This window comes from Elephas maximus, chromosome 17 (assembly GCF_024166365.1).
Source record: "Elephas maximus indicus isolate mEleMax1 chromosome 17, mEleMax1 primary haplotype, whole genome shotgun sequence".
NCBI classification, from domain to species: domain Eukaryota; kingdom Metazoa; phylum Chordata; class Mammalia; order Proboscidea; family Elephantidae; genus Elephas; species Elephas maximus.
The window spans coordinates 11,426,359-11,495,805 of NC_064835.1; the positions used below are offsets into that span (position 1 = coordinate 11,426,359).

Below are 69,447 nucleotides of genomic sequence, written 5' to 3' on the forward strand. Positions count from 1 at the left end.
TGGTTTTTTTTTTTTTTTCCTTCTTTGGCTCTCAGGTGCAGAGAATTGAGGTAATCATCCGCTGTATTCATGGTAGATTATTGCATCTGCTCTGGCCGGCCCTTGGATTAAATTTATTCATTTTTTTCAGTCTCCATCCTCACTTCCACCCTCCTCTCTCACTCCCATGTACCCATCCTCATCTGTTTAATATGTCTATCGTTTTTTTTTTTTCTTATCGCCATAAATTGGAATCGACTGCATGGCAAGTTGGTTTGATTTTTTTTTTATGTGCGCCCTTGAAAACTATTTAGCATTATTTTGTATTTATGTGTGACCCTAATTTATGCAAACGATCTAATGACAATTGCTTTTTTTCACTGAATATTGTTTTGAGAGCAATTCACATGGCGAACTGCAGAACTGCAGGTCTGGCTCGTCATTGTGACTGCTGCATAGTATTCTACCGTGTGTATATGATATGCGTATACCACTTTTTACATTTAACTCCCCTACTAATGGCCACCTCGATTGCCACCATAATTAGTGCTGATGAACATTATTCCTTTATGTCCATCCAATCAAAAAATATTTATTGAGAGCCTACAATTTGCCAGGCACTTTTTTTTTTTTAATTGTACTTTAAATGACGGTTTACAGACCAAACTAGTTTTTCATTAAACAATTAATACACATATTGTTTCGTGACATTGGTTGCCAATCCCACATCATGTCAACACTTTCCCCTTCTTCACCTTGGGTTCTCCATTATCAACTTTCCTGTTCCTTCCTGCCTTCTCATTCTTGCTCCTGGGCTGGTGTGTGCCCATGTAGTCGTTTTGTTTTCTGGGCCTGTCTAATCTTTGGCTGAATAATGAACCTCAGGAGTGACTTCATTACTGAGCTATAGGGCCATACTCTTGGGATTTCTCCAGTCTCTGTCAGACCAGTAAGTCTGGTCTTTTTGTGTGTGTGTGTGTGAGTTAGAATTTTGTTCTACATTTTTCTCCAGCTCTGTCCAGGACCCTCTATTGTGATCCCTGCCAGAGCAGTCTTTGGTGGTAGCCAGGCACCATCTAGTTTTGCTGGACTCTGTCTGGTAAAGGCTGTGGTAGTTGTGGTCCATTAGTCCTTCGGATTAATCTTTGCCTTGTGTCTTTAGTTTTTTTCATTCTCCCTTGCTCCAGATGGGGTGAGACCAGTGGAGTATCTTAGATGGCCACTCACAAGCTTTTAAGACCCCAGACAGTACACACCAAAATAGAGTGTAGAACATTTTCTTTAGAAACTATGTTATGCTAACTGAGCTAGATGTTTCCTGAGACCATGGTTCCCACAGCCCTCAGCCCAGCAATTCTGTCCCTCAGGGAGTTTGGATGTGTCTGTGGAGCTTCTGTGACCTTTTCTGGGACAAATTGTTCTGGCTTCCCCAGTATTGCATACTGTCTTACCCTTCACCAAAGTTACCACTTATCCATTGCCTATTTAGTGTTTTTCCCTCTCACCCTTCCTCTCCCTCATAACCATCAAAGATTGTTTCTTTTTGCATGTAAACCTTTTCATGAGTTTTTATAGTAGTGGTCTCATACAATATTTGTCCTTTTGTGATTGGCCAGGCACTGTTGTAGGCACTGATGATGCATAGTAAACAAAACAGACAAGTCATGGAGTTTACATTCCACTGGGTAGCATCTAAGGAGTGAGAATAGAGAAGGACCAAGGATAAGCCCTGGGGACATTTCAATTTAAAGAGATTGGAGAGAAGAGAGATAACCAGCTAAAAAGATTGAGGAAACAGCTACTGAGAATCAAAACCAAGTGATCCATGAGTGGTTTGCTGATGCTGTTGAGAGATCAACTGAGATGCAGACTGAGAATTTAGAATTGGATTTAGCATTGGGAAGGTCATTGGTGACTTTGACAACAGTGGTTTTGGTGGAGTGGTGGAGATGAAAGCCTGACTAGGATGGGTTTAAGAAAGAATGGAAGGAGGCGAAGTGGAGACAGAAAGTATGAGCAATTCTTTCAAGGAGTTTTGCCTCAAACAGAAGCAAAAAGATGGAGCAGTGGCCTGTCACAGAAAGTGGGGGCAAAAGAATTTTTTTTTTTAAATAAGATGGAAGAATTTAACTGTATGCTTGAATACTGATGAGAATAATCAAATAAGGACCAAAAAAAAAAAAAAGGTAATAATGCCACAGGAAAGAGAAGGGAGGTATGAGGGAATCCGTGCCCTAGAGAGACATGGTTAATTCTCTAAATAGTTTTCTGCTGTCCAAGGTAGGAAGGCAGAGTATATAGGTATAGACACAGCTGAGTAGATGTGGTTCATAGAAATCTGTAGAAGTTCTGAATTGCTTCTGTATTTTCAATGAAGTAAGATCAACAGCTGAGTAAAGATGAGAACAAGATGGTGGGGTCTGAAGAGAAAAGGTGTCAAACTGACCTCTAGGAGAGAGGAAGGATGATTGGACTAGGTGAGAAATGTAGTGATTGAGAGGTGGCATTAAAGCCCCACTTGGAGCCCTGGTGGCACAGTGGTTAAGAGCTCTGCTGTAAACCAAAAGGTCAGCAGTTTGAATCATCCAGTTGCTCCTTGGAAACCCTATGGGGCAGTTCTACTCTGTCCCGTAGGGTCGCTATGAGTTGGAATCGACTTGACAGCAATGGGTTTGGCTTGGTTGGGTTTTGAGATTCACTGGTCATGAATGTAAAGTGGGACCAATCAGTAGGAGAGCATGTTTTTCTCAAGGCAAATTAAACTGCAGGGGCAGGTAATCCGGAGTCACAGAGTTGGATTTAGTCAAGGTTGTGGCTCAAGGGAATTAAGGGTACATGCGAGGGAGTGAGCTTACTGTTTGGCCATAGGATTCCAAGTTAAAGAATTTGTTGTTGGGTGCTATTTAGTCTTTTCCAACTCATAGTGACCCCAAGTGACAATAGAATTGCCGCATAGGGTTTTCTAGGCTTTAATCTTTATGGAAGCCGATTGCCAGGTCTTTTTCCCTCTCAGCAGAGCCACTGGGTAGATTCAAGCTGAGCACGTGACCACTGCACCACCAGGGCTCCTTAGTTAAAGAACAGGGAAAGGGTGAAAGGATTAGTGGATCAAAGGGTAGTTGGCTTTGAGAGGAAGTGAGCTGTGCTTTAGATGAAAGTTTAGAGAGCAAATTAGTTTCCCACTGATAGCTTGTACGTGAAGTGTTCCATGACATTGCATTCCCCACAATGTGTCAGTATTCTCCGTATTTCTGCCCTGGGTTTCCCGTTTGCTCTACTCAGGATTTTCTACCCCTTCCTACCTTCTCATCTTTGCTTTTGGGCAACGTTGCCCTTTTGCTTTCATATAATTGATTGTTGTAAGGAGCATGTTCCTCTCTGGTGTTACTGCTCATCTTATGGGTCTGTCTGTTGTTTGGCTGAAAGGCAGTCTCCAAGAATGTCTTCAGTTCCAGGTCAAAACGTGTCTTAGGGTCATAGTCTCAGGGGTTCTTCTAGGTACATTTTTAGGTGGTGTGTAAAATGAGGCTATGGAGAAGTTGCAGTTACTGGTTTAGGTTATGACAGTGAGAAGAACTGTCTGAAATAGAGTGGAAGGCAAAATCTTTGGAAGGAGAAGATTTCAAGGAACTGAGAAGCCAGGTTATTGGTGGTCCAATGGTAGAATTCTCACCCTCTATTTTTTTATGTAGGAGACCTGGGCTTAGTTCCCAGCCAGTGTGCCTCATGCGCAGCCACAATCTGTCAGCAGTGGCTTGAGCATTGCTAGTTGCTATGATGCTAAACAGGGTTCGGGGTTTCAGTGGGGCTTCCAGGCTAAGAGGGACTAGGAAGAAAGGCCTGGCAATGTATTTCTGAAAATCAGCCAATGAAAACCCTATAGATCACAATGGAACATTGTGCAATTCACACCCGATCGTGGGGATGGCACAGGGATGGGGCAGCATTTCATTCAGTTGTACATGGGGTTACCATGAGCCAGGCTGACTCAATGGCAGCTAACAACATAGATAAGATTTAAAGCAGGAGTAGTGTTGGAGAGAGTGAGTCAGACAGGAGCTAAACTCCTCTAGATTAAGAGGAGTGACCAAGGGTGTAATAGATGACAGTCACAATGAAGATTAGTATATAAATTCCTGTATTAACCTGAATATACAGCAAAAAAGAGGAAAGCCCTTAACAAGATAGATTGACACAGTGGCTGCAACAATGGGCTCAAACATAGCAATGATTATGAGGATGGTGCAGGACCAGGCAACATTTCATTCTGTTATACGTAAGGTGGCTGTGAGTGGGAACTGACTTGACGGCACCTAACAATGACGGCATACACACCCAGGAGTAGACTTGTCTGCTACACCAGTTGATACTCAGAACTACACTGTAGTAAGGGTTTCTATTTCCCTGCATCTCTGCCAAAACTTGATGTTACCTGTTTTTATAATTCTTCTCAATTTGACTGATGTAAAGTGTTATCTCATGTTATTTTGTTTTTCTGATTACCCATAAGGCTGACCATCTTGTTCGCCATTCAAGTATGCCTTCCTCTTCTGAATGCGTATTCCTATCTTTTGCCCATACTTTGTAGGTTTGTGTTGCTCTTTTACTTATTAATTTGTAGGAGTTTTCTATATACTGAGAACTTTATGAATTGAGGTATTTTCTCTGGTTTATTTTATTGTCTATTGGTTTTTTTTATTATGATGATTTTTACCTGCAGAACCTTTTAATTTTTATGTATTGTAATATCTATATAAAATGTATAGATTAATTTTAGGATAATTGTCATCTTTGTGATATATTTGTATTATATCTCTCCATTTTTTCAGGTCTTCTTTTATGTCCTTAAGTAGTGATTTTTTTTTTTTTTTTTCTGTGAGGATATAGCCCATTCTTTGATGGGCTAACTCCTAGGTATTTTATAATTTTGGTTGGTATTGTGAACAGTACCTTTAAAAAAAAAAAATTATTTTTTCCAGTTAATGGTGGTATAGAGGAACAGCTTTGATTAGGATGTTGCTTTTATACCCAGGACACCTGCTAGACTCTTATTGGTTCTACTAGTTTATATGTTGATTTTGTACAGTTTTCTATGTTAATCATTTCTTTCTGCAAATAATGATAGTTTTGTCTTATCCTTTGCAACCTCATCTTTTACTGCTCCATCCAGTACTATGTTGAACATTAGCAGTGTAATGGGCATCCTTTATAATTATTGAACTCTCCAATAAGTGTGTAACTTTCCAAAAACATAGATTCATCTGATTAATATGATGGCACTCATGGGGACAGTGGTGGGGGGGGGCAAAAATAGATCCTCTGAACCCCAAGGAGCCAACAAAGGGCTGAGCAGATAGCTCTAATATACACTTGATTTACTTTTAACTCACCAGGCATATTCATTCATCAATAGTTGAGTTCCTCCCATGTACCAGGCACTGGGGATGCAGCAATGAACAAGACAGACCTGGCAATAGACTCTAAAAAGTAATTGCAATAAAATGTGTGCCCTGGGAGCGTTTGGTCAGGTGGTCAGAGAATGCCCACTTTAGAAAGAGATGTTTAAACAGAGACCTGATGGGCAAGTAGCAATTAATCAGGCGAGCAGGAAGAGGGAACAGTGTTCCTGGAAAGGAGGCAGCTTGTGGGAAGGCCTAGGCCCTGGAGTGTGGTCTGCTGGAGAAGGGCCGAGGGCCTGGGAGGAATGATGCAACACTGGAGAGGAGCCAGAGCTTTCTGGGCCATCTCACGGAGTTAGATTTGGCCCAAAGGCAATGGAAAACCATCAGAAGATTTTAAGGAGGAGGGTGACATGGTTGGGTTAACATTTTAGGAAGATCGCTCAAACTGCAAGATGATGAATGAAAATAGAATAAACAGAGACCATTTAGAAAATTATGGCTCAGACTGGGATGGTAGCATTCGGTGATTGATGGGGTACGGCTATAAGGGAATGAGAAGAGTCAAGAATGATTTCTAGGTTTCTGGCCTGAGCAACCAGTTGGATGGTGGTGCCACTTACAGGGACAAGGATTACAGCAAGAAGAGCAGGTTTGGGAAGGATGATGGAGTTCAGTCTTAGAAATATTGCATTTGAGATGCCTGTGGGGCATCCAAGTGAAGATATCCAGTAGGCAGCTCTATTTAAGGGCTACCAGAGAAGCCTGAGCTAGAGGTAAAGATTTGGGAGCCCTAAGTTTATAGAACCAATGCCGCCGAGTCAATTCTGACTCATAGTGGCCCTATAGGGTAGAGTAGAACTGCCCCATAGGATTTCCAAGGAGCAGCTGGTGTATTCAAACTGCCAACCTTTTGGTTAGTAGCCAGGCATAGTTTATAGAAGCAGTCCCTGGGTGGTGCAAACTTAAGTGGTCGGCTACTAACTGAAAGGTTGGTGGTTCAAACCCATCCAGAGGCACCTCGGAAGAAAAGCCTGGCGATCTGCTTCCAAAAGGTCACAGCCAGGAAAACCCTGTGGACCATAGTCGTGCTATGACACACATGACTCAACGGCAATTTTTTTTTTTTTTTTTTAAGTTTTTAGAAGGAGTCCCTGGGTAGTGCAAATGTTTAATGTGTTCCTCTGCCAACCAAAAGGTTGGAGGTTGGAGTCTGCTCAGAGGCACCTCGGAAGAAAGGCCTGGCAGTCTACTTCTGAAAAATTAGCCATTGAAAACCCTATTGAGCACAGTTCTACTCTGACACACACAGGGTCACCATGAGTCAGAGTCAACTGGTTTAAGTTTATAGATGGTGACTTGAAATCGTTCGAGGACAGTATATGTGGACTGAGCAGAGAAGAATGTTTAAGGCAAATGCCAACATCTTAGGGAGGAGCAGGAGACTGAGAATGCCAAGAGGTAAGGGGAAAACCTGTAGAATATGGTGTCATAACTCCCCAGGCAAGGCCCACTGCCATCTTCCAGAGAAATGTTAAGGCCCAGGATCCTGGGGCCACAATGGAAATCCTAGGACATTTTGACCCTCTTCTCTTTCTTTTCACCAGTTGCCAGATACAGACTCCAGATAGTTGAGCCTCCAGCTTTACCTTTGGCCATAAAACCCAATCCAGACGGAGATGGTAAGTAGAGGGGAGTGAGTTCTCTGATGACATGGCTCTGTGGCCTGAGCCGGACATCAGGGACACCCAAGACAAGTGATCCATGGTATATAACCTCCTTATTCCCTGCACAGGACCCAATTTTGAGCCCAACCTGTGGATGTGGGTAAACCCCAACATCGTGTACCCCCCTGGAGAGCTGGAGGTCCTACAGGCTAGTAAGAGGGAGGAGCTGACGCTCCGCTGCCCTCCACGGCCCTCAGAGGAGGAAGCGTCCAACTCCTCAGAGGCCACAGTCACGGAGTCACTGCCACTTTCCTCCAGCGAGCAGTCTTCCCCACGGAAGCAGTTTGCCTCTTCCCCCAGCAACCAGGAGGTAGGGACTTTTAGGGTTGTGGGCTGGGTGTGGGCTGTAGGCAGGTTGGGCATAAGGATGCCTTAGAGTTCTGTTTTCCTAGGGATAACACAGGGTTAGTGAGTTCAGAAATTTCCCATACCCTTGGGTTGGGGAGAAGCCCAGATGGTGGTCCCAGACCACTGCCCCCTCCTGCCACTGTACCCCTGGAGTAGAGGCCATGGAGTCAGGACCAGTTCCTACTCTGTGCTCCTCTAGCTCACAGAAGAGGAGGCTGAGGACCAGGATGACAGCTCCTCTGTGGCTCTCCCGTCCCCTCACAAAAGGGCCCGCCTCCAGAATCGGAGGCTTCAGCAAACCGACAGCCAGAAGGGGCAGCTCTGGCCACGGCCCCCACTCAATTACTTCCACCTAATTGCCCTGGCATTAAGAAACAGTCCCCCCTGTGGCCTCAACGTGCAACAGATCTACAATTTTGCTCGGTATGTGCCACGGGGCCCTGTGGGGGAAGGGTAAGGGGTCAGGGGCCTGAGTCTGAGACCTTCCAGTGTACCCCAGGCCCTGAGCTGCTGCCTCAGTTTCCCCATCTGGGTCTAAGAGGATAAAGGCATTCCCAGTTCTCCTTTTCCTGGCACTGGATCTGGGTTTCCCCTAAATGTGTGCCCACAGATGGGCAGGAAAATATCCACCCCAGCCCCTTTCACAGCTACAAATACTCCAACCTTTTAATATCTTAATTCTGCTCTAAAACATAAAATCGCCTGGGCCAAGTAACAGTTTCTCCCACCCTCTTAAGAGTACCCAACAGTTTCCCACATTTTTACCCTAGGACTGTCTGTACTGCCTGGCACAGCTCTTTGTAAGCCCAGGGCCGGGGCGCCCAGTGAGAAAGCCATTACACTTAGCTTTGGTAGTCATATGCATGTGAGAGTGAAGAGGTTCTTAGGCCCCTTCCCAACCCAGGAGAAGGGAGCCTCCCATCTCTCTACATGTCTCCTCCTGGATCTCCAGAATGGAGCACACAGTAACCCCCAGGTGGTGTCCCTCCTTGGCTAGGACTCCTCCTACAGGATTCAGGTGGCCTAATTCTGCGTTGTTTGGGCTGCTGGTCAACACCCTGCACCCTCAGAGTGGGGGAGGAAAATGAGCCTGGGAACGGGGGGCAGAGACTGGGCTTAGAAGAAGAGAGCCAGCACCTACCATGCACCAGGAAGAGGTTTGGCTGCATCCTCAGTCAGCTCTGGGCCAGTTTGCCACCCTCTAAGATGTGTTGGTTTCTGTTAAGATGAAAGAAGGGCTGAGGCTCCTGGCCCCTGCAGCATGAGGATTTTTTTGAGTTTAGGGCATCCCCAAAAGAACCCATGCCTCTCCTCACCTTTCCTCCCTCTCCCCAGACAGCATTTCCCTTTTTTCCGGACGGCTCCAGAAGGCTGGAAGAATACTGTCCGCCACAACCTCTGTTTTCGGGACAGCTTTGAGAAGGTTTCAGTCAGTATGCAGGGTGAGGCCGGCACACGGCCTCGGTCCTGCCTCTGGAGGCTGACTGAGGAGGGACACCACCGCTTTGAGGAGGAGGCCCATGCCTTTGATGCCAAGCGACTGGAGCGTATCCAACAGTGCATGAGCCAACCAGGTATGAGGCCCTTCATGCATAGCGGTTAGGGAAGGAGACCTGGGAACTCTGGCCCAATGCCAGGTGTGTGCAAGGAGGGAGCCTGGGTCACACCACGGAGGGCATCTTCTTTAGGAGGAAATCTTTGCTTTGGTGGGAGAGATAAGGGGGATGATAGCAGTGGTGTCTGCCTGAGGTGAGACCTCCGCAAGCCTGGGAATTGATAAGGAAACAACTAAGGCGCAACTGGCCCTACTCAAGCCCAGCAGCACAGGGAAATGGTGGCCATAGAATATGAGAAGCACAGTAACAGGTTATATGCCAGTGGGGCTTTCTCTTTTCCCAGAGCAGTTCACAGAGGCTTCAGAGAAGAGGTAGCATTTGAGCCTCCAGAGCAGGAGGAGTAGATCGCCTGCTGTGAAGGAGCATTCTAGGCTTGCGGAACAGCAAGTGCAGATGACAACTTCCTTTGACTCTCTTCTTTTCTTACAGATATGATACACTTCCTCTTTGACTTTTAACCCCAAGAAGCAACAGTCAGCCGGGGCCTTATTAAAGTTACCCAGCAGCCTCCTACGTGTATGTGGTCTTTGAGGATGGGGATAGAGGTGGAGGGGAAAGTCAGCTCCAGGGTGGAAATGGTATGCCCCAGAGCTAATGGAATGGCCCAGAGGCACTGGGGCAGTTGCCTAGTGGGCAGCACTGGGGATCCATGCTTTTCCTCAAAGGAGGAAAAAACTCCACCCTTTTCAGAATCCTGGAGCTATTCACATTTTACTGGGTTTTGAGGATAAACTTGGGAGATGGTAGTTTATGGTACCCATTCCTGCCAAAGGCCCAAGGAAGCACCACCTACTCATTCAACTGCCATTTATTAAGCAACTACTATGTACCCTTTTTTTTTTTTTTCTATGTACCAAGCTCAGAGGATAGAGTACAGGCTTTGCCCCTAGGGTCTAGAAACAGTTTCTGTACTGTGATGAGTGCCATAATAGTGGTGAGGGCACATGCTAAGAGAACACAGAAGGGAAGAATTTAACTCTGCCTGTGAAGCCTGGAGATCCTGCTGGTTAAGAGCTATAGGTTAGCCAAAAGGTCGACAGTTCATATCCACTAGGTGCTCCTTGGGAACCCTATGGGGCAGTTCTACTCTGTCCTGTAGGGTCGCTATGAGTTAGAATTGATTCGACTGCAACGTTTTTTGTTTTTCTTTTTTGGTATGAGGCCTTGGGAGCCCTGGTGGTCCAGTGGTTAAAAGCTTGGGTCTAAGCTAAAGGTGAGCAGTTTGAATCCATCAGCTGCTTCTTGGGAACCCTATGGGGCAGTTCTGCTCTGCCCTATAGTGTCCCTATGAATTGGAATTGACTCAATGTATGAATTGGAATTGACTCAGTGGCAATGGGTTTGGTTTTTTGATGAGGCCCGGAACCAGTAACTGAAAAGTAGGGGTTTTGAACCCACCAACTTCTCTGAGGGAGAAAGATGTGGCAGTCTGCTTTCATAAAGATTACAACCTTGGAAGCCCTATGGGGCTCTGTCCTACAGGGTTGCTGTGAGTCGGAATTGATGGCAGTGGGTTTGATTTTGGTTTTATGAGGCCTGGAAGGAGCCCTGGTGGCACACCAACTTCAGGAGGAAAGCTCAAGGGCACACAACAACAATGAGGCCTGAAAAGGCTTTAGGGAGAAGCTGCCTTCTCTTTTTTCTTCCTCAGCTGAGAGGTAATTTTTGTTTTTTTTATTAATTGAAAAAATTTAGATGTATATAAAGTAGGTGGAATAGTATAATTGCATGGAAAAATCAAATCAATTCTCACTCTTTGACACCAAACTGTAAGGATCAGTTCAATCATCAGTTCTGTCCCCTTTGTCCCACTTTTGTTTCGACATCAGCTGTACACACAGCACTTCTTCCTCTGACCCTAACCACCTGGAGCTTTGTCAGAGCTCACAAGTTAAACTGCATAGTCTGCCCAAGACCTCAAGACACCAGCCATGAGGTTGGGACTCCCCATGATATCCGAAATTCTGAACTGCTGGCTCTGTAACCTGACCTTACTAATGCCAGTAAATTTCTTTTAGTCCTTAAAAAAAAACTAACCGCCCCACATGCGCAAAAGGGCCAGCTGTAACTGCTAATTGACTTCAACGGAGGACGCAGCAACAGGCAGGTGGAATCAGGCGGAAAATCATCACCCAGATCCTACTTCGAAGCAAGGGGTCCGACAAAAACCACATCACATCCTGTTCCTTGGCCGCCTCCTAGAGTTTTCCCTCCCCAGAACACCTGTGTGGCCACCAGCCTACTGACCAAATCACATATAAGCCCTGCTTACCTGTAGCTTGGTGAGCCAGATCGGAGGAATTTCCTCCCGGCTCTTTGCTCTGCGCATTGCAGTAAAGTTACTTTCTCAAAGACCTGTGTCCAGGTAATTGGCAAGTCTGAGCACGCCAGGCAAGGACCCACCTTTCCAGGTTCGGGAACAGCTACAAATTCAGGGGTTCTCTCTGCTCCCTCAGGATATCAGTCATAAGATCAAGGTTCCCCAGCCCCCATCACTTCTTAGATGCTGACTCCCACTACTCCCTTGGGTTTGATAATTCACTAGAATGACTCACAGAACTCATGAAAATTGCTATACTTACAATTACAGTTTTATTATAAGAAAAAGAATACAAATGAAGGGACCCACAGCAAAGTCTAGGAGGGTTCCCAAAGGGGAACTTCTACAAAGGGAAAAAATGTGCTACCCTCCCATAAGCATCGATGTCTCAACCAGGAAGCCTAATGAGCTTCCATGTCCAGAGCCTTTCTTGGGGACTTGTGTGCAAGTGAGTGGATTCCGATTCATGGCAACCCTATGAGGTGGATTCGAACTGCTGACCTTTTGATTAGCAGCCGAGCTTTTGATCACTGCACCACCAGGGCTCTGCAGGCCTTATTAAAAAAAAAAAAAAAAAATTTTACATAGGTATAATTGATTGAACTCAACCTTCTCCCCTGAGGTCTGCTGATATGGGATGGGTCTTTCAGGCCTGGGCAGCCCCTACCCAAGAAGTATTCATTACCATAAACCCTCAGGTGTGATCTGGAGCCTTCATCAGAGACACTTCAATCTCGGGAAATCCCAAGGTTTTAGAGGTTATATCTCAGAAACCAAGGACACAGACTAAATTCTTTGGGTAAAGATGAATAATGAATAATCACAATAATGAACCCACACAAAGCTATCATCCAGCTTCCTCATGACCAACCTCGTTTCATCTCTAACCTCACCCATTCCCCTTCCCTGGGTTATTTTAAAGCAATTCCCAGAACATGATTTCTTCTCTAAAAGGTAAGGACTTTTTTTTTTTTTTTAACATAATAATCCATATCATCTAAAAAATTAATCCTTTAATTTCATCCAAATACTGGTCCAATTTTCTATTTTTTAAAAATAGTTGTGTTTCATTTATTTAGAATCCAAATAAGGCCCATACACCGCATTTCCTTGATATGCCTCTTTAAGTCTCTTTGAGAATCTACCGGTTCCCCCTCTACTCTTTTTCCCTTGCAATCTGTTGAAGAAACTCGGCCCTTTTTCCTTGAGTTTCACATACTCTGTATTTTGCCGATTATATCTCCTGAGTGTCTTTTAAGTAATTTGCATTTCTAACAAGTTTCCAGGTGACGCTGATTAGGGATGAATTCTGAGACCCACTAGTACAGCAGTGCTAAATTTATTATACATAAGAATCACCTGGGGGATCTTGTTAAAATGTAGATTCTGATTCAGTATATCTGGGGGTAGAAATGCAAATTCTTGGCAGGGGTTCGAACAAGAACGAACCAGTTCAAAGCCTGTTTTTAACCTGTCCCTCTGCCTCGGGTGTTCTCTCTACATGGACAGTTGAATCTGGAGGCGTGCTCAGATTCAGGTCTATTACCTCATGAGGCACACAACATCTGCTTTGGTTATCAGCAGCTGTTGATCGTTTCCTAGACCAATTAATTGGGAATTGCAAAACGGTGAAATTCTAATTCTATGCTTCCTTAGCTGAAATAAAACCAAAAAACCAAACCGGTTGCCTTCAAGTCAATTAGGTGCAGTTGGAATTATCCAGATGAAAACAGCTTGTTCTAACACAGGCATAATGAGGAGAGAGAGGAGAGATTCCAAAGATTTAGGAAGCAGAATCTGTCCACTGGCGTATGGGAGAGGAAGTCATCTAGGCTGATTTCTGGCTTAAGTAGTAAGAGATACGAGAGGAATAAAAGCTTGAGTGAAATGTTAATTTGGGACATGTTGAATTTGAGAGTGCCTTCTTTTTTTTTTTTGGAGCCCTGGTAACACAGTGATTCAGAGCTCAGCTGCTAACCAAAAGGTTGGCAGTTCGAACCCATCGGCCGCTCCTCGGAAACCCTGTGAGGCAGTTCTATTCTGTCATATAGGGTCACTATGAGCTGGAATCAACTTGACGACGATGGGTACACTGCCTTGGTGGTGGTGGTTGGCACATAAGCATCTGGAGGGGAGGGGTCCCAGGGAAGAGGTCTGGACTAGGTTTGGGATAAATGATGGTAGCCAAAACCACAGGAGTGGATGAAATCAGCTGGGGAAAGTGAAGATAAGCCTAGGGAAATGCATCATTCATGTGGCAGTTGAAGTAAAGATAAGCCCTCAAACGAGGCCAACAAGGAGCTGCCAGAGAGGTGAGAGAAAAGAATTTATTGATAGCAAGTACAGTAGTTACTTCCCCCATTTAACCAAGGTCAGCATTTAATCCCATCTCTGTATGATGGGCCAAGCCGAATTTTGCTCAGTTCTAGCAGGGATTAATAGGCATGAAAAAGGACAATGAGCCATTGGGGGTGACGGGTGGGAACTCGGAGCAGAGAGGCACAATCCTCCCCTGCGCTGTTTGCCTCTACCACATGCTCACGGAACCACAGTGTTTGTGTGGTGAGAGTCCTTAGAGGCTGCAGATGCCAGCTGGGCTGCTGTGGCTTTCCAGGTTGCAGCCTCAGGTCTGAGGGAAGAAGAAAGGACTGAGGTTCAAAGCCACGCTAGGATCACACAGACATTCAGATGGTGTTTAAAAACAATGCTGGATCGCCCACAGAACTGAGATGGCCATTCTCATTCCCTCTCCTCCTCTCTCCTCACCCGCCAGGCAGCACTAGTCACAACAGCAAAAGGTGGAAACAACCCAAGTGTCCATCAACAGATGGATGGATAAACAAAAACGTATGTCTCTACAACGGAAGAAATGAAATGAAGATCTGATACACGGGTGAACTTTGAAAACTTTACTCTGAGTGAAATAAGCCAGACACAAAAAAGGACACATATTGTACGACCCCACTTACACGAAATATCTAGAATAGGCAAATGCGCAGAGACAAAAGTGGATTAGTGGTCCCCAGGAGTTGGAGGAGGGGAGAATGGTGAGGCATTGCTTGATGGGGTACAGTTTCTGTTTGGAGTAATGAAAATAAATAGTGGTGATGGTTGCATAAAATGGTTAATATAACTAGTGCCACTGAATTGTACACTTAAAATGGTTAAAACAGCAAATTTTATGTTGTACATTTTACCACCATAAAAATTTTTTTAAATTAAAAGACAAAGGAAAAGAACCTCCCAGGGGTGGGCATCTCTACTTTCTATAGGTAGCTGCCGCTGGTGGCTGACCCTTGAGCATGGCTCCCCTTGTCTAGGGAGTGCTCCCCAGTCTCTGCAGCTGGCGGTGGTTGAGGTGGTCTCACTCCACCCTTGTTCCGTGCTCGCCCCTTGCTAGTTATCCACTCTGATGTACCTGCTTGCCGCTGCTCCTGCTGCTTCATTCCAGAAGAATATACCTCAGGTAAGGCACTTTCTCTTTGAGTCACAGTGTCATAATAGAGTAAAATGGGTTAACGATACCTCTTCCGTAGTAGTAGACTGGAAAACAAATGGGATGAAGTAGAGTGCCTAATACTGAACCAGACTCATGTTAATGTTGGCCGCTGTGGAGTTGGCCCCCAACTCCAGGTGACCCCATGCAATATAGTATAGAGTTTTCACTGGCTGATTTTCAAGTGTAGGTCACCATGCCTTTCTTCCTAGTCTAAGTTTAGAAGTTCCGCCGAGACCTGTTCAGCATCATAGCAACACACAATCCTCCACTGATGGATTGGTGGGTGATGACGGTGCTTAAGGTGCACTGACTGGGAGTCCAACCAGGGTCTCTTGCATGGAAGGCGAGAATTCTACCACCGAACCACCACTGCCCCCACGTGGTTCACGGCAGAAGCTAAATTCTCATTAGGTGCCATCGAGTTGGTTCCAACTCATAGCAACCCTGTATACAACAGAACGAAACACTGCCCGGTCCTGGGCCATCTTCACAATCATTGCTATGTTTGAGTCCATTGCTGGCAGCCACCGTGTCTATCCATACCATCAAGGGTCTTCCTCTTTTTCACTGACCTTCTACCTTACCAAGCACGAGGTCCTTCTCCAGGGACTGGTGCCTCCTGGGTAAATAAAGCATAGCTATTTTATTCATTGTGATGATTAGTTAGGAGTCTCCTCCTTCTTCCAGGTTGGTGCACTAATGGCCTGGATATCTACCTTTCTTTTTTTTTTTTCCTCAGATTTACACTTTTTTTTCTGTTGCGGTGAAAATGTATACAACAAAACATATGCCAATTTAACAATTTCTACATTTCTACATGTATAATTCAGTGACATTAATTATATTCTTCAAGTTATACAACCATTCCCGCTATCCTTTTCCAAATTATTCTACCACCATTAACATAAACTCACTGCCCCCTAAGCAAAAACTCTCCCTTTCCCCCTCCTACCCCTAGTAACCACTAATAATTTTTGGCTTCTATATATATATATTTTTTTTATATATTTGCTTGGACACCCTGGTGGCATAGTAGTTAAGTGCTGCAGCTGCTAACCTGAAAGGTCAGCAGTTCAAATCTACCAGGTGCTCCTTGGAAACTCTCCGTCCTAGAGGGTCGCTTATGAGTCGGAATCGACTTGCCGGCAACAGGTTTATATTTGCTCATTTCATATAAGTGAGATCATACAGTATTTGTAATTTTGTGATTGACTTATTTCACTCAGCATAATGTTTTCAAGGCTTACCCATACTGTGGCATGTATCGGGGCTTCGTTTTTCTTCGTGGCTGAATGTATGTATATACCACATTTTGCTTATCTATTCATCGGTTGGTGGGCACTTCACTGAATTTATCTTTAGTATTCAATAACTCTTATTGGTAGCCTGGACCTCACTGTTGCTTAGAAGCTCATTTATTTTCTGTCTTTGATTCCCAACATAGCTCCCTCCCAGCGGATAACCTGTCCTCCTTTACCAAGCTGTGTGTTCTTCAGCACAAGTTTTCTTAACATTTCTAAACCTTTGTGTGCAAAACAAGGAGAGTAAAAGTAAACACAGATTTGATCTGAGAACTAAATAAGAATGAAAGGTGCATACTACTGTGTCTGGCCCTGGCAGCGTAGTGGTTAAGAGCTATGGCTGCTAACCAAAAGGTCACCAGTTCAAACCCACCAGGTGCTCCTTAGAAACTCTGTAGGGCAGTTCTACTCTGCCCTATAGGGTCGCTATGAGTCGGAATTGACTCAATGGCAATGGGTTTGGGTTTTTTGGTTTGGCATATTGTTAACTTTTACTGAGGGCTTACAATAGTACCAGACATTGTTCCAGGTGCATCGGCAGATGTAATCCACACAATTACATTAAGGAGTAGGTACTATTCTCCTGAAGGATCTCTGGTGGTGCAGTGGTTAAGCGCCCAGCTGCTAATCAAAAGGTCGGTGGTTCGAACCCACTAGCAGCTTAGTGGGAGGAAGACCTAGTGATCTGCTCCCGTAAAGATTACAGCCTAAAGTCCATTCATCTATGGGCAGCTGATCTCTGACAAAGGGCCAAAGTCCACTACATGAGGAAAAGACAGTCCCTTTAACAAAAGGTGCTGGCAAAACTGGGTATCCATTTGTAAAAAAATGAAATAGGACTTATATCTCACACCATACACAAAAACTAACTCAAACTGGATCAAAGGCCTAAATATAAAACCTAAAACTATAAAGATCATGGAAGAAAAAATAAGGACAATACTAGGGGCCCTAATATATGGCATGAATAGAACACCAAGTATAACTAAAAATGCACAAACAGCAGAAGATGAACTAGATAAATGGGACCACCTGAAAATTAAACACTGATGCTTATCAAAAGACTTCTCCAAAAGAGTAAGAGAACCTACGGACTGGGAAAAATTCTTTAGCTATGACATATCTGATAAGGCTCTAATCTTCAAAATTTATAGAAAACTTCAACAGCTCAACAACAAAAAAACAATCCAATTAAAAAATGGGCAAAGGATATGAACAGACACTTCACCAAAGAAGACATTCAGGCAGCTAACAAACACACGAAGAAATACTCATGATCATTAGCCATTAAAAAAAAAAAAACTTTTTTTTTTTAGCCATTAGAGAGATGCAAATCAAAACTATAATGAGATACCATCTTACTCCGACATTACTGGCACTAATCAAAAAACCAGAAAATAACATGTTGGAGAGGTTGTGGGGAGACTGGAACTCTTATACACTGCCGATGGGAATGTAAAATACGGAAAACGGTATGGCACTTCCTTAAAAAGCTGGAAATATAAATATCATATGACCCAACAATCCCACTCCTAGGTATATTCCCTAAAGAAATAAGAGCCATGAGATGAACAGACATATGCACACCCGTGTTCATTGTAGCATTATTCACAATATCAAAAAGATGGAAACAACCTAAGTGCCCATTCACGAACAATGAATGGATTAACAAACTGAGGTACATACACACTGTCCAATGAGAAAGAATTACGACAAATCCTCGAAATATCTCACGACATGGATGAATTTGAAGGATGTTATGCTGAGTGAAATAAGTCATTCACAAAAGGACAAATACTGTACGAGACTGCTATTATAAAGAAACAAATGGTTTCACCTGCTGCCGTTGAGTTGATTCCAACTCAGACAGACCCTGCAGGACAGAGTAGACCTGCCCTAGACAGGTTCGAAGGAGCGCCTGGTGGATTCAAACTGCCGACCTTTTGGTTAGCAGCTGTAGCTCTTAACAACTACGCCACTAAGGTTTCCAGAAAAGGTTTACACACAGAAAAAAAAAAAAAAAAAATTCTTTGATAGTTACCAGGAATGGAAGGGGGAAGGAGGGAAATTTACCAAATAGAAGACACATGTCAATATTGGTGAGGAAAAAGGTAATACACAATACGGGCGAAGTCAGCAAAACACAACCGAGGCACGGGAGGACACTAAAATGAACTCAAGAACAAAGGACATTGACAGTAATTACTAGAGCAGAGACAATCCTGCAACAATAGTATTAACACTTATTTACAAATGGATACATAGGTAGATGGAGATGCCAAGAGGTGTGAAAGGGTGTGAGGGAACACACTTACCCGCAAATACAGGTTTGGAGGTGGATATTTCTACACTCATAACTGTAGGTTCTGATTATATATTAATATAGACAACAGAGCACACAAGGGTGACAGGGCAACTTCTCAGACATAACCAAACATCTCTTGGGATGAAGTTCTAGGCTCAAAGGTGAAGGGCCATAGACTTGGGGGAAAATCAGGATGAACGGAAATGGGGAACTTAGGATGAAAATGGAGGCTGGCAGTGTAGTGGTTAAGAATTTGGCAGCTAACCAAAAGGTGGGCAGTTCAAATACACCAGCCACTTCTTGGAAATCCTATGGGATGGTTCTACTCTGTCCGATAGGGTCACTATGAGACCAACTCGACAGCAATGAGTTTTTTTAGGATGGAAATGGGGAGAGTACTGACACATCATGAGGAATGAAACCAATGTCATGGAAACACTTCATGTACAAACTATTGAATGGGACCCTATTTTGCTCTGGGAACTTTCACCTAATGCACAATAAAAAAAATTTTTTAAAAAGATTCCAGCCTAGGAAGCCCTATGGGGCAGTTCTACTCTATCCTACAGGGTCGCTCTGAGTTGGAATCGACAACGCCCAACAACACAATTCCTTCTGTTTTTAACTGTGATGGGCAGTATATTTGAGGAGTAGCCTTGATTTCCTGTCCACTTATTCACCCCTTAATCCACTGCAATCTAGCTCACTGTGAAATTCAACTACCACCTCCGTGGTCCCTGAAAAGTACACCCACGCCCTACCAGACCAAAATCTCTTACCTTTGAAGAAAAGGCCCGGTTAGTTTGCTTAATTTGCACATTTATGTGCCAGGCCCCAAGTCCCATCCCCATCTCTTTTCCATTACCACCACCTCTGCTCTTCCCATTCCCCAGCTTGTTCTTTCCCAAACATGTCCCCAAAACTCAGTAGTGCAAGGCCAGAGGCCCTCACTGGAGCCTGCACTGGCCATAGTGGGTGCCATGGTTGCTATAAGGATTTGGGAGTGTTTGGTAGTGATTTTCTTCTCCTGGACCGTCTGAATGCTAATTTCTGGGTGACATCCACTGGAGGAGTGGGTGGAGAAAGCAGGTCAGGTAATTTGCTATGGGTCCACGTAGCACCCTGCAGTGAGAGGCCCTCTCCTACCACCCTAGCCTGTCAGCTCCCAGGATGGACAGGGCCCTGAGACCTAAGCTCTGGTTTCATCTGATTTGGCCTCAACTTGTCCACCTCATGTGTACTTTGTCCATGCCCTCATCACTGTCCACATCCCTGTCAATGTCTGGTTCAAGTTATAAAGTAACAGCAAAATCTGCCTCAGCCCACTTGACCCTCTAATAAAGATTATATGCCTACCCTCACATCTTTCTTCACTTACTCAACAATTATTTGTTGAGAATTTTCAATGTGCCAGGTTCTGAGCCAGGTGCTAGAGAAACAGTGAAACCTGAAATGATTCCTCCTTCACAGAGTTTTCAGTCTAGATGAAAAGATAGATACTATCAAACGAACACTAATAAACGTATAAACACAATGGTAAGAAATATTAAGATAAAGATTAGGTTATTGTGAGAGAAAACGATATGGGTACCTAACTTAGATTGGAGGGGAGGTCAGAGAAGGCCTCTCTAAGAAGGTGGCATTTTAACTGAAAGCTGAATAATGAGTAGAATTTAGCCAGCCTGAAGAATGGGAAGGAAAAGCATCGTAATTGAGGGAATTTAGAATGGACAAAGCCCTGGAGACACTTAAGCTAATTGAGAGAGTGGGATTAAGGCCATGGAGGACAAAATATAGTAAGTAAGCAATGGGGAGAAAGATCCAAGATGAGTTTGGGGCGGGAGGAAGGGACCAGACCATACAGGCTTTTCCAGGCTATGATAAGGAATTAGGATTTTTTTTTCAAGTATAGTGGAAAGTAATTGAAGTTACCGACTGTCATGGATTGAACTGTGTCCCCCCAAAATATGTTCAACTTGATTAGGCCATGATTCCCAGTATTGTGTGGTTGTCTTCCATTTTGTAATTTTCCTGTGTGTTATAAATCCTAATCTCTGCCTGTGGTTAATGAGGCAAGATTAGATTATGTTAAAAAGGATTAGGGTGGGATATAACACCCTTACTCAGGTCACATCCCTGGTCCAATACAAAGGGAGTTTCCCTGGGGTGTGGCCTTCATCACCTTTCTTTATCTCACAAGGAAAGGGAAGAAAGCAGGAGTTGGGGACCTCATACCACCAAGAAAGCAGGGAGCAGAGCAGGTTCTGGACCTGGGGTTCCTGCACAGAGAAGCTCTTAGTCCAGGAGAAGATTGCTGACAAGGATCTTCCTCCAGAGCTGACAGGGGAAGCCTTCCCCTGGAGCTGACACCTTGAATTTGGATTTGTAGCCTACTAGATTGTGAGAAAATAAATTTGTTTGTTAAAGCCATCCACTTATGGTATTTCTGTTAATAGCAGCAGTAGATAACCAAGATACTGATGTAACCTGTTTTTTTTTTTTTTAAATCATGCTTAGCCTCTGGTTAAAAGTGGTTTGTAAGATTGGGGGGTGGCAAATGTGGAAGCAAGAGGACCCACTAGGATGTAATCGCTGTAGTCTAGGTAGCCTGGAGGTCCCTGGGTGGCAAGACTTAAAGGTTGGTGGTTTGAACCTACCTAGCAGCAACAGGGAAGAAAGGCCTGGCCCAAGGTAGCAGCGGCAGGGCTTTGGGGACCATGGTTTCAGGAGACATCTAGGTCAATTGGCCTAATAAAATCAATTAAGAAAACATTCTGCCTCCCACTTTGGTGAGTGGCGTCTGGGGTCTTAAACGCTAGCAAGCAGCCATCTAAAATGCATCAATTGGTCTCAACCCACCTGGAGCAAAAGTGAATGAAGAACACCAAAGACACAAGGTAATTATGAGCCCAAGAGACAGAAAGGGACACACAAATCAGAGACTACATCAGCCTGAGCCCAGAAGAACTAAATGGTGCCCGGCTACAACCGATGGCTGCCCTGACAGGGAACAAAACAGAGAGTCCCTGATGGAGTAGGAGAGCAGTGGGATGCGGACCTCAAATTCTTGTAAAAAGACCAGACTTAATGGTCTGAATGAGACTAGAAGGACCCCAGAGATCATGGTCCCCAGACATTCTGTTAGTCCAAGACTGGAACCACTCCCAAAGCCAACTCTTCAGGCAGCGATTGGACTGGACTATAGGATATAAAATGATACTGGTGAGGAGTGAGCTTCTTGTCTCAAGTAGACACATGAGACTATGTGGGCAGCTCCTGTCTGGAGGGGAGATGAAAAGGCAGAGGTGCACAGAAGCTAGCTGAATGGACACGGGGAATACAGGATGGAGGGAAGGAGTGTGCTGTCTCATTAGGGGGAGAGCAACTAGGAGTATATGGCAAGGTGTGTATAAATTTTTGTTTGAGAGACTGACTTGTAAACTTTCACTTAAAGCACAATAAAAAATTTCTTTTTTTTAAAAAAAAGACCAGGCAATCTGCTTCTGTAAGGATTACAGCCAAGAAAACCCTACTGGGCATTTCTACCCTGTAACAAATGGGGTTGTCACAAGTCAGAATCGGCACCATGGTAACGGGCAGGTACACTGGGGTAGTGGCTGTGGTGATAGAGATCACTGAGCCAACCTGATGTATTCTGGAGGTAGACTCAACAAGTCAACAGGATTGATTGGATGTAGGAGGAGAGAGGAAGGGAGAAAATTCAACAGCTCAGAGGTTTTTGGTTTAAGCACTTGGGTGAATGATGAGGACAGGAAGCCTTTAGGAGCAACAGGTTTGAGGATTTCTGGGTTTAGAATCTGTGGACGTCAGGGTGGTTATGTCAAGTATAGGGTTGTATTTACATATCTAGGGTTCAGAAGATAAGTCTGAGCTGAAGATATAAATATACTTGAGAGTCATCAGTATATAAAACCCGTTGCTGTCAAGTCAATTCTGACTCATAGCAACCCTATTGGACAGAGTAGAACTGTCCCATATTATTCCAAGGGGTAGCCGGTGAATTCAAACTGCTGACCTTTTGGTTGGTGGTCAAGCTCTTAACCAATGCGCCATCAGGGCTCCCATCACTACATAGAAGGTATTTAATGTCATGCCGTATGTACTGACATAGAAAGATTTTACATGAATGCATTTTTTAGGCATTAAACAGAACGGTATATTCAATATGATTCCAAATGCAACAAAAATATGTTCACATATATAAATATGCTGTCTAAACATAGAAAATGTCTTGAATAATATAGCTATCAGTTAACGATGGCCATATGTGGGAATTGCAGGGGCAAAAGAAATAGGGACAATCCCTTTTTACTTATAGCCTCTGTTTAGTTTTAACGACAAGAAATTATTTATCTGAGAAAATTTTAAATAAGTAAATCTACACATTGGAGCCCTGGTGGTGCAGTGGGTAAGAGCCCAGCTGCTAACCAAAAGGGCGGCAGTTCAAATCCACCAGCAGCTCCTTGGAAACCCTACGGGGCAGTTCTACTCTGTCCTATAGGGTCACTATACGGTTGCTGTAAGTCGAAATCCACTCGACGGCATTGTTTTTTTTTCTTTTTTAAAGCCACCCATTAGCCTGTTCTGTAGCTTGATGTATTAATTACCAGACTGTTAGTTACAAGCTTCCTAGACTCTCAGCACAGCCTCCCACCCCTAAGGGCATCTTAAAACCAAGGTGCCCAGGTTTTGCTGATTTTCCCTTAACAGACAGAGAGGACCACCATACTGCTACTCCTAGGGAGGCAGGCATGAACAAGACATAGTCCCTGCACTCAAGAGGCTTTTCAACCATTGGGTTTTCAACTGAACTGATCATTAAACAAAAATGATAGCAGGATGGGCAAAGGACCTTGGCATTGAGAAATTAATTCTGCAGGGACAACTCTGGAAGGCTTCAAAAGGGATGACATTTCATTCCTTCTTAATCTTAGTATGTGCCAAAGTCACCAGCCTCATGGAAATTACATTCTAGTTCATATTTCAGATGAGTCTTACATAACAGAATTTCCTTCCTGGCAGAAGGAACTAAGGGCTAGAGATGCTAAGGTGTACAGGAGCAGACAGACATCTGGAATAGTGCCTTGGGGTAGGGAGGAGGCCAGGGAAAGGAGAGGAGTGGTGGGAGATAAGGCTGAAGAGGGAATTGGGAATCATGTGGTAAAAGGCTTTTAAAAATATTTTTGGTGAAAATATACACAGCAGAATATACACCCATTCAACAATTTCTGTATGCACCTAAAAGGCTTTAAATGGCATGACGAGAAGTTTAAATTTTCCTGCAGGCAATTGAGAGGCATTAATCAGGAAAGTTATTTTAGAGACTCTCTTAAGACCATAAGCTGGAAGATAAATGGAGCTGGAGTAGTAGACCTGACACTTGGAAACCAATGACATTTTACATCAATCCAAGCAAAGAAGGAGGGGAATGAAATACGATATGCTTTATGAGTATATGAAAACCCTGGAGGCTTAGTGGTTAAGGGCTACGGCTGCTAAGCAAAAGGTTGGCAGTTCAAATCCACCAGGTGCTTCTTGGAAACTGTATGGGGCAGTTGTACTCTGTCCTATAGAGTTGCTGTGAGTCGGAATCAACACGACAGCAACGAGTTTGGCTATGACTCTGGTGACCCCGTGTGTGTCAGAGCAGAACTGTGCTCCATAGGGTTTTCACTGGCTAATTTTTTGGAAGTAGATGGCCAAGACTTTCTTCTCGGGTGCCTCTGGGTAGACTTGAACCTCCATTTCCGTTAACAGCCCAGTGCATTAAATGTACCACTCAGGGTTGTCATGTGTCAGAATTGCCTCGACAGCAACTGTTTTTTTTCTTTCTTGTTTTATGAGTATGAAAAGTGAAGAACAGACTTCAAACATCTTAGATCCAATGGATAAGACAATTTGTGCAGGGCAGATGTGGGGACTGGTAGAAGGGAGTGTCACGGATAACTCATTCAATCCTCCAGGCTCTAGCCTAGATGTACCATCCATTAGGAGGATGAAAATAGGGGATGTCCTGAAGGGGAAGATGTTGAGTTCCATTTCACACAAGTGGAGTTGAGATGACAGCTGAATACTTGGTGGTGGAGAACTTTAGGGAGACTATTTCAAAAGCAATTTTACCGGGGCTAAGAAGTATGTAGAAGCTGAAGTCGATAGTATAGACTAGTCTGACCAACTTTAGACCAAATGAGGAAAACAGATGGTTGGGTTGAACCAGGGTTGGAGTTTGAAAGAGTGAAGGGTCTTGGGAGATCAAGTGAAGTAAGAGGTCACCCTGAGAGTGTGCATAAAACATTCCTAAGATCCACTGGGTAACGTGAAGCCAAGAGGACCTAAGACGTAGAACAATGGTTCTCAAACTTAGAACAGCATGCAAATCACCTCGAGGGCTTACTAAAACACAGATTGCTGGGTCCTAAACCCAGAGTTCCTGATTCAGTAGGTCTGAACAAGAGATTCAAACTCACAAAAAATGACCAGACTTACTGGTCTGACAGAGACTGGAGAAATCCTGAGAGTATGGCCCCCAGACACCTTTTTGACTCAGTACTGAGGTAATGCCTCAGGATCACCCTTCAGCCAAAGATTAGACAGGCCTATAAAACAAACAATAATACACATAACCATGTGTATGAGACTAAATGGGCACACCAGCCCTGGGGCAAGGACAAGAAGGCAGGAGGGGAAAGGAAAGCTGGATGAATAGAAATGGGGAACCCAAAGTCGAGAAGGGGAGAGTGCTGACATATCGTGGGGTTTGGCAACCAATGTCACAAAGCTATATGTGTATTAATTATTTAATGAAAAACTAATTTGCTCTGTAAACCTTCATCTAATGCACAATAAAAAAAAAATTGTTTTTTAATTTTTTTAATTTCTAACAAACTCCCAGATTCTGCTGCTGTCCCGGGGACCACACTTTGAAAATCACTGGCCTAGAGCCCAGTATCCGGCAGCTGGCAGATACTGAATAAATATTCTCTGAGTGGAAGAATGAGAAGAGGAGTCACCTTTAAGAGTGGAGGGTAAGGGCCAAAGGAGGATGGAAGATAGTAGTCAGAGTAGAACTTCAGAGTTTGGATTCAGAGAAGAAGCAATTTTGAGGGGACAAGGTCCCAGGTTCACCCCACCAGGGGGATGATGGAAGGTCAAGGAGTTGGGTCATCAAGGAGTATGGGTCATCAACATGGATCACAGTCTGCAGAGGCTAGAGCCTAGAGTGCATCTCCAATAGAAAGTCAAAACCTGAAATGAGTGTCTGGGCCTGGACTGTGTAGACTTTACTGTAGAGACCCACACACCCCGTAGCCCCTCCAGGTTAATACACCAGAACTGGTAACAAAAATCAAAGGGAAGTTTGGGAATCTGAGTCAGCTCTGTGGCTCATTCTATAAGAGGGTGGAGCAGAAACAGTCTGAGGCTGTCTAGCCCTGTGAGGGAGCAATTCACCTTAGGCCCTAAGGCTTAAAAACCAAACTCATAGCGACCCTATAGGACAGGGTAGAACTGCCCTGTAGTTTCCAAGGAGTGCCTGGTGGATTCAAACTGCAAACGTCTTGGTTAACCTCTTGGTTAAGGCTTAGGGGAGCAGGAAAGACAGGCTGCTGATTCTGGGACAAGTGATTTGCAAAAAATGAATGAAAATTCCACCAGATTAGCACTTAGATTAAAAATGTCTGCTCACTCTCAGCAATAATCCTGCAATGAGCCAGAGAGGCTGCCTCCACTACTTAACACCTGTGCTACCTTCCAAAATTACTTACCTCCTGGAGCTTCAGTTTCCCCAATTATAAAATGATGATACTAGTACACCACATAGGGTTATTGGGAGGATTAAGTCAGGTCATTAATGCAAAGCTCTGCACACACAGTCATTGTTGTTAGCTGTTGTCCAGTCGGCACCCGAACTCATGGCCAGCCCATGCACAACACAGCAAACGCTGCCTGGTCCTGGCCATCTTAGTCTGGAAGCTCCACTGTAAACTTGTTAACCATCATAGCCACATGCAAGCCTCCACTGACAGGCAGGTGGCCGCTGCATACGAGGTGCTTAGGCTGGGAACTGAACTGGGGATTGAACCGGGTCTTCCACATGGCCCGTGAGAATTTTAACACGAACACACCACTGTCGCCATTTGGACAGTTAAAAACAAACCAACCAACCAACAAAACAAACCAAACCAGGTGCCACCAAGTTGATTCTGACTCATGGCGACGCCATCTGTGTCAGAATACAACTGTGCTCCATAGGGTTCTCAATGGCTGATTTTTCAGAAGTAGATCGCCAGGACTTTCCTCCGAGGTGCCTCTGGGCAACCGTTCAGTTAGCAGCCAAACACTTAAACCGTTTGCGCCACCATACACAGTAAGCAGCCTATAAATATTAGCTATGACTTGTTACGTTGTCTAACTTCCCGTTTTCACGTAACCTGTTGCGTGCGCACTTTCCCGCGCAGCTGCACCGTTCTGCTGACCTCACCGCCTTCCAGGGCATTGACGACCGCCGAGTTTGAACCTAGAGATGGAGGCGGAAGGAAGCCTCGCGCAGCCGCAAAAGGGCTTGTAATGGCGCCGGCCCGCCGCTAGGGGCCGCGGCAGCCGCCGGGTTCGCCCCGCCCCCGAGGGTCAGAGGTCATCGGATGGTGCGCGATCAGAAGGAAGTCTCCTAGGTACCCAGTCCTGGGCCCATGGCGCCGGCTCATCACTGCCCTCTGTGCCGCCAGACTTTCTTCTGTGGTCGCGGACACGTCTACAGTCGCAAGCACCAGCGACAGCTTAGGGCGGCTTTGGAGCGGCTCCTGCCCCAGGTGCTGACGGGAGGCTGAAGGGGGCTGGGGCGCCCTGGGGCGGGGACGCGGGATTGCATCTCCCCTTTCTACCCTGTCCGCGCAGGTGGAGGCCGCCAGGAAGGCGGTCCGCGCCGCGCAGGTGGAGCGCTACGTGCCCGAGCACGATCGGTGCTGCTGGTGTCTGTGCTGCAGCTGCGAGGTGCGGAAACACCTGAGTCACGGAAACCTGACCGTACTGCACGGGGGGCTGCTGGAGCATCTGGCCAGGTGAGATCCGGGCCGGGAGCCCCATCGGCCCCCTCGCTTACATACGTGGGAGGACCGAGGTTAGGAGCGAGGAAGGATGCTTTTGTGATTTGATCAGGGTGGATGGATTGAGTCTGCTGCAAAAGACCTCTTTAAAGTGTTTAAAGAAAAAAAAGTCGCTTTGAGGACTACAGTGTCCCTGATCCAATGCATGGTATTTTTTTTTATTGTGCTTTAAGTGAATGTTTACGATTTAAGTCACTTTCTTGTACAAAACTTACACACACATTGTTACCTGACCCTAGTTGCTCTCCCTACAATGTGACAGCACACTCCTCCCCTCCACCCTGTATTTCCTGTGTCCATTCAACCATCTCCTGTCCCCCTCTGCCTTCTCATCTGGCCTCCAGACAGGAGCTGCCCGTATAGTCTCATGTGTCTACTTGAGCTAAGAAGCACACTCTTCATCAGTATCATTTTATGTCTTATAGTCCAGTCTAATCTTTGTCTGAAGAGTTGGCTTCGGGAATGGTTTTAGTTTTGGGCTAACAGAGTGTTCGGGGGCCATGTCCTCTGGGTCCCTCCAGTCTCATTCAGACCATTGAGTCCGGTCTTTTCACTAGAATTTGAGATCCGCATCCCACTTTTCTCCTGCTCCTTCAGGGATTCTCTGTTGTGTTCCCTGTCGGGGCAGTCATTGGTGGTAGCCAGGCACTGTCTAGTTCTTCTGGTCTCAGGCTGATGTAGTCTCTGGTTTATGTGGCCCTTTCTATCTCTGGGGCTCATATATTCCTTGTATCTTTGGTGTTCTTCATTCTCCTTTGCTCCAGGTGGGTTGAGACCAATTCATGCATCTTAGATGACCGCTTGCTAGTGTTTAAGACCCCAGATGCCACTCACCAAAGTGGGATGCAGAATGTTTTCTTAATACACTTTGTTATGCCAGTTGACCTAGATGAAGGCATGGTATTTTCAGTCGCATCATATGTGTGCAAAAGCTGGACAAGGGGTAAGGAAGACGGAAGAATTGTTGTTAGGTGCTGTGGAGTCAGTTGTGACACACAGCGACCTTATTCACAGAAGAACAAAACACTGCCGGCCCCGCACCATCCTCACAATCATTGCTATGCTTGAGCCCATCGTTGCAGCCAGTGTGTCAATCCAACTCATTGAGGGTCTTCCTCTTTTTTTGCTGACCCTCTACCTTACCAACCATGATGTCCTTCTCCAGGGACTGATCCCTCCGGATAACATGTCCAAAGTATGTGAGACAAAGTCTCGCCACCCTCCTTTCTAAGGAGCATTCTGGCTGTACTTCTTCCAGGACAGATCTGTTCATTTTTTTTTTTTTTAATTGTATTTTATATGAAGGTTTACAGAACAAACAGAACAAGCCAGTTTCTCATTAAACAGTATACATTATTGCTTTATGACATTGGTTGGTTATGACATTGGTTCACACCACCATGACATGTCAACACTCTACCTTCTTGACAGCTTTCATGTCCTCTCCTGCCTTCTAGTCCTTGCCCCTGGGCTGTTGTTGCCCCTTTAGTCTCGTTTTGTTTTATGGGCCTGTCTAATCTTTGGAGGGTGACTCTCGGGAGTAATGTCACTACTGAGCTAAAGGGCCATCCGGAGGCCATACTCTCGGGGTTTCTCCAGTCTCTGTCAGGCCAGAAAGTCTGGTCTTTTGTAAGTTAGAATTTTATTCTACATTTTTCTCCACCTCTGTCCAGGACCTTTTATTGTGATACCTGTCAGAGCAGTCGGTGATGGTAGCCAGACACCATCTAGTTGTACTAGACTCAGTTTGGTGGATGCCGTGGTAGACGTGGTCCATTAGTCCAGATCTGTTCATTTTTCTGGCAGTCCATGGTATATTCAGTATTCTTCACCAACATCATAATTCAAATGCATCAGTTCTTCACTCTTCCTTATTCATTGTCTAGCTTTCAAATGCATATGAAGTGATTGAAAATACCATGGCTTGGGTCAGGTGCATCGTAGTCCTCAAAGCAACATCTTTGCTTCTTAACACTTTAAAGAAGAATCGATGCCTTTGAATTATGGTGTTGGCGAAGAATATTGAATATACCACGGACTGCCAGGAGAACAAACAAATATGTCTCGGAGGAAGCACAGCCAGAATGCTCCTTGGAAGCGAGGATGGCCGAGACTTCATCTCTCGTACTTTGGACATGTTACCAGGAGGGATCAGTCCCTGGAGGAGGACATCATGCTTCGTAAAGCAGAGGGTCAGTGACAAAGAGGAAGACCCTCAACGATAGGGATTGACACAGTGGCTTCAACAATGGGCTTAAACATAGCAACAATTGTGAGGATGGTGCAGGGCCAGCAGTATGTCATTCTGTTGTAAATAGGGTCACTGTGAGTTGGAACCAACTCGATGGCACTTAACAGCAACAACATAGGTATTGTCAGCCTTGGTAGGAGGGGTTTTATGGTTGCCATGGTCCCAGTGGTATTGGTGGTCTAGTGCGAAAGCCAACTGGACATCAGCTGACTCAAGATCACCGCCCATCACCCCCTCCAGATTATCACATTTTTATTGGAATCAGGGAGACTTGAGATCTTGAAGGGACTGGTAACAGGATTCCTCTGTCAGCCTTTACCAGAGGCAGAAGTGGAAACCCAGATGTCAGAGTGCATCACTTATCTCACATTTAGGTGTCTGAGTGATAATCTATAGCTGAGATTGCTCATGCTCTCCATTCTCAGCCCAGAGCACAAGAAAGCAACCAACAGATTCTGGTGGGAGAACAAGGCTGAGGTCGGGATGAAAGACAAGTTTCTGATCTCCCCCCAGGATTATGCAAGGTAAGTCACTGGTTAGGAGAGTTGAAGTAGCAGGTGAATTCTCTGGATCTGTGTCAGGTATGAGACCTTCCTTTATTAATTGGAAAGCCTGCTGTGTCTTCATAGCAGTCATTATTCTAGGCAGTATTTGGACACAAAAGAAGTATGACATGAAAGGTTTATAATCTAGTTGGGGAATGGAATTTACAGTGCATGTAGCAAATAGAGAACAGTATATAAAAAGGTAAATATGTTGCTGTGATCAACTACTTAAATGTGTGGTACAGAGAATCCTACAGCCCTGTTTTTACTGGGCATCCAGTGCCCACTTTTAATAGTTCTGGATCCTATTTTAGCTGGACTGTGAAGTGCAGGAAGCTGGTGAGCACAGAGGCAGAGCCAGAGGAGGAGGATACATTAAAGCCTTTCACTCTTAACTGAGACTAACCTGGTAGCGCAGTGGTTAAGACCTATGGCTGCTAACCAAAAGGTCGCCAGTTCGAATCCACCAGCCACTCCTCGGAAACCCTATGGGGCAGTTCTACTCTGTCCTGTAGGGTCGCTGTGAGCCGGAATCAACTCGACAGCAACGGGTTTGGTTTTTGGTTTTATACTAAGATTATGGGGTGTGGAACCCAAGGGGATCTCAGAGCCGGGAAGTCACAGAAAAACTCACGGTATCCATTTTTCCTGTCTACCCGGTGTGGAGAATAAGGAGCGGAAGATAAGAATGCCTAAATTCCACCTCCTTGTCTTGAAATCTGTGGTTCAGATTGGGAGGAGATGGAAAACTGAGGACAAAAAGCACTCCTTACATCTTGACCTGGATCCATATGGTTTTGTAAATATAGTTGAGCAGATGTTTTAATTAAGGATGAAATGAGGATGAACTCTGAACTGATATGGAGTGATTTCTAGTATATTTTACTTGAAAAAGCAAGGTGCAAGAGAACATATATATTATGCTACCTTTTGTATAAAAAATAAGAATATATATATATATATATACACACACACACATAGACACGGAGCCCTGAACCCACCAGCCACTCCTTAGGAGAAAGATGTAGCATAGCAGTCTGCTTCCATAGATTTAAAAGCTTTGGAAACCCTACGGGGCAGTTCTATTCTGTCCTACAGTGTCACTGTGAATCGGAATCAACTTGATGGCAACAGGTTTGGTTTTTTATATACATATATATATACATACACATATACAGAGTTTGTGTGTGTATCTATTTCTAAGGATTAAAACAACTGCAAAGAAATCTTGAACTTTGCTTAGTTTTATTGTTTATAGCAGTACTGGTATTATTCTGAAACCTTTTTGTGTGTACTGTAGGATAAAACAACTGAGTAAATATATTGACGTTGTAGGAACCAGGGTTTAGACTATGGCAGAAGAGAGATAAAAGTAAGGAAGAGGTTGGTGTTGGAGCTGAATAGGGAGGTAGGTCATGCGGCCTGGAACAGTGAACCCTCCATACCAGTAAGATCTTTGCTTACACTCAGATTTTTGTTTCTAAATACTATTTTCTACTAAAAGGTACCGGGGCTCATTGGCGAAATGGTTAATTTCAGGTTTGGAGCAGAGAAAGTACAAAGTGAGCCTGGAACGTATTGTGCTAGAAACCAAGGAAATGCTCAAAGACTAACGGAGTCATGTCCAGAGGACACAGGAACTTGAAGAGGCTCTCACTAGCCAAATATGGGATCATTTGAACATCAAAAAGAATGACATCATAATTAGGATAGGATCACCATATATGTGTATTTATATAGAGAGATTTTTTAAGAAATCCAAACCTGGATGATACTTTTGAGATTTATGGGGGGCTAATTTTTTAATAATGATTATGCCCGGACAGCTGACATAAACTGAGTCAGTTCTGGTTTCCTTCATCGTAACAAGTTGAATTAAAAAAAAAATCAATAACTTTGTAATGATGTTTTCAAAAAGAGAGAAAGAAAAGGGAAAGATCTTTTATCAAAAAAATGCCAGCAAATAAATGAACACAGAATGGTAGAAATTAAAAATCACCATTCTGGAACCTCCAGCGTAATACCTGATTCAGGCAAGGCTTATCAGTGGATGCCAGAACCACTGGGTGAAAGCTTATAAGAAAACAGAATATTCATACAGTCTCAGAGTCTTACAGCACAAATTATTTTCAAAGGGAAAAAAAAGCACCTTTAAAATGGAGAGGTCTAAATGGGCCAGCCTACCATTGCTAATAGCATCAGTCTTGACATTTATACTGTGATAAAAAAAAAAAAAAAAACGGGAATATCATCAATGTGGTATTCTTGCCAGAAATGTTCAACCTCAATTCTAAGGAAACTGATGAATGTGTGATGATGGGCAAGATCTGGCCTGGGCTCTTCAGAGGATTCAAAATAATAAAGACAAAGGGAAGCAATAGGACTGTTCCAGACTGGAGGAAGACGTTAACACGGCCAAACTCCGTGTATGAACTTTCATGGACTGGATGCCCATTGGACTTTGGGATTGGTGATGGGGTTGAGGAGCAGAGGAGGTATAAAGAACAGTTTTGAGACAATTGACAATTGGGGAAATCTGAGTGTAAGTTATGTTTGATGTTGTTCAATTATTACTGATTTTCTCAAGTGTTGTAATGATTTTGTGGTCTTATAGCATGTTTCTGTTCGGAGATGCACACTGAAATATTTAGGATTATAACTTTTTGATTTGGCAAAAAGGAAATGTATGTGCATAAATCTGTATCTGTCCATCTATATGTAGAAGAGAGAAGTGGAGCCAGTGTAGCAAACTGTTAACAGTGAATCTGGGTGACAGATACATGAGTGTTTCCTGTACTATTCTTTTGTTTCTGTGAGTCTGAAATTTCTAAAAATTAAAAAAAAAAAAAAATCTACTGCTGAAGAGACCTTTGGTTTTCACAACTGGCAGAGTTTGACTACTGGCAGGGGCTGGAACTCTGGGCTGACTTGCTCCCTTCTTTTAGATTCAAGAAATCCATGGTGCGAGGTTTGGATTCATATGAGGAAAAAGAGGATGAAGTGATCAAAGAGGTAAGTTAGATACAGGCGTCTGGGGAACCCAGCCCCCATAAGCCTATATCCCATCTAAGCAGCCTCTCCCACAGATGGCGGCTCAGATCCGGGAGGTGGAGTACAGCCGGCAGGAGATGGTTCGGTCTGTCTTAGAGGTTGGTTTCCCTCGGAGGATCCAGAGCAGTATCCACATCCACTGGTCCCTGGCTCAGCCAGGCCCAGCATCTCACCTACCAGCTCTAAGAGGATTCGTGGGCTCTACTCATCTGCTTGAAGTCCCAGAAATCCCTTACATGTCCACCAGGGGCAGGCCTTGTCAGCGGAGAAGACATGGGCAGTGCTGGGAAAGAGGGAGGGTAGGGTTTGCAAGGTGGGCAGCACCACCCATAGGGCCAATCTGTTTCCTTCTTATGATACTGGGGTCTACAGGGTAGGGCATGGTCTAGGCAGGCACTTAAGCTTCCTAGACACATTTATTTTTCCTGAATCAAACTCAGCCTCAGACAATGCCAGACCCAGAAGAGGGCTCTTCAACACCTGGAAGCTGGAAAGACAAAAACAGGTAAGACTGTTGTTGGGAGTTTGCTGTATCACAGTTAGAGCTTTCTCTAATCTCTCGGCTGAGAAACAAGAACGTATCTCATCTCTCTCTCCTCATGGCACTGGTGAGCTTCCTTTACTCTGGCCCAAGGACCTCATCTGCCAGCCTGGTTCCCTTTTCTCTTTTTCAGAGTATCTTCCAGCTCACAGCAGCCCCCCGACTTGGACCTGCCGCTAGCCCCCGAGCTTGACTGGATGGAGACAGGACAACCTCTGACATTCATTGACCATCAGGTACAATGGATAAGCAAGCCAGGAGAGGGCCAATGCCCCCCGTTTCCAGGACACTCCCTTCCTGGTTTTCCACCTACGCCCCAGGCCACTCCTGTTTCCTCTGCAGGCTTTTTCCTCTTGCTGCGCTGCTCCCTAGTAGTGTGTTCTCAGACCTCTTTGCTCACCCTCCCTGGGGATCTTATCCACATCTAGATCTCGCACTCTGTGGAGCCTACAGTTCTAGCTGGAGGCAGAACATTGATACTTAGTTATCTGACATCCCATAGGCATCTGAAACCAAGCTCTACCGCTCCTATGTTTCCTGTCACTATAGATGGAGATCCTTATCCCTCTCATCTTTCATCTTCCACAACCTGTCAGTGAGTGTCTATGAATTTTACTACCGTAATACCTCAAGTCTGCCTCTGTTCAGCCTTAGGATGATCTCTCCCTACCCCCCTTCCCCACAGTCTCATCACCTGCCACCTCATGTCTGTACTGCAGCTGCAGGGATTGTGCCTCTCCCTTGCCTTTGCATATGTAGTTGCCTTAAATGTGCTTTCCTCCCCTCATCACCCAGTTAACTCTTAATTCCCTTCAGCTGTCAGCTCAAATGTCCCCTTCTCATGGAAGGCTTATCTGAACCAAAAGCCAAACCCATGGCCGTCGAGTCGATTCCAACTTACAGCGACCCTATAGGATGGAGTAGAACTGCCCCATAGTTTCCAAGGAGCGTCTGGTGGATCTGAACTGCCGAGACCTTTTGGTTAGCAGTCGTAGCACTTAACCATTATGCCACCAGGGTTTCCACTTATCTGAACAAGTCACCTTTATTATAAATGGGCATTAAAAAAAAAAAAAAACCCGTTGCCACTGAGTCAATTCCAACTCATAGCAACCCTACAGGACAGAGTAGAACGGTCCCACAGGGGTTACAAAGCTATAATCTTTACCGAAGCAGACCAGGCACATCTTTCTCCTGCAGACCAGCTGGTGGGTTCAAACTGCCAACCCTTCAGTTAGGGGCTGAGTGCTTAACCACTGTGCCACCAGGGCTCCTTATAAATGGACACAGCACCCTGTAAAGCTGCAATGTTACTGGTGTGATTCACACTATTTCCCTTCTCCCACCATATGTACGCTGTGAGGGCAGGGCTCTGTTCACCTGCCATGTAGTATGACTATTTCCGACAGCTCCGCCATTAAGAACACGAGCCTGCTGAAGACAAGACTGTCCTTCAGTTATCTGTTGTGCTCTTCAACACTTAACGTCAGAGTAGAGAACTGGCATTTGTGGTAGTGACTGACCTCCTGGAATCAAAGTCTGCTTTCTGTAGCTATGAGTATCTGATCATCTCTTGGCTTTCATATCTATGATTTTTTTCCCCCTATTTCCAATTATAGGGTATACCAGGAGTCGGCAACATCCACTCAGGTAAGGCCCATTTCTCAAAATGAAGTGGCAATTAACTTTTAGAGCATGTACCTAGAATATATAGACATCTCAAAATTCAGTAAGAAAACCCAATAAAAGCACATGAAAAGATGCTCATTATTAGTCACTGAGAAAAAGCAAATTAAAACCTGGGCAGAACCACCACGTAGAGTGACTACGATTCTTAACACTGAGCATACTGTTTGGCAATGATGTAGAGGAACTGCAACTCCCAGACACTGCTGATGGGAATGTAAAATGGTGTAACCACGTGGGAAAATTGTTCAGCAGTTTAATAAATATACACCCACTATATGGATCCAGCCATTTCACTCCTGGTTATTTACCCAAGAGAAAAGAAAGCATGTCTGTACAAAGACTTGTACACAGATCTTCAGAGCAGCTTTATTTATGAACAATGGAACAGTATTCCAACAAGAATGAACTAATGATACATGCAACATAGATGAGTCTTAAAAGTATCTGGCTTTTAAGCCAGACCTGCCCCCCGACAAAAGTACATACCTTATTATTTCATTTACATAAAATGCAAACTAATGTATATCGACAGAAAGCAGTTGCCTTGATAGGGGCAAGGGTTCAAGAAGTGACAGGAATAAAGGATTCTGATGGGGTACCAAGATACTTGGCGGTGATATCAATTATCTTGATTGTGGTGATGGCTTCGTGGGTGTTTACCTATCAAGTTGTACAATTCAAATACATGCTTTGTCAAAGTAATTTTAAAACATTAGAATACATGATATGTCGGGTACATTGCTTTAAATTAGCCTAGGTTTCTCAATTTTTCAAGCTCCAGAATTCCTCGGTTTTGCCTTTGAATATTACCAGTTCTCAATTAGGTGAGGTGAGCTTACAACTACAGCATGTTTTACAATAGCCTAAAAAAAAAAAAAAAAAAGACTGCCTTAATTTCAGCCTATTGGGTCTTCCCTTTCCAGGTGCCACGCCTCCCTGGATGGTCCAAGATGAGGAAAACAGTCCCGGGAGCCAACAAATAGGACCCTCCTATGAAGAATTCCTTAAAGAAAGTAAGTAAGTAAACTAATTCAGGAAGGGTAGTGGGTCCTTTAAATTTTCCCACTCAAATAAAATTGTTTATCACTGTAGAAGAAAAAGAGAAATTGAAGAAACTTCCCCCAGACAGAGTTGGGGCCAATTTTGATCACAGCTCTAGCACCAATGCATGCTGGTTGCCCTCTTTTGGCCGGGTCTGGAACAATGGACGTCGCTGGCAGTCCAGGTATAAACCCAGTCCTAGGACCACAGCCCACTACCCCTTTGGAAATCCCTCCCTTCATCCTTTTGATGCCTCATTTCCTTTCAGGCATCAATTCAAAACGGAAGCAAGGAACAAACAGCGATCACGGAAAGGAAAAACCTAATGATACTCTTTCAACTATCCTAAGCTTAAAGCCAAGCCAACAAAACCCTACCTCAGTGTTGTTATTCCTTCCACCAAATCCTTTGTAATTACCTTTCTTAGAAAACAGACATACCCACCCTTTTGATTTAATAAAGTTTTATTTTTCAAAATGTACAGTTGGTTGGACCTGTAAAAAAAATTAAAGAAAAATCAGAACCGTAGTGCCTTGTAAAGGGTACACATGCTTCCTACACCGTGAGCTCCTAGGATTCTTGCTCACCTGTTCATGCATCTTCACCAGCAGCTGGGGCATCTCCACCCTTGGTGTTTCTGGTGTAAATTACTTGAGCTCTGTGTTTTGAAACCAACTTGATAAGTCCTAGGGAAGAAATGGTAAGGTCTTCACATGGATGCTACGAGATACTTATAGTTGCCAGAAACTACAAAGGGCGCATTTTCTTCTTAGGAAAGTCACCCTCGTAGAACATTAACTTAAAAATCACTATTCTGTATTATATTTGCCACTACAGACAGCTTAAGTATTTATACTCATCACTAATGTGAAATTATGGTAATTAGACCCACCAATCTATTTTTAAACTTTAGCACATTAATAAAATTATTTTGTCACAAAGGTTTTGTTATTTTGTTAACTATATTTCAGTCGGGTTTCCACTGTAATTCTATGTATTTATCTTATCCATTTGAAAATCTAAGACTGAAATTATTTTTAGAAATTCCCAGCTGCTTTTCCAGTAAAAACACAAGACGGTTAACATGGTTAGGACGACTTAACCCACAAAAGCATACCACTACAACACACCCCTCACCTTTGCTAAGCAGCTCCTGCAGGGCTGCCCTGGCCAGGGAACCTCGAATCTTCAGTCTCTCAGAGACAACAGCTGGCGTTATAAGCTTATAATTGGGAACTTCCTTACAGAGTTTGTCATATGTGGCTTTGTCAAACAAGACCAGGTTATTGAGCTTGTCCCGAACTTTGCCTTTGGACCACTTCTGCTCACAGAAACAAAAGGGAAAAAGTCAGTTCTCTGGCAGAAGCACACTTTCCCTCCCAGGCAACAAATGTCAGAGAAATCTCCGTAACTGGGGCTAGAGTTAGAGTGGCTCTGCACCTTGGCCTGCAGATACCAAGCACACCACCCTCAACTCAATCGGTAAGCCACTATACAAAATAAAAGAGCTTACTTAATGGTATCAAAGATACACTACAGATTGAAAAAAAAAAAATCAACATCTGTGAGGCTTTGAGAGATGGGCTGAGCCCCATGAGGCCAATCAAAATAACCTCAAGTGCCAGAGATTGGAGCAAACGCTTCTTCACTTAATTCTCACTCTCAAGTAGTATGTATCACCGCATTCTCCAAACGAGGCAGCAAGGTTACGGTGAATTAGTAGCGATGAGGACCGCCTCTAGACCCCACAGCCTTAAAAGCCACTTGATACTTTATTCCCACTACAAAGCTACGGGAAACCCTGATGGCATAATGGCTAAGGTCAGCAGTTCGAACCCGCCAGGCGCTCCCGGGAACTCTATGGGGCAGTTCTACTCTGTTCTACAGGGTCGCTCTGAGTTGGCATCGACTAGACAGCAGTGGCAGTGGGTACAAAGCTACGGAGCGGGCGTCCCCGGTCTCCCTCCCTCTCACCTTCTTTTTGGCCTTGCCCCCAGATTTGTTCACTGGGTCTTTATCTTTCTTGGCCGACTTTCCGGCGTCTTTCTTCTTCTTGTCGTCCTTGGGCGGCTGTAGAAGGAAAGGGGGAGCGCGGCCACGTCTTAAAGCGACCCTGTGCTCCCCTCTACTACTGCGTCCCCCAACCCGCCCAAACTCCACTACCGGAGCACATGGGTGAAGCGACACCGCCGTCTGCCCTGAGCCAGTCCACGGAGCCCTCCCGACCGATGCTGCCTCAACTGAGCCCGAGCACCTCTCCGGCTCTCAGGGCCCCAATGCCCTTACATCCCTGAAGCTTACCATCCCGAAGCTCGAACAGCAGCTACCGCAGCTGCTGCCTCACTAAGATGTCGGACAAAAAGGAAGCGCCGCTCACCAACAGGCGCAGAAACCTCCACCCGCCGTAAGTACTTCCGGGGCGGTGGGCGGAGCCACACTGCAGAAGGCGTTGTGCTCGCTGTCGTTCCAGAAGCAAGTTAAAGGGCGTGGACTACAATTCCCAAGTAGTACGCTTTAAAAGCTGCCCCAGTATGTCCACTCAGGAGTCCTGTCGTTAAGAGCTCACACTGCTAACCGAAAGGTCAACATTTGAAATCCACCAGCCGCTCCTGGGAAACCCTATGGGGCGTTTCTGCTCTGGCCTATACAGTCGCTATCAGTCAATCCACTTCGACAGCAACGGTTTTTTAATGTCCACTCAGGTTGGTGGGTTTTATTGCTAGGCGTGCAAGCTAGATGTGAAGCTGGGATTTTCTGACATTAACGACCGGGAAGGAGAAACAGAACCATTTACTAGGTCCCGGGGGCGGACCGCAGCGTGTCGCCTGAAGAGCGAAAGCGCTCCCAGCAGCCAGCGCTGGGGCCGGACGGAGAACGGGGGGCGGTGAAGGGGCGCCGGGGGCGGGTCCTGCAGGCTGCGCTTCCGGGGCGGGGCTGTAGGGAAGGGGCGGGACCCGGGTCCTAGAAGGGTGCCGGCAGCAATGGCGATCTTTAGCGTGTACGTGGTGAACAAAGCCGGCGGCCTGATTTACCAGCTGGACAGCTACGCGCCGCGGGCTGAGGCTGAGAAGACGTTCAGTTACCCGCTTGATCTCCTGCTCAAGCTCCACGACGAGCGTGTGCTGGTTGCGTTCGGCCAGCGCGACGGCATCCGGGGTGGGCTGGGTTCGGGCCCGGGGCGCGGAGCTGGGACTGCTGTGTCTGCGCCGGGGGAGGGCTGGGGCCGGGTCCTTGTCCCCCGGGCGGAATCACTGTGCTCGGGCTTCGCTCACCCCTAGTCTCGCCTCTGCAGTGGGCCACGCAGTGCTCGCTATCAATGGAATGGACGTGAACGGCAAGTACACGTCCGACGGGAAAGAGGTGCTGGAGTACCTGGGTAACCCTGCTAATTTCCCGGTGTCCATTCGATTCGGCCGGCCCCGCCTCACCTCCAATGAGAAACTCATGCTGGCCTCCATGTTCCACTCGTAAGTCCCCCAACCTGGTGGCCTGCACATGACCCTTTGACTGGCTGGATGTGTGTGTTTCTGCGGGCAGTCTCCTGAACGACAGTGCTTCTATTTCTCTAAACTCCTCCTAAACTTTGGAATTCTCGTGTTGTGAAAAGACAAAAAGAATTGCTCCGGTATCGCTAAGTTTTAAGTAATTCTGGCTAGTGGGATCTTTATTAAGTCCGCTTCTCTTCTCAGAACCTTAGTTTCTTCATCTTTAAGGCAGTTGAACTAAATGATCTTTAAAGAGCTTTTCCATGTCTCAACTCTAGTATGAGATGTGCTGAGGTATGCATAGCCACAGAGTGAGTAAGTACGGCACATATTCCCAGAGTGTTAATTTTCCCCAAAGTTTTTAATGGGAAATGTTTCTATAGCAAGGTATGTAAGGCGAAATATGCAGAATTCAAATGTGTTTTTAAGAAATGTTGATATTGCTATCAGTCACTTCACATTACTTCTCCAGACTGCTCCGGGAGGTAAATGTGAGGGTCACCTCAGTGGACGTTTGAAAAGCACTCTTCCGTTACTGAAGTGGGGTGCATACCCAATCTTGCCTCCTTTGCATATAGGCTCTTTGCCATCGGCTCCCAGCTGTCCCCTGAACAGGGCAGCTCAGGCATTGAGATGCTGGAGACAGACACATTCAAACTGCACTGCTTTCAGACATTGACAGGTATGCATCTCCACATAGTCCAGAGGGGTGCAGCGGACAGGTTGGAGGAAGGGATGGGCCAGTGACAGCTTTGGTAAGGAAGGTGGGAGTGGTGTCAGCTTTTCCTGGGACAGTTGTACAGGCACATCTGTTTGTTTTGTGAATCCAAAGCAAATATTTATTTTGAGGCCAGTTTTGTCCACATCACCCAGCGTGCTCAGCCCCGGATATTCTGTGCTCAGATAAAACTCAACCTTAATGTTATCTCTTGCTGCATGCATTTTGGAAGGTAGTGTGTTGTTCCAAAATGAAATTTGGAAGCTAAATTGAAATGGCCTTTGAATCATGGGTGTTATTGCTTCAGTCCCTTGATGCAGATAATTGAAAACTACCTGAGTTTGTCCCATGCCCATCACTGTTTTGCTGAGGGTCCCTAAAAAAAAAACCAAATCTGTTGCCATCAAGCCGATTCTGACTCATGGCAACCCCATGTGTTACAGAGTAGAACTGCTCCGTAGGGTATTCTTGGCTATAATCTTTATGGAAGCAGAATGCCAGGCCTTTCTTCTGCAGTGCCACTGGTTATGTTCAACCCACCAACCTCCAGGTTAGGACATGAGCACAAACTGTGCCACCTGAGGATCCCTAAGACTGTCCAAAACTGACAGAGCTAGAACTCAAAGCCTGTTCTGTAAGTCAGCTGCTGAGAAGTCACTTTACTTCTCTGGTCTCAGCTATAGACACAAAGCTCTGCTTTTCCAGCTTTATGTAGCAATAAGAATAAAATAAAAATGGGTTTCTGAAAGTGCTGTACAAGCAGTATAGGATGTTGTCATCTGCTGCATTCCCCACCCTTTGTAACCATCCTTTGCCCCTCCAGGGATCAAGTTTGTAGTGCTGGCAGATCCTAGGCAAGCTGGAATAGATTCTCTTCTTCGAAAGATTTATGAGATTTACTCAGACTATGCCCTCAAGAATCCATTCTACTCCCTGGAAATGCCCATCAGGTAGGTGGCCCCACTTCCCAGCTCCTGGCCAAAGCCTCTTTGCCCCTCCCCTAGCCCCTGGGTGCCCCCCTCCAAGTGGAGCATTGCTTCAATAAAACGAAAAGTGACAAGCTTTTTTTTTTTTTTTGTGAGAAACTGGTGATTTTTCCTGGGGCTCATGCCCTCTTTTAGGCAGCTTCCACTGGCCCTGCTTCTGTAGCCGAGATGGGGAGAGAACATCAGACTTCATACTTTTTTCTTATTTGTGTCTCCTGGGTCTGGCTTAGGTGTGAGCTGTTTGACCAGAACCTGAGGCTAGCCCTGGAGGTGGCAGAAAAGGCTGGGACTTTTGGACCTGGATCATAGGCTGAATCTGCAACAGACCCCAAAATTCTGAACATCTGCCCTTGGGTCCCTGATGTTCCCACTTGAGTGGAGCTCCCAACAATCTTATCAGTGCACGTGGAAATGGGTGGATGCTGGGCCTGGTGACACATTCTGATCACTGAGCCTTAATACCATGCTCTTTTCCCTCATGTGTATATCATGTTTCTACTTCCTAACTGTGTACAGATTTATTTATGGAGGAGGTAGGCCCATGATTGTGATAATAAACATTCCTTTGACCTCAGTATCTACCATCCTAATTGATGGTTTTGGGAAAAGGCCACTGAAGGGGAGACAGGACTGGTAAGGGAATTCTGGGCAGATAAGACATTGTGTTCTAATAGAAAACAAATGTATGTTGATTAAGCGAATGAACATAGGACTTTGAGTTATGAGCCTTGGCTCTAGTCCCAGAATTGTCGATCACTTCCTGGGTTCGTGATGATAATAATCATAATGGAACATTGATCAAATGCTTTCACTAGGCTTTCCTGCTCCATCTTACTTAACCCATCCTGACTCCAGAGGGTACAATCTATTATAGACAGGAGATTTAGCAGGTTACAAACTGTGCCTCAGAGTCTCAAAGCTAGTTACTGGCAGCCTGAGTTTGAGCCCAGGCTTCCCGACTACACTATTAGTGAACCACCATTTTACTGCCTCCCTCTCTCAGGTTATTTATCCTGCCTGAAACCCAAAAAAACAGTTGCCCATCAAGTCAGTTACACCCAGCAACCCTATAGGGCAGAGTAGAACTGCCACACAGGGTTTCCAAGGCTGTATGTAATCTTTATGGGAGCAGATTGCCACATCTTTCTCCTGTGGAGTGGCCAGTAGGCTTGGACTGCCAACCTTTAGGTTAGCAGCCGAGCACTTTTAAGTACTGCACCACCAGGATTCCTTGCCTGAAACCCAGTAGCTTCTAAGATGAAGGCAGAGGAGTAATGAGCTTAAAAGAGGACTGCAGGAGTCTGTCTACACCTCAGCTTTCCCATTCCAGGGCAGAGGAGTCTTGTGAGGTGCGAAGAGCAGGTACTGAAAGTATTCTTCAGAGCTGTCTTTGGCTTACAGTACCGTTTTCTGAAAGAATGAATCACTGACAGCGTTTAGTACCAAATCTAGTTTTAATATTCTAGAACAAGTCTTCTTACCCTCCCACCCATACTCCCCTCACTGTACCAGGGCAATAGTGGGAGTGCTGGCCTCCTTTTCCCCTGGAGTCTGAGGTATTGGCAATAGCAGTTGACTACTGCTGAGAGGCCTTGGGACAGAAGTCATGTACCCTTAGTGCACTGCAGCTACAGGAGTAGCCACACGCCTGATGGGGGTGGGGTGAGATGGGGACAACGCAGGACCCAGGAGAGGGGGAAGGGTGTAAGAGACTCCCTGACTGCAGGGGTGTCCCATTTGGAGGCAGAAAATAGAAGCTAATGGAGTCCAGGTACAAAGGATATCTTTTAAATAGAGCATAGGATAGGCAGCTGGGACCTCATTAACCTCTGATAACTTCCAGTGTCACCTGGGCAAGGGAAGGAGCAGAAAAGGGAAGTCGGAGGTTCAGTGCTAGCCAGAGCAGCTCCCCCTGCCCCTACCCTGTGCCCGCCTGGGAAGGCCCCAGGTGGGAGAAGATGCCCCCAAGTCTGTATCCTCTTCACTCAGCCTTCTTTGGCACTCGGCCCATCCTGGTGCGGATGTTTCGTAGGAGGAAGAAGACAGCTGTGCTGGCTGCACAGATCACTTCAGCCACCAAGAAGGCTGTGCTCCAGCTGTAGTGCTTGGCAATGGTGCTAAAAGGCAACCCAGCCAGAAAGCCACCAACTGTCAGGAGGGAGAAGAGCCTGAGCCATTTGTAAGGCTACAGCCAGTAGGACCTACTGTAGCCTCTTGCTGGCCTGTGTGCAAGGCATAAATGGGGGCAGGAGAGAGACTGGCATGTAGAGACCATCACTTACCATTGGCCATGAGTCCCACTACGGCATGGGAGGTGCCGCACAAGTTGGGTGGGGCGCACTCGTTGGCTATCACTCCAAACAAGGCAATGGGACCATACGAGGAGAAACCAAACACAGCTCCCAACACCAGGATCCAGAGCTGCAAGGGTAGTGCAGTGTGGCTTCAGGGTCTGAGAAGCCTGCCTCCCCCCCGCCAGAGGAGAGAATGCTTAGTCCCCAGGAACAACTAATAGTAGTAACAGCACAGTAAGTGGTTCCTCACCCCACTCCCCAGTACAATCAACAGCACAGAGCTAGAGGAGTGGGTGCCACACTGAGCCAGCCCGAGGGCCCGCGCAGTAGGTGAAGGAGGTACAGTGACCTGCAGAGTTACATGCTGTCTGTTCCCAGAATTTATGCAATCTGGAATGGCTAGGGGCAAGGCAGAGGAAGTAGGACAAAGGTGAGACAGACCAAGAGAAAAAACATAAGGCACCTCTTGCTCCGTAAAGCCTGTGAGTTCAGCGAGAGGGTGCAGAGCCAGAGTCCAGAAAGCAACATCCTAGAGGAGCATGGGGAAGAGAAGAAACCCAGGCCCAAAATGGAGAAGGGGAAGCAGAGTACAGAGGTACAAACAGAACTAGAAAGGGAAATGTGAGCAGCAGAGGACTGGGCCACACTGGAGCCCAGGAAACGGGAGACCAAGAGTCAGTGGCCCTTGCTTTCTGTGTGCCCTGCCCCAGGCCAGCCCTTCTCATTTACCTTGGGGGAGTCACTGGTCACAGTCACCCGGAAGAGGTACATGGACACAGTCATGCTAGCCATCATCAACAGCAGCAGCCCATGGCGAGGGTTCCCGTAGACGAAGAGCCCTGCCTATGGATCCAGTCCCAGGTATGTCAGGCCCTAGGAGTAGGGTAGAGAACCCCCACCCCTGGACTCTGACACAGCAGGGCCTCTGCTGACAGATCTTTGGCAATCCCACCACAGTTCTTGGCCCGGGGAATCCCTGGGAGGCCCTGGGATCTGCTCATTATGTTCTGAGGCCAAACTCCACAATATTCCTTCCTCCACCTTGGGACAGGCTTGGAACACGTGCTGGGGAGCTGCTCCCAGTCCCTCCCCCAACCTGGTTTTCCCGGGGCTGTGAAGGAGCCTACAGCTAGGCTGAGAGAGATTCTGGCTCTCCTTGACATTAGTTAAAACCCCTTCTCCAGCAGCCTTATCATCCACATCCCTGAGGAAGGTTAAGAGTAGGCTGGAATCATTGTCACCTCACCCAGCCTAAACCAGTATATGCCGACCTGCCTGTGCCCCAGGGCTCCCACCTCTCTGGTGCCTGCCCCTGCCATGATGGGAAGATTCAGATGGACCTCCACCTTCCTGACCCTTCTGCCCACTCACTTTTGCCATGGCCCGGTCCGACAGGTAGCCAGCTGCAATGCTGCCTACAAGGCCCCCAACCTCCAGGGCACTCATGTAGGAACTACCTGCAGTGGAGAGTCATGGTGGGAAGAAGGAAGGCTGTTACATATTGGAGTTATTCCAGATTGGCTCAAACCCAGACAGGTGCAGGGTCCCCAAGGGTGACTGGCCATAGCTGCCTGGTAGTACCCAGCCTTAGGGAGAGAAGGACACAGGGAAGCAGGGCCTGAATTCCCTTTCCCCTGCCTTGGCTCCTGCTCTCTACAGCCACCCCTGCCCCAGCGCTTGTCTTACCCACAAGGGCTGACTGTCCTTTCTCCTGGATAAGGAAAAACTGGCCCCAGTCAGTACAGCAGGTCTTCACCCCAAACACCACGAGGTAGCCAGTGGAGAGCACCCACAGGTAGGGGGACAGCAGCAGCTCCTGTAGGGTGCTGTCCTCCTTCATGGAGCCTGGAGGTGGGAGGCCAGGCCTCAGGCACTGCTTCCTGTTGCCCTGCCCCCACCTCAGCCCCCACCATTCATTAACCAGCCAGAGAGAGTCCATCAGCATAGCAAGGATCAGCATGAAGGGTCTCCTCTACACCCTGCTGCCCCCACTACCCACTCCCAGCTACAAGCCTCAGTCAATGAAAGAGAAACTGAGGACCAGGGTGAAAAGAGGCACCCCGGCCACTTAAGCTTAGGATGCTGTCCAGGACAGGAAGGTCTGGCTGTTGTGAGGCAAGACCAGGATGTAACAGAACTCACAGCACTTGGTGGCTCTGCCAATTGTCTGGTCCTTTACAGCCTCTTGGGATGGAGTTTTATTTATTACTCTCCCTATCACCACTTCTACCCCTACATCCATCCATTGGATAGCATGAGGCCAGGCCAAAGCCAGCCCTCCGCAAACATCTGCAAATGACTGACAAAGGTGCCCCAGTGGTGAGCCTGGGAGGGGGCGCTCACCCTTCTTGCCCTCCTTGGAGGGGGTGGGGTCCAGGTTGCAGAGTCCCACATCAGCAGGTTCGTTGTGGATGAGCAGGAGACAGAGGAAGGAGACAACCACACACAGCACCCCAGACAGGGCCAGTGTGCTGCGCCAACTATAGCTCTGGGCAAGGATGGTTGCCAGGATTGGGCCCAGCCCTCCAGCCAGGTTCATGCTGGTTGACAGGATGGCCCACCAGGTGCCAAACTGAGATGGCTCAAACCACTGTGGGGCAGAGGGGGGCAGAGTAGGTGCCCAGCCTCCAGCCCATGCTGAGGATGGGGTCAGGTGGGGCAGACCCAGAAAATCACATTACAGGGATGAGCGAGAGGGAGCTTCTTGGCAGGGCCCATTCCCTCATCTGCCACCTGATCCCATCACTCTCAGGCTCCTAAAATATCTTGACAAGCAAGAGGAGCTGGACTGAAACTCCAAGGAGCCTGCTGTGGGTTGGTAACGGAAGTGACAGATAAGAAAGAGTACGCCCCATGCTCTTTAGGTATCCTCCATGCCAATCTAAACAGGCTGTTTGGAAACAGACACTCACCTTCCGCAGGATCTTCCCACATGGGGGCCAGCCCAGCCCCTGTGCCAGGCCATTGAGGAACCAGAGCGCAGTGAAAACAGGCACTGTGGAGCTCCAAGAGAAGATGATGTTGACCAGGCCAACCAGGAGCAGCCCAGAGGAGAAGAGCCAGCGAGCGCTCACCTGGTCAGACAGCACCCCACTCACAAACTTGCTGATGGCATACGCTGCAGACTGGCTGCTGGTGATGAGCCCTGCAGGGGAGGGGAGCAGGGAGCAGGACACCTGGGGGGTTAGGGCAGAGGGCACAGGAGGGGTGAAGGAAGGCATGGGGTCAGGTGTATAGAGGTGCCCAGCAGGGTAAGACAGGTTCCTTCCAAGAGGAACAGGAAGACCCTGCGCTGGAATCCTGACACTGGTTCATGGCCCCACTCCCTCTCCCTGCCTCACCACCAGCACTAGCCCCAGGCTTACCATGACTTTTCCATCTCTTGGAGAGTTCCAGCTGTAGCTGTCGGGACCGGAAGGGAGCAGGACAGGACAGCTCCCTTCCCATGGGATTTGTATATACCTAATTGCCCACCTCACTCTAGATGCCACCCAGGGCCTTTGGCAGTTCTGTTGCCCCACTTCTGAAAACGGGGCGAAGGACTGGAGCCAGGGACCTTGTTCATGAAGAGTAGCCTGCCAGGCACATTAAGTCATTGTGCCAACTCCCCAGTGCCCAGTACTCACAATGTCAGTGGCCAGCACTCACCCTGCAGCCTTAGCATGCACCCAAACAAGTATGGAAACCATGCTCAGAACCCCCTAAACACACCCAGAATAAACAGTGACTCTGAGGGCACATGCAGGTCACAGGTGTACACACACACACACACACACACACACACACACACACACCAGATAAGCAGCCCTCCTCACTCATGCATAGATCATATAGTCCTTCCCCAAGACACAGATCACAGAACCTCTCCACTCAGCACATGGCCCCTCTGTGCACAGAAATCCACATACACTGCGTGCCTATGCAGACCACATTGCCACAAACATCCAATGCATCCTTGCAGGTTCAATGTCCCTGTGCCACCACCCTGCCCTTCTCCTTAGGGCTCACCCAGGTCATCCTTGTCCAGAGGGATGTCCTCCACCAGTGAGGGCATGACAAAGGAGAAGGTCTTGCGGTTGAAGTAGTACAGGCTGTAGCCCCCGAACATGGCCGAGAAGATCACAGTGCGATAGTAGCCATAGCTCTGGGCCGCCATGGTGGAAGAGAGCAGGCCCTACTGGCCAGGACGCCAAGCCTCTGACCACAGCCCCCACTTGCCGGCTCTCTGAGTGATGAGAGCAGCTGAGTAAGGTCTTTTCTGCTCCCTCCTCCACCCAGGCTCCCAGGCTTCCTTTATAGCCACCTTCTGGACAATCATTAAGCCTGGGGCCGCTCCTAGGGAACCCAATGTCCTGTGGGAGAAAAGACAACAGATTACTGACAGCCAAACTGAGGGGGCTGGAGGGGTTCCAGAGGGAGACAGTGCCTGTGAGCTAGGCCAGCACCCCATGCCCACAGGATTTCTGCCTTTCCCGCCTCTTCCATGTCCGCCTGCCTTTGAAACCAGCTGTGATTAAAGGCTCAACGTAATTACTTTTGTCAGCCATGAGCCCCAGGGGAGGCAGGTGTGGGGGTGAGTGGAGCTGCCCTTTCCAGCCCTGCGCCCTCAGTCACTGTACCTTCTCATTCACTCAACAAAGGCATTTAGGGCTTCCGGCACTAGGTGCTAGGTTAGTGTTTAAACACATACACATTCAATCAGACATAAAGACACATGTACCCCCAACAACCCTACTTCCAAGTCTCCTAGAACAGACCTCACCCTGTAACTCCCAATGTTTAGCGCTCAACGGGGTGTGACTGGTGCTTCTTGAAGGATAGTTGCATAATTGTAAACACGGGAAAGTCGCCCAGTTCGGGCCCCACAGTGGCACACAGAAAGTCCCAGTCAGGGCTGGCGTAATTAAGAGGCTACTCAGAGCTGCCTCTGGTCCCCATTATCCTGCTACGTCAATGTAGGCTCCCCTCTCGGCTGGCTGCAAGGTCTGATGCCCAACCTGAGGGGCGGTGGCAGGGGCTGCAACCAGAGACCGGCCGGCCCGGCAGCAGGAGGGTGCACTGGCAGACTCAGGCGACAATGCCGTACCGCCCTCCTTCCCACGGAGGGCCCTGGCAGCGTACCCCCACCATTTCCGCTCCGCTGGGAAAGTAACTGGAGCAGAAGGCGGAGGCGCGAGCGGAGCAGGGGCCCGCACGTAGTCTCCCGGAGGCCCCCCGCTTCTGGCCGCCAAGCGGCTCAGCCTGGCAGGCAAAGGGGGGCGGAGAGAAGGGGCGGAGGGAAAGAGGCAGCGGCCCTGGGCATTGCCCAGCCCCCCGTGTCCTCAAGCTACCCAGGACAACCGACTCTGAGGCTGGGGACGGACAGGGACCTGGGGTACAGACGCCGGACAGAGCGGAGACGGCAGGACTGGTGCGACAGAAAGCATGAAGACGTACTGGCCCCCGGCACCGCCTCGGCGGCCCCAGACCCAGAAACGGGCCTCCTACCCCGGAAGAAGTAGCGGCAAGAACAGCTCCGGATGATAATTGGAAATCGGGGTTAGCGGCAGCGGCGCCCGCAGACCTGAGGCTCCCCCTCCAGCCCCGCCTCCCGGGGTGCCCCTCCCCGCACAGCGCCCCTACCTGAACGGAGGCTGGAGCCGGACTAGAACGGGGCGGGGCGAGGCGGGCGGCGGGCGCATGCGCCGTGGGTGGAGGCGGGGACTCCGCCTGCACCTGCGAGCCTTTGTGAGCCGCCGGGTCCACCCGCAAGGATCAGATTTAAATCTGCGGGTCGCACTCGTCCGCAGATAAGACAGCGCCCCTTAGGGGCTGGGTCTCGCTATGTTCACTGCTTAGCTGATTGCATTCACCAAGCCGTTTTTGACTGAGCGCTTCCCACTACCAAACACACATGGGATACTAAGGTAATAATCCTTGTTCCCGAGTTGCTAACAGCCTGGGAATGGTTTTGTGGGAGAACACGGTATTTTCTATAAGAAATTAATACAGTCCTCAATAAGCGCAATTTGAAAATGTAGCTTGTGGTTAGACTGTGTTGGAGGCAGAGATAAAACAAAATAGCAGGGGTATTTAAAGTACGGCCCCCAGAGTAAACCTCCTAAAGTTCTAATCCCTGCCTCGCTACATTCTAACAGTGTGATTTTGGGTAATCTCTATGAACCACAGTTTTTCTGGCTGTGCTTGAGGCGCATTGACCAGGAATCCAAGCCTAGTTTCCCTCATAAAAAAAAAATTAAAAATTTATTTATTTATTTATTTATTAGAAGAAGAGAATTATACCACGGAACCACCACTGCCCCCATCTCCAATACATAGCCCCTATGTAAATGTCTCCAATTTTTCCACAAATGTCCTTCAGAGTTTTTTAAAGATCCAGAATGCAATCAAGGGTTATACATCACCGTATATGTTATAACTTTTCAGTCTCCTACAATCCCTTTTTAAAAATCTTTCATGACTTAAATATTTTTCAAGAGCCCAGGTCAGTTGTCTTGCAGGGTGTCCTACAAAATGGATTTGTCTAATTGTTTTTGCAGTAATAAGGATCAGGTTAAACAATTTTGACAGAAATACTGGGTAGGTGATGATGTGTCCTCAGTACATCACATCAGGAGGCACCTAAATTTCATAATTTGGTTAAAATGGTGTCCACCTGCTTTCTAAACTGAAGGTAGCTTTACCTCTTCGTAATTAGTAAGTAATCTAGGGAATGACGCTTGGATACTGCATAAGCCTGTTCCAACCTTCTTTCATCCAGTGAGCTTCCGGTCTCCCCTGAACTTCCTCCGCTCCCCTGCGGTTCCCCCTCCCCCGCCCCTTCCGCTTGCAGCCCACCAGAACTTGTTCTGTGTCTGCGGTTTGGCCCAACGACACCGTGGTTTGAATTTAGCGCTAGAACACTGCGCATGCGTGAACCAGCACTTGGCGCATGCGCACGACCTGAAGAACTGTATCCTCAACGTGACTCCAGACCCGAGCATTGCTAGAGGCGAAGGTATTCTCTGGCACACTGCAGCCCTCAGCCCCTTTGCAAAGCAAGAAGTCCCGCAGTGTTGACTTCCTCTGCAACAAGACTGAGCGCCTGAATCTCCAAATTTGGACATGGGAAGTCTCCAGTTTCGGATTTCGGTGCCAATCCCTGTTCCCTGGGGGCTGGAGGACATAAAAGCTCCCCACTGACCCTTGGGTGGGGAGCGTGTGGTCTGTTGATCGCTCGGCCCCAGTTGCTAAATGATAAATTTCCACTTTCTGTTTCCCTTGCAATTGGTGGTGCATATCCTTCTTATTTCTGTCGGATAATAGAACAGGACAAGAACCCGCGTTCGGTTACAAATTCTGGGGGCTCTGTGGGGACCGCCAGCTGTGAAACTGGGCAGTGAGTATCTGGACCTCTGCAACCCCTTAAGGTGTGCCCCCATCTCGTTTGGTTGGTAAGGAGTTTTGGGTGGCCACCATGATCCCCACCTTAGCTCAGGAACAGAAACTGGACGGGGAAGGCCTGTAAATTCAGGTAAGGTAAGCGCTGGGGACCAGGTTGTTCCCCTGGTCAGGGGAGGGAGGGGTGGCCCTCTCCCCAGGGAGCTAGGTGGAGAAGAGTGTGGCAACAGCACAGTCCTAAGACCCGACCCCAAAGGTTACAAAACAAGGGAAGTGGGTGGTTGTAGCTCCTGGGACCCATCATCAGTCTAAGTGGTGTCCCTCACCCCATCGGTAACCAAGGTCACCCCACCATCAGTGACAATCATTATTGAAATAAAGGGTATTTCAATCCCTCAGAAGTTGCCCTGCCATTGGTGACAATCTGAGGAGTACCTGGGGGATTGAAGTTAGGACTAAGAAATCCCCATCAGGAGGAGTTGAGGCCCTGCTAAGAAAATCCTCATTACTCTGCCACTCAAGGTCTCCCCACCATTGGTGACAATGTTGGTCCATCAGTGGTTACCCAATTGGTTATTGGTTGGCTATTGGTAAAGGGTATTTAAGTCCCTCCGGGGTTGCCCCACCATTGGAGACAATCTTTCTTTCGGAACACTCTCCTTTTCTCTTTTCCTTTCCTTCTCTCTTCATCTGCTCTCTGGTAGCAGAAAACAGGCACCTTAGTTTATGGTTGTTGATTTTGGTTAAGTCCAGGTTTTGGTTCTGTTGGCGGTCCTGGTGTTTTTCAGGGAACATCCTTCTCGTATTGGTGTTCTTTGTCTGTCTGGTGGACGCTCCTGTAGGTTGGGAGGGACGTCCCTTTGTTTGAGTGCACCTGGAACTGGTGATCTTTGTCTGTCCATCTGAGTGTATAGGAGTAAAAACATGGGTAATACAAAAAGCATTCCAGAGTGTTCACTCTTGGGATGTATTTTAAAGAATTGGACTTTTTTCAAATCTGAGGGACTGAGAAAGAAAAAGCTAACTTCCCTTTGTAATGTAGCTTGGCCCCAGTATCAACTAGGGGACCAAGAGACTTGGCTCAGCTTCGGGTCTATAGCTTACAATACCATTTTACAGCTAGACCTATTTTGCAAAAGGGAAGAAAAGTGGGATGAGATGCCCTATGTGCAGGCCTTTATGGCTCTTTATAATAACAAGGGTCTACAAAAGCAATGTAAGATTATGGTCCAGAAGGGACGAAAGCAGAAATATGAAGAAAGGAAGAGCCCCCATCTTAACACAACAAGGAGAGAATCCTGTTCTTGGACCCTCTATCAACCCATATACCCCGGGTTCCCCATACAGCCCCTGCTGATTCAGGATCATGGACCGGAGAGTTGGAGGGTAGAACTCAAGCCAAGGGAACAGTCTCCCCTTCCCACTCTAGGAATTGGGGTATCTTTTGGTCAGGAGCTACCTAAATCCTCAACCAGTGGAGGCCAATTCCTATTGAGACAGGTGCAGTTGGCAGCGCACAGGAGGGGCAGCCTCAAGGGTACTCTTTTATTCATGTGCCTTTACCACCTTGGACCTGTTCAATCGGAGAAACAATTTGCCCACCTATAGAGATGACCCTCAAAAGATGCGTGACATGTTCTCCTCCATTTTCAGCATTCATCGGCCCACCTGGGCAGACGTCAGGCCCTAATGGAGGTTCTCCTCACTACTGAGGAGAGGAGGATGGTTTTAGAAAGCTAGACAGCAAGCAGAGCAGGAACGTACTGAAAATCTGCAGGACCCAGTTAAACAAGAGGCCTTTTTAGTTGTACCAGAGGAGGATCCTAACAGGGATCCTGATCAGGAATTAAGACAAAGCAGGATGAAACACTACCGACACTCTCTGCTAACAGGTCTGAAAGAGGGGGTCTGAAACAGAAAAATCTCTCTCTAAGATATATGAAGTAGTACAGAAACCTAAGGAAAATTCTTCTGAGTTTCTTGAAAGAACTTTTCAGGCTTTCTGGCAGCACATGGATATGAACCTAGAAGCACAAGAAAACCAGCGGATGCTTAATGTGATTTTCATTGGGCAAAGTTCTCAAGACATCAGGAAAAAGCTCCAAAAGGTAGAAGTGGGGCCGGGCATGCCAATATCTCAGTTGGTAGAAATTGTGTTCCAGGTTTTTAATAACAGGGATCAGGACCACGAGCAGAAAGAAGACCAAAAAATGAGACAGCAGGCTACATTCCTGGTGGTGGCCCTTACCCAGCCTGTACTTGCAGACCAGCCCCAAGCCTCCCAATGCTGGGGAAGAGAGCCAAAAACTCTGCCAGGGAGGCTCAGAGGACAGGGAAACCACCCTGCTTTGGACCCGAATAAGTGCACATATTGTAAACAGGAGGGCCACTGGCGACGGGAATGCCCCCAACGAAAAAGATATGAGGGGAATGGAAAGGGGGAGCATCAGATGGTGAGTCAAGACCCAAGCCAGCAGTGACGGGGCCCGGGGAACACAGCTGACCCCCTCCAGGGGTCAGTGGAAATCTCCCTTGAAGAACCCCAGGTAATCCTACAAGTGGGGGGAGAAAACGTTGTGTTGTTACTGGACACTGGTACCACCCACTCGGTCCTGAATCAGGTCCTGCTCCTTTATCTAGAGAAACAACTCCGGTTGTAGGGGTCACAGGGCAACCAGAAAAAAGAAATTTTCTGAAACCCCTCACCTGCAAAGCAGGGGCTCACTGCTTAGTGCACAGGTTCCCCTATATCCTGGAGTGCCCTGTCCCCTTGCTTTGGCGAGATATCCTAAGTTACAGGCCCAGGTGATGTTTGCCTCACCAATGGTAGAGGTGAGCATGCCCCCAGAACCAGTGTGGGCCTTACAGGCACTCCTTGCTAACACCTAAGAATCCCAAGATGGGAAACCCCCTTCCAGACTGGGAGAAGTTGGTAGATCCCCGCATATGGGCCAACCAGTTAAAATCTTGCTCAAAGAAGGAGCCCCCACCCCCTGTCTACACTAGTGTCCTATCAGACAAGAAGCTAAAGATGAGCTCCAAGGAGCGGTACATAAGTTTCTACAGCATGGATTGATCCAACCTTACCAGTCTCCTTACAACACTCCCATCCTTCCGGTGAAGAAATCAACTGGAGAATACTGGTTTGTATAGGATCTGAGAGCCATCAACCAAATCGTGACATCCACCCAGTGGTCCCCAACCCATACACCCTGCGGTCTGTCCTCCCTGGGAACAGCAAATAGTTCGCTGTTTTGGACTTAAAGCATGTCTTTTACTTGCATTCCCCTAAAAAAAGACTCAGAAGAGATACTTGCATTCAAGTGGGAAGATAGAACTGGACGAAAATCCCAATATTGCTGGACTGTGCTTCCCAAGCGTTCAAGAATAGCCCCACCATTTGGGGGGAAATCCTGGGGAAAGATCTCCAATGGTTACAGCTAGAGGTGGGGGTCCTGCTCTAATATGTTGATGACCTGTTGATTGCCAGCCCCAGTAAAGAGGCCTCAGAAAAAAATACAGTTGAGGACTTGAATCACCTGGCTGCCTCAGGGTATAAGGTCTTAAGGGAAAAGGCCCAAATCTCATGCCAAGAGGTCCAGTACCTAGGCTTCTCTCTCACAGAGGGAGAGAGATCTCTACTCCTGACCCATAAAGAGGCCACTTACCAAACCCAGGTCCCCTCAACAAAGTGGCAACTCCATGGATTTGGGGGGATGGCAGGTTTCTGCCAGATTTGGATCCCTAACTTTGGGCTCAATGCGAAGCCTCTGTGTGAGGCCACAAAGGGAAGAGACAGTGACCCCTCGTATGGTTGCCCCAGTACCAACAGGCTTTCTGAGAACTGAAAGCCCACCTTATGAGGGCCCCCACACGGGGCCCCCCAGACTTAACTAAACGTTTTGAGCTTTATGTAAATGGAAAGCAAGGAGTTGCTCATGGGGTCCTCATCCAAATGTTGGGACCTCTAAAGAGACCTGTAGGGTGTTTTTCAAAACGATTAAACCCTGTAGCCCAAGGCTAGTCTGCCTGTATTAGGGCAGTTGTAGCCACTTGTGATCTAATCTTAGAAGCAGAAAAACCGACCATGCAGCAGCTGATGGTGGTATACACGCCTCATGCAGTGCTGGCGTTGCTGGAGCAAAAGGGAGGACTCTGAATGACGGCCAGCCAGATGGGCAAATACCAGGCCATCTTATTAGACAACACTTTGATCACATTGAAGGTATGTACCACCTTAAATCCAGGCACACTGCTCCCCACGCCATCACCAGACGGGGACATACAACATGGATGATGAATGAATGCATTGAGGCAGTCGAAGTTTTCTCAAGTTGTCCAAGACCTACAGGACCAGCCCTTAGAGGTTCCATACCTAGAATTGTTCACTGACAGCAGCAGCTTCATAGAAGAGGGTGTGTGGTGTGCATTATAAGCAGTTGTCACCACCAAACCTACACTGAGAGTAATCAAGGCCGAGCCCCTACCCATCGGGGTGTCAGCTCAAAAGGCAGAAATAATAGCGCTAACCAAAGCCTTCCAAATTGCCACAGGTAAGAGGGTCATGATTTGGTCTGACTCGAGTTATGCCTTTTCTATAGTGCATCCACTCTGTGCCATTTGGCGAGAAAGAGGACTGTTAACAGCCAACAACAAAGAGATCAAGTACGGGGAACAAATAAAGGAACTTTTAGAGGCAGTATTCCTGCCTGCTGAGGTAGCAGTCATGCATTGTTCTGGACATCAGAAGGACCTCTCCAGAGGCCCAGGGTAACAGCCTTGCTGACCAGGCCGCCAAACAGGCAGCAGCACAGGTGGGCCCGCCTTCAAACAGACCAACACAGATGTACCCCCTTATTCCCATGGGCTCCCTAAAAGACCTCCAGCCCATTTACACTCTTGACGATGAAAACAGGAGAAAAGATGAGGGTTCACTTGGGAAGAAGGATACTTGTATAAAAACCCTGAGGGCAAGGTTTATGTACCTGAGGGTCAACTAAGGGTAATCTTTAAAACCTTCCATGAGGGCACCCACTGGGGAGTGGAAGCCACTCAGGACTGGGCGGTCCATCATGGCCGGACCTCGAATGACCCCGGTCATCCAAGAAATAGCCTACCGGTGTGAGATTTTTGCGCGGAACAATCCACAATACGCACAGCTGCCCCCGCATACAGGGAACACAACTTAGAGGGCAATATCCAGGAGAGTATTGGCAAGCAGAGTTAACAGTCATGTGCCCCGCCCCCAGGGGTTTAAGATATTTACTGGTCTTAGTAGACACCTTCACCAGTTGGACTGAAGGATTCCCCTGCAAGACAGAGAAGGCTGGCGAGGTGGTAAAAGCCTTGCTGGAGCAAATCATCCCAAGGTTCAGACTTCCCACCTCCATCCAATCAGGTCATGGGCTGGCTTTCATGGCCAAAATAACTCAATCCATCTCCTCGTCATTGAAAATCAAGTGGAAGTTACATGCAGCTTGGAGACCTCAATCTTCAGGAAAGGTAGAAAAGATGAACTATAAGCTTAAAGAAGGCCATCACTAAACTTTGCCAAGAAACCCACCTACCCTGGTTAAAAGCTCTGCCGCTAACTCTCTCAAGGATAAGGATTGCCCCAGAAGCAGACTTAAACTGAGCCCTTTTGAAATATTATATGGGAGACGCTTCCTTAGGCGTGCAGGTTGGGACCCTCATTTAGAACAGTCTTGATTCATGTCTACCTACAGGCCTTGCGGGCAGTCCGGTTGTCGATAACTCAATATGCTGAGGAAGCCCTGTTCTTCCCTTCTGACGCTTCACTCCATTCTTTCCAGCCAGGTGATCGAGTCCTCCTAAAACACTGGGAGGGTAACTGCAGCCTGCAAGAGACCTGCGTTGGCCCTTATGAAATTCTTTTAACTACTCACTCTCCTGTTGAACTAGCAGGATTAAAGGAGCCCCACCTCCAGAATCTGAAGAAAAAGAACGTCACGTGCGAGAGACTGACCAGTGGGAATGCTCTCCAACGGAGGACTTGCGGTACCTGTTTAAGAAAACATTGCCACGCAGTCATCAAGGCCTCACCAAAAGCTGAATAAAAAAAAATAATAATAACACTGGTTTCCCACCTTTCTGTGACCTCTGCCCCTCTTTCCAAATCCCATTGTGTCATTGGCTGTAGAGAAACACAATGAGGCGGGGAAGCTCTTCTTCCTGTTCCTGCACATTCTCTTATCTCCCTTTTTGGGAGGGGAGCAAGGGATGGAGCAGGGCAAGCGTCAAAAACAACCGTTCCTAGGTTAATAACCTAGCCTCTTAGTTGTGGTTTTCTTCTGCTCCTGCGTGGGCCTTCTTTCTTTAGCCTTTTAACAAAGTTTGTGTCTTCCAGGCTTCAAAAGTTCCACCAGCAGATGATGCTGCAACGGGGATGTCACCCCAGTCTCACCGCAGGAAGTTCTACCTAGAGCCCAGTTCTACGCCAGCGTCCCTAGCCAGCATGAAGAAGCTACAGAAGATGAGACCTTCTGCCCCAAACCCCTTTTAATTCTTGTTTTTTTTTTTTTTTAAGTTTTTTATGCTTTAAGTGAAAGTTTACAACTCAAGTCAGCCTCTCACACAAAAACTTATATACACCTTGCTACATACTCCTAATTGCTCTCGCCCTAATGAGACAGCCCGCTCTCTCCCTCCACTCTCTCTTTTTCTGTACGTTTCTCCAGCTTCTAACCCCCTCTACCCTCTCATCTCCTCCACGCAGGAGATGCCAACATAGTCTCAAGTGTCCACCTGATCCAAGAAGCTCACTCCTCACCAGCATCTCTCTCCAACCCATTGTCCAGTCCAATCCCTGTCTGAAGAGTTGGCTTCGGGGATGGTTCCTGTCCTGGGCCAACAGAAGGTCTGGGGGCCATGACCACTGGGGTCCTTCTAGTCTCAATCAGACCATTAAGTCTGGTCTTTTTTATGAGAATTTGGGATCTGCATCCCGCTGCTCTCCTGCTCCCTCAGGGGTTCTGTGTTGTGTTCCCTGTCAGGGCAGTCATTGGTTGTAGCTGGCACCATCTAGTTCTTCTGGTCTCAGGTTGATGAAGTCTCTGGTTTATGTGGCCCTTTCTGTCTTTTGGGCTTATAATTACCTTGTGTCTTGGTGTTCTTCATTCTCCTTTGATCCAGGTGGGTTGAGACCAATTGATTCATCTTAGGTGGACGCTTGCTAGTGTTTAAGACCCCAGGCGCCACTCTCCAAAGTGGGAAGCAGAATGTTTTCTTAATAGATTTTATTGTGCCAATTGACTTAGATGTCCCCTGAAACCATGGTCCCCAAACCCCCGTCCCTGCTACTCTGGCCTTCGAAGCACTCAGTTTATTCGGGAAACTTCTTTACTTTTGGTTTAGTCCAGTTGTGCTGACCTCCCCTGTATTGTGTGTTGTCTTTCCTGTCACCTAAAGTAGTTCTTATCTACTATCTAATTAGAGAATACCCCTCTCCCACCCTCCCTCCCTCCCTCCCCTGTCTCGTAACCATCAAAGAATATTTTCTTCTCTGTTTAAACTGTTTCTCAAGTGAGTTCTTATAATATTGGTCTTATACAATATTTGTCCTTTTGCAACTGACTAATTTCACTCAGCATAATGCCTTCCAGGTTCCTCCATGTTATGAAATGTTTCACAGATTCATCACTGTTCATTATCGATACGTAGTATTCCATTGTGTGAATATACCATAATTTATCCATTCATCCGTTGATGGGCACCTTGGTTGCTTCCATCTTTTTGCTGTTGTAAACAGTGCTGCAATAAACATGGGTGTGCATATACCTGTTCATGTAAAGGCTCTTATTTCTCTAGGATGTATCCCAAGGAGTGGGATTACTGGCTCTTATGGTAGTTCTATTTCTAGCTTTTTAAAGAAGCACCAAATCGATTTCCAAAGTGGTTGTGCCATTTTACATTCCCATCAGCAGTGTGTAAGTGTTCCAGTCTCTCCACAGCCTCTCCAACATTTATTGTTTTGTGTTTTTTGGATTAATGCCAGCCTTGTTGGGGTGAGATGAAACCTCACTGTAGTTTTGATTTGCATTTTTCTAATGGCTAATGATCGTGAGCATTTCCTCATGTATCTGTTAGCTACCTGAATGTCTTCTTTGGTGAAGTGTCTGTTCCTATCTTTTGCCCATTTTTTACTTGGGTTATTTGTCTTTTTGTAGTTGAGTTTGTGCAGTATCATGTAGATTTTAGAGATCAGGTGCTGATCGGAAATGTCATAGCTAAAAACTTTTTCCCAGTCTGTAGGTAATCTTTTTTACTCTTTCGGTGAAGTCTTTGGATGAGCATAGGTGTTTAATTTTTAGGAGCTCTCAGTTATCTAGTTTATCTTCTGCATTTTTAGTAATGTTTCGTATACTGTTTATGCCACGTATTAGGGCTCCTAACATTGTCCCTATTTTTTCTTCCATGACCTGTATCGTTTTAGATTTTATATTTAGGTTTTTGATCCATTTTGAGCTCGTTTTTGTGCATGGAGTGAGGTATGGGTCTTGTTTCATTTTTTTGCAGGTGGATATCCAGTTATGCCAGCACCATTTGTTAAAAAGACTTTCTTTGGGGCCTTTGTCAAATATCAACTACTCATATGTGGATGGATTTATGTCTGGATTCTCAGTTCTGTTCCATTAGTCTGTGTATCTGTTGTACGAGTACCAGGCTGTTTTGACTACTGTGGCGGTATAATAAGTTCTAAAATCAGGTAGGGTAAGGCCTCCCACTTTGTTCTTCTTTTTCAGTAATACTTTACTTATCTGGGGCCTCTTTCCCTTCCATATGAAGTTGGTGATTTGTTTCTCCATATCATTAAAGAATGTTGTTGGAATTTGGATCGGAATTGCATTAAATCTATAGATCGCTTTTGGTAGAATAGACATTTTTATAATGTTAAGTCTCCATATCCACGAGCAAGGTATGTTTTTCCACGTATGTAGGTCTCTTTTGGTTTCTTGCAGAAGTGTTTTGTAGTTTTCTTTGTATAAGTCTTTTACATCTCTGGTAAGATTTATTCATAAGTATTTTATCTTCTTGGGGGCTACTGTAAATGGTACTGATTTGGTGATTTCCGCTTCGATGTTCTTTTTTGTTGGTGCAGAGGAATCCAACAGATTTTTGTATGTTTGTCTTGTATCCTGATATTCTGCTGAACTCTTCTATTAGTCTCAATAGTTTTCTTGAGGATTCTTTAGGGTTTTCTGCGTATGAGATCATGTCATCTCAAATAGAGATAATTTTACTTCTTTCTTGCCAATCTGGATGCCCTTTATTTCTTTATCTAGCCTGATTGTTCTGGCTAGGACCTCCAGCACAATGCCTAAAACCCTTTTAAAAGGAAGATTAAAAGCAACCTGTTAGAGGGAGGATTGAACTGCTCTGCTGCAGTCCCCCCACCCACCCACTTCCGCTTGCAGCCAGTTAAGCCGTGGTCTCCAACCGAGATTTGGCCCGACCGCACCAAGGTTTGAATTTGGTGCCAGAACCCTGTACCTGTGCAAACCAGCATCTTGGTGCATGCGCGGGACCTAAAGACCTGTGTCCTCAACCTGACCCTGGACCTGAGTATCACTGGAGGAGAAGATATTCTCTGGCACACTGTGGCATCTAAGCCCCTTTGCAAAGTGAAAAGTCCCACAATGCAGACTTCCACTACAACATGACTCAGCGCCTGGATCTCCAAATTTGGGTGTGGGAGGGCTCAGCGTTTTGGATTTCGAGTGGAGTGCCAATCCCTGTCCCCTGGGGACTTGAGGATATAAAAACTCCTCACTCCCCTTGGGTGGGGAGCATGTGTTCTTTTGGTGCTAGGCCCCAAGTTGCTCCTTGTTTGCATAAAGAATAAATTTCCACTTTCTGTTTCCCTTGTAATTGGTGGTGTATGCCTGTCTTATTTTGATTGGCTAACAGGACAGGACAAGAACCCACATTCGGTTATAGGCTTAGCATCAATTGAGAATCTTATCTAAATCAACTCTCTAATATGGGGGTTGCAAAATGGGGATTTTCTAATCCTATCATTCTTTTTGGAGCCCTGGTGTCACAGTGGTTAAGATCTTGGCTGCTAACCAAAAGGCTGCAAGTTGGAATCCACCAGCCTTTCCTTGGAAACCCTGTGGGGCAGTTTATTCTGTCCTGTCATTTCTTCTATATTTATTAGTTGGCATTCTTCTGTAAGGAGCTTACCCATCTCTTCATGCCCTTTAAAAAAATTAGTATCAGTGTGGATTCATGAATTTTTGTGTTCAATGTATTATATAATCCATGCCCATATATTATCTATTTTAATGCTAAATTGTCCTTAACTTGGACAGTGGGAATCCCGTTTATGTTTAACTTTTAAATTTTTCTTCTTGTTAAACTTATATTTTCTCATTAGAGTGAATTTGGAAAAGAACAAAAGGAAATTTTAAATATCAACTGAAGATGTGTACTTAAAATGGAATGTTTCTGGTTTTACACTTCCTGAATACATTTGTATATGTGTGTGTGTGTGTGTGTGTAAATCCAAGAATTTTTTTCCCATCAAGTTGAAATTGTCATTTACTTGCCAGCCTCTCCCACTACATGAATTCCCTGAAAAAAGACTTACCAATATGTTCCCTTCACCACTGTATTCCAGCTAGTGTTTGCTACAGAGCAGATGCTCTGTAAGTTACTAGATGAGCAACCATTCACACTATGTAAACACTGTTATATCTTGATTTTTTTTTTTTTGTCCTATTATAGCATAAACATTTTTTACAAAGTTGAGGATTTTGGGCTCAGGGGAGTGAAACACTCTTAAGTGCTGTTTGCTAAGCGTTAGTCCACAACTGAGGAGCAACAGATGGAAGGAGCAGGAGCGGGACAGAGCTGTAGTTCCACTGTGCAACGCTAAGTGCTCCGACCAGAGAGAGAACAGTGGTGATCCCTTGGCAGGTGTAGGTCACAGACATCCTGCCTTGGCCACTGCTGATGTAGCCAGCTGGCTAGGAGGGAGTGGGAGTGGTTTTGGGTGATCCAGAGCTACAAAGTCTGGGGAAGATTTACTCAGCCACATATGTGAGGACAGAGACCCCACACAGGGGCCCTGAAAACAACCCAGAAATGTATCTAACAGGATTTCAACACTTGCAGCACCAACTTGGGGACAGTTCTCAGCTTCCTTTCAGGCACAGATCATGCAAAGTTATTTCCTTGTCTTCTCCCATTTCGGCTCCTTCAAATAAAATATGGCCTACGTAGCCTACCTCAGCATAGCTGTGAGAATTAAATGAGAAAATACTGTAAGGCACATTATGGGCAGGACATAGTAGGAACTCAAACACTAGTTCTCTCACTATTTCCCAAGAAAATTAAGGAAAGGAAATGAGCAGAAGACATCCCCCAAAAATCATGGCCCCACACACGCTTCTAACTCGGAACTTAAGCCTCTCCCGAAGTCCACCTTTTGGTCAAAGATTAGACAGGCCCATAAAACAATAACACGCATGAGGGAAGTTCTTCTTAGATTAATCAAGTATACAAGACCAAATGGGCAACATCAGCCCAAAAGTAACGATGTACAGGTAGGAAGGGACAGGAAAGCTGGATGAATGGAAAAGGGGAATTCGGGGTGGAAAGTGGGAGAGTGCTGACACATTGCAGAATTGCAGCTAATGTCACAAAACAATTTGTGTATACAATTTTTTGAATGAGAAACTAATTTGCTCTGTAAACTTTCACCCAAAGAACAATTTTAAAAAAGAAAAAAAAAAAGAAGTGGAGTATATTGTTCCATTCCTTGAATCTTGTTTGGTCTTGTAGCTTGCTTTGGCGACCGAAGACAGTAGAAGCAATGTTGTGTCATTTCCAGAGCTAGGCCTCAGGAGGCTTGTGTGCTTCAGTTCTTTCTTAGAACCTTGCTGTGAGAATTGCCATGAGAACAAACCCAGACTACTCTGCTGGAGTATGCGAGACCACATGGAGCAGAGAGGGGTCATCTCACCTGGGCCCATCTTAGGTAACTAGCTGCCAGCCAACCACCAGCTGGCTGCAGACACGTTAGCTGAGCCCGGCATGGATCGCCAGCACTGCCCAGTTGACCCACAGACTTGAGTGCCACAGTAAAATGCTTGTTGTTTTAAACCACTAAGTTTTGGGGTGATTTGTTACGTAGCAATAGCTAACTGATATCTTGCTGCTTTGGTAACACTCGGATATCGTCAAACACTTGTTTGCCATTTTGACCAGCTTTTCTATTTGTTCTTGGCAGGAGGGTTGGTCTGAATCAAGCCAGTCTGACATTATGAGAGAAGCAAGTCAGCCTTGATGACTTCTTGTTTCTTCCTCATATTTTGTTGAAACCTCCTTTATCTCTTTGAGGATATTTAATGCGTGTGTTTTAACATTGTCAAAAATAACTCAGAACACCATTAACAGATTTATGCAAGTTTAATAGCCAATTTGCAAATTGGGCAGTACATCTGTGATTGTTAAGGTTTTGTGTCAACTTGGCTGGGCCATGATTCTCAGTGGTTTGCTGGTTATGATATAGTTCAGCGGTTGTGTGATATGATCACTTCCATGATGAGATTTGATATAATGTGATCACCTCCATGGTGGGATCTGCTGTGAGTAGCCAATCAGTTAAAAGGGAGTGTGGGAGTGTGGCCTGCATTGAATGTAAGTGGACTGTCTGCCAAGGCTCTTGGGAAGCCCGCTTTGAATCCTGCAGCTAGCTCCTGTTCATCTGACCTCTGGTTCTTAGGACTTGAGCTAGAGCTTACCTGCCATCTTGCCTGCTGCTCTTGGGATTCGTTGATTTTCCCAGCCTGTGAGCAAGAGCCCTTCTCTGTGACCTGCCAATCTTGGATTTGCCGGCCTCTGCAGCTACATGAATCAGGAGACGCTTCTATCCTGACCCACGGACATGGGATGTTCCAGCCTCTACAATTGCATGAGCCATTAATACAGTATAATTAATATAAATTATATTAATATAATCATAATAATATATATCATTATAAATAATAATAATATAATGATATTAATATGAATTATATTAATATAAACTGGTTTTGCGTCTCTAGAGAACCCAGCCTAAGACAGCATCATTACTGAGTTAATTAGTGCTCCAATTAATTAAGATTTTCACAGTGCCTTTATAGGCCTGTCTAATCTTCAGCTGAAAGGTAGACTTTGGGAGTGGCTTTAGTTCTGACTAAGCAGCGTGTCTGGGGGCCATAGTCTTGGGATTTCCTTCAGTCTCTGTCAGACCAGTGAGTCTGATCTTTTCTGTGAATTTGAATTTTGTTCTACATTTTTCCCGCACTCTGTCTGGGATTCTCTATTGTGATCCCTGTCAGAGGAGTCAGCGGTGGCAGTTGGGCGCCACCTGGTTCTTCTGGACTCAGGCTGGTGGAGGCTGTGGTTCATGTGGACCATTAGTCCTCTAGACTTATATTTTCCTTGTGTCTTTGGTTTTCTTCATTCTCCCTTGCTCCTAACGTGATGGGACCAATAAGTGTATTTTAGATGGCCACTTGCAAGCTTTTAAGACCCCAGATGCTACTCACCAAAGTAGGATGTAGAACATTTTCTTTATGAACTATATTATGGCAGTTGACCTAAATATCCCCCAGTATCATGGTACTCAGTGCTCAGCCCCAGTCATTCAGCCCCTCAAGGTGTTTGGATGTGTCTAGGAAGCTTCTATGACTGTGCCATCTGCATGCTTTATTGTATGTATGAATATACATGCTGTACATACAACACATCCACAGCCTAACCTATATAACCTATGTAAGTATGAGGGTATACTCCTATATGCCCTCCTTCCCCTATTCAGCATGGGTATCTGCCTAAGTATCTGCTTGTAAGTTATTATTTGTTTTCACTGTTGTTGTAGGATTGTATATGCTACAGTATTTACTGTGGTCATCTTTTTTTTTTTTTCTTGTGTTCCTCTAAGTGTCTTCCTATACTCCACTTCTTGTTGAGAAAAAAAAAAAATTTTTTTTTTTTGATGAGAGGAGCTGCAAAATCACATTGCAAAAATTGTAGATGAAGAATTGATACATTTTTGCAATCAATCAAGATCCCAGAGTGAAGGGAAGCCCAGAGAGGTAAGCCCAACGTTTGATGGTGTGTGGTGTCTCCAAGGCATTTGTCATTTCAAAAGCTGCTGAAGGCATCCTAAAAAATAGCCCAGACATTAAACTAGAACCCCTGAGGGAAGACATCCTAGGAATCAGGGTAAACATGAAATATACCAACCTTGGCAAAGACTGAAGCCCAATCAAATCGGCTCAAACCCTGGTTGAATTAAGGCAGTGGTTCTCAAAGTGTGATCTTTGGGGAGATTTTCTACCCCAGATATATTGAATCAGAGTCTGCATTTTAACAAATCTCCGGGTGATTCCTATGTATAATAAATTTGAGGAACACTGCACTACTAGTGGTTCTCAGAATTGGCCCATAACCAGCAGCATTATCATCACCTGGGAACTTGTTAGAAATGAAAATTTTCAGCAAGGGTTTGAACCAGAACAAACCAGTATGAAGCCCTAGATTTTTTGGCTCCTAGATCAGGGATATCAAAACTATCTTCACAATAATGCTAAGACATCATTCAATTTTGTTAACATATAACATCTTTCATAGCTTATAGCACATAAAAACAATGTGGGGTTAAGCTGCTGGCCTTTTGGTATAAGTCAAGGCGGTAGCATCAAATTGTATTAGTCATCATTGTATTCTTCACCACCACACACTCAAAGTTAAAAAAAAAGAAGCCGGTTTCACTTAAGAATGTCCTGGATGAAGCAGGAAATATTAAAAGTACTCACATTTTGCATAATGCAATGTGAAGTATGCATGAAACACTTCTGCTGCATATGGAAGCATGACGGTGGTCCTGAGGAAAAGCACTTATGCAATTGTTTGAGTTGTGAGCTGAACTAGCCTCTTTTTTCAAGGAACGCCACTTTGACTTGAAAGAACAGCTGAAAAACAAACTATGGTTATTCAGATGTAGGTATCTGGCAGACATTTTCCCCCAAATGAACAAAGTAATCCTGTCACATCAAAGAAAACAGTACTTGTTGCCAATAATAAAACTTGAGCTTGACAGCTTCCCATTACTTTAATGCTTTCTCAATGAAATCAGTGGTGATATCACCAAATACAATTTTTTGATAGTGTATGATAAAATGCATTACAATGGAGAGATCTGCATAACTCAGTGAACTAATATTTTCCAAATGACCAATGCATGATGACAGAAAATCTTACATGGGTAAAAGATCCATTTAAAGTTCACAATAGACCAATAGATTTTAACTTGACAGAGTCTAAAAAGCTCATTGACTTGGTTTCAGATTTCACATGGCAGCTAATCTTTCAGAAGTTACCATTTGCCTAGTTTAGTGCAATATCAAAGAACAATATTCACAAATATCTGAAAAGGCTATTAAACTACTCCTCCCCTTCCAATTAATCTGCATGAGGCCAGAAGTTCTTCATATACCAGTACATCAATCAAAACAATGAATGCAAGAGTTTGAATGCAGAAGCAAGTATGAGAATATAGCAATCTTTGTTTAAGGCAGTTATTAAAGAGATTTGTAAAAATGTAAAACACTGACACTATTCTCACTGTTTTTAAATACAGTTGTTTTTCATAAAAGTATGTTATTTACATTAACATGGATAGGTTTATTCATTTTACTTTAAAATATGTTAATAAATAAATATTTGTAAAATTTATCAGTTTTAATTTTCTAACACGACAAATATCAATAGATATAACACACATAAACAATAGCTTCTTAGAGTTTTCAATAATTTTTAAGGAGGTGGGGCCAAGATGGCAGAGTAGTCAGATGATTCCTGCGGTCCCTCTTACAACAAAGACCTGAAAAAACAAGTGAATCAATTATTTATGACAATCTAGGAGCCCTGAACATCAAAGGCAAAATTGAGGAAACGGACTGAGTGGCATGGGGAGAGAGAGACAGTTCAGAAGCAGTAAGGAGTTGCCAGACCTGACCTCGTGGGAACCAGCACCCTGCAGGCTGGATCAGAGTCTGCTCAAGCCTCCGGAGCCAGTGAAGAGCGGTGCTTAATCAGCAAAAGATAAGTACATGTGTCTAACCTGCTGCGCGGATCAAAAAACAAGCCCTTTGAGAAGAACCTGTCTCCCATTTACCTGCCTCTTCCCCACTCTGCACCAGTCCCAGACTGCTTCAGGACTTGCTACATTCTCTGGGCCAGCAGTAGGACCCGTCATGTGTGCCGAGCCACTCTCCTGGCTTTGGAGAGAAAACAAATTAAAAAACAGGAAAAGATAATCTGTCAGCTCCCCTAAGCCAGGAACTCATGGCAGGCACAGCCCTTTTGCCTAGTCACAGGCATAAGGGGTCCGTGGATTTTGAATGCCTTTAACCCTTGCATAGACCTGTGCAGGCCCACTTCAACAGTGTAGGACCTCATCAGCACAGTACAACAGGGTATATACCTGAGGCCTATTTTCAACTGTATCAGCTATAAGGTAGAGTGGCAGATTCGTGGCATCTGACACTGCTCTGCCCCTTAAGCAGGGTTCTCACCTACCCACATCAGGGGCCTGAGGACTAGTGGCTCCACCCATGCCAGCTAGCTACCATGAGAGGGGTCCAAGAAAAAGTGGTGCATCCCAGTCCTTGCAGCCAATAGCATTGGGTGCCCATAGTCCAGCTGCAAAACCCACCCACCTATGCAGTCTAGGGAACAAAGACACGCTTTCCTCCCAGACACTCTGGGGCAACAGTCAGTGCACTGCCTTGTTCCGTGCATGACCCCCTACTGCAGCCAGATATCTATGCCTACACCAATCACCCCTGCCCAACTAGGACTATGGGTGACAGCATGCACCACAAACTTGATGACTGACTATGTGGACACCTGAGCTGAATCTATAAAAGAAAAGTAAATGGACTCCTGGGCTCACTTACCTAGCAACAGCTCTAAACACCTGGAGACAGGACATTACAGCTTCAAAGGCACCAACAGTCAAACTAGTTCACACGACCAGCCTATTTGGGCATATTGAAACAAAAGAAGAAGCTAGGACACAGGAAGAAAACATAAAATAAATAAATACAATAACTTATTGATAGCTTGGAGACAACAGTCAATACAAAATCACATAAAGAGGCAGAACATCATGGCTTCAGCAAGTGCCCAAAGCAAAGCTTCAAGAAGCCTTCCAGAGGAAAGGAACTTCTTGGAACTATCGCAGGTAGAATTCAAAAAAATCAATATACAGAACTCTCCAAGAGATTAGGAAGAAGATCAGACAAAATGCAGAACAAGCCAAGGAACACAGAGATAAAGCAATAGAGGAACTTAAGAAGGTTATACAAGAGCATAATGATAAACTTAACAGGTTGCAAGAATCCATGGAGAGACAGCAAACTGAAATCCAAAAGATTAACAGTAAAATTTCAGAATTAGACAACTCAATAGAAAGTCATAGGAGCAGAATTGAGGCAATGGAAGTCAGAATTAGTGAGATGGAAGTAAAGCACTTGATGCCAACTTATTTGAGGAAAAATCAGATAAATTTTTTTTTTAATGAAGAAACCCTAAGAATGACGTGGGACTCTATCAAGAGGAATAACCTACAAGTGATTGAAGTACCAGAATGGTGCGGGGGGAGGCGGGGAGAGGTAACAGAAAATACAGAGAGAATTGTTGAAGATTTGTTGGCAGAAAACTTCTCTGATATTGTGAAAGATGAGAAGACATCTATCGAAGAAGGTCATCGAACCCCACACAAGGTAGCTACCAAAAGAAAGTCACCAAGATATAATCTAATCAACCTTGCCA

At 45.9% G+C, this 69,447-nt stretch overlaps 6 protein-coding genes across 12 annotated transcripts in view; 4 read left to right on the top strand and 2 right to left on the bottom strand.

Annotated features, from left to right (window-relative positions):
• UPK2 (uroplakin 2) overlaps nt 1–7,000 on the top strand; it is a 14,161-nt gene extending 7,161 nt beyond the window's left edge. Inside the window, exon 7 of the mRNA XM_049857025.1 lies at nt 6,986–7,000. The gene's annotated coding sequence lies outside the window, so the exon portion shown is untranslated. The remainder of the gene's footprint in view (nt 1–6,985) is intronic.
• FOXR1 (forkhead box R1) overlaps nt 1–9,527 on the top strand; it is a 14,136-nt gene extending 4,609 nt beyond the window's left edge. The window contains exons 3-7 of the mRNA XM_049857359.1: nt 6,986–7,060; nt 7,174–7,415; nt 7,653–7,876; nt 8,789–9,027; nt 9,499–9,527. Coding sequence (XP_049713316.1) covers nt 6,986–7,060; nt 7,174–7,415; nt 7,653–7,876; nt 8,789–9,027; nt 9,499–9,527 — 809 coding nt within the window. The remainder of the gene's footprint in view (nt 1–6,985; nt 7,061–7,173; nt 7,416–7,652; nt 7,877–8,788; nt 9,028–9,498) is intronic.
• A 17,622-nt stretch (nt 9,528–27,149) lies between these two features.
• CENATAC (centrosomal AT-AC splicing factor) lies at nt 27,150–37,060 on the top strand. Its single transcript, XM_049856829.1, has 10 exons — nt 27,150–27,322; nt 27,408–27,571; nt 30,293–30,391; nt 33,358–33,424; nt 33,499–33,561; nt 33,904–33,968; nt 34,138–34,240; nt 35,624–35,654; nt 36,617–36,706; nt 36,786–37,060. The coding sequence occupies exons 1-10, from the start codon at nt 27,203–27,205 to the stop codon at nt 37,058–37,060; spliced, it is 1,077 nt and encodes a 358-aa protein (XP_049712786.1). The 5' UTR covers nt 27,150–27,202.
• Nucleotides 36,559–39,145, bottom strand: RPS25 (ribosomal protein S25). Its single transcript, XM_049856828.1, has 5 exons — nt 39,036–39,145; nt 38,709–38,804; nt 37,872–38,055; nt 37,322–37,420; nt 36,559–37,228 (listed from the first exon to the last, which is right to left on the bottom strand). The coding sequence occupies exons 1-4, from the start codon at nt 39,036–39,038 to the stop codon at nt 37,326–37,328; spliced, it is 378 nt and encodes a 125-aa protein (XP_049712785.1). The 5' UTR covers nt 39,039–39,145; the 3' UTR covers nt 36,559–37,228; nt 37,322–37,325.
• A 534-nt stretch (nt 39,146–39,679) lies between these two features.
• Nucleotides 39,680–42,518, top strand: TRAPPC4 (trafficking protein particle complex subunit 4). Its single transcript, XM_049856826.1, has 5 exons — nt 39,680–39,890; nt 40,027–40,201; nt 40,798–40,901; nt 41,761–41,887; nt 42,154–42,518. Exons 1-5 carry the CDS (start codon nt 39,716–39,718, stop codon nt 42,230–42,232), a joined length of 660 nt encoding a protein of 219 aa, XP_049712783.1. The 5' UTR covers nt 39,680–39,715; the 3' UTR covers nt 42,233–42,518.
• Nucleotides 42,519–43,190: 672 nt separating this feature from the next.
• SLC37A4 (solute carrier family 37 member 4) lies at nt 43,191–49,889 on the bottom strand. 7 transcript variants are annotated; one of them, XM_049856822.1, is made up of 9 exons: nt 49,840–49,889; nt 48,226–48,569; nt 47,130–47,362; nt 46,561–46,807; nt 45,904–46,062; nt 45,589–45,674; nt 44,947–45,060; nt 44,206–44,344; nt 43,194–44,071 (listed from the first exon to the last, which is right to left on the bottom strand). In XM_049856822.1, exons 2-9 carry the CDS (start codon nt 48,371–48,373, stop codon nt 43,905–43,907), a joined length of 1,293 nt encoding a protein of 430 aa, XP_049712779.1. In that variant the 5' UTR covers nt 48,374–48,569; nt 49,840–49,889; the 3' UTR covers nt 43,194–43,904. The 7 variants fall into 7 exon arrangements, with proteins under 7 accessions (XP_049712780.1, XP_049712782.1, XP_049712779.1 ...); XM_049856819.1 differs by lacking the exon at nt 49,840–49,889 and adding an exon at nt 49,705–49,792; XM_049856821.1 differs by lacking the exon at nt 49,840–49,889 and adding an exon at nt 48,980–49,766.
• Nucleotides 49,890–69,447: the final 19,558 nt, after the last annotated feature.

Excerpts from the sequence above, each read along its gene's own strand:
- CENATAC (XM_049856829.1), top strand. The coding sequence starts at position 27,203 with ATGGCGCCGGCTCATCACTGCCCTCTGTGCCGCCAGACTTTCTTCTGT. Across the intron at positions 27,323-27,407 it reads TGGAGCGGCTCCTGCCCCAG|GTGGAGGCCGCCAGGAAGGC; the intron begins GTGCTGACGGGA and ends CTGTCCGCGCAG. Across the intron at positions 34,241-35,623 it reads TGACATTCATTGACCATCAG|GGTATACCAGGAGTCGGCAA; the intron begins GTACAATGGATA and ends TTCCAATTATAG.
- RPS25 (XM_049856828.1), bottom strand. Across the intron at positions 38,056-38,708 it reads GGGGCAAGGCCAAAAAGAAG|AAGTGGTCCAAAGGCAAAGT; the intron begins GTGAGAGGGAGG and ends TTCTGTGAGCAG. Across the intron at positions 37,421-37,871 it reads GCAGGAGCTGCTTAGCAAAG|GACTTATCAAGTTGGTTTCA; the intron begins GTGAGGGGTGTG and ends TTTCTTCCCTAG.
- TRAPPC4 (XM_049856826.1), top strand. The coding sequence starts at position 39,716 with ATGGCGATCTTTAGCGTGTACGTGGTGAACAAAGCCGGCGGCCTGATT. Across the intron at positions 40,902-41,760 it reads CTGCTTTCAGACATTGACAG|GGATCAAGTTTGTAGTGCTG; the intron begins GTATGCATCTCC and ends TTGCCCCTCCAG. Across the intron at positions 41,888-42,153 it reads TCCCTGGAAATGCCCATCAG|GTGTGAGCTGTTTGACCAGA; the intron begins GTAGGTGGCCCC and ends GGTCTGGCTTAG.
- SLC37A4 (XM_049856822.1), bottom strand. The coding sequence starts at position 48,373 with ATGGCGGCCCAGAGCTATGGCTACTATCGCACTGTGATCTTCTCGGCC. Across the intron at positions 46,808-47,129 it reads GTGGGAAGATCCTGCGGAAG|TGGTTTGAGCCATCTCAGTT; the intron begins GTGAGTGTCTGT and ends TCTGCCCCACAG. Across the intron at positions 44,072-44,205 it reads AGTGGGACTCATGGCCAATG|TTGGTGGCTTTCTGGCTGGG; the intron begins GTAAGTGATGGT and ends CCCTCCTGACAG.